General features: G+C 47.0%; 4 protein-coding genes, 1 non-coding gene and 2 pseudogenes across 7 annotated transcripts; 3 read left to right on the plus strand and 4 right to left on the minus strand.

The window, feature by feature from the left end:
- Positions 1-1,268: 1,268 nt before the first annotated feature.
- LOC142869968 (N-acetyltransferase 8B-like) lies at positions 1,269-3,395 on the minus strand. Of its 2 annotated transcripts, none has more exons than XM_076000477.1 (2): positions 3,253-3,395; positions 1,269-2,128 (listed from the first exon to the last, which is right to left on the minus strand). In XM_076000477.1, the coding sequence occupies exon 2, from the start codon at positions 2,051-2,053 to the stop codon at positions 1,370-1,372; it is 684 nt and encodes a 227-aa protein (XP_075856592.1). In that variant the 5' UTR covers positions 2,054-2,128; positions 3,253-3,395; the 3' UTR covers positions 1,269-1,369. The 2 variants fall into 2 exon arrangements, with proteins under 2 accessions (XP_075856592.1, XP_075856591.1); XM_076000476.1 differs by lacking the exon at positions 3,253-3,395 and adding an exon at positions 2,735-2,842.
- Positions 3,396-4,659: 1,264 nt separating this feature from the next.
- LOC142869930 (activated RNA polymerase II transcriptional coactivator p15 pseudogene) lies at positions 4,660-20,472 on the plus strand (annotated as a pseudogene).
- A 4,280-nt stretch (positions 20,473-24,752) lies between these two features.
- On the minus strand, positions 24,753-26,879 carry LOC142869969 (N-acetyltransferase 8B-like). 2 transcript variants are annotated; one of them, XM_076000479.1, is made up of 2 exons: positions 26,737-26,879; positions 24,753-25,612 (listed from the first exon to the last, which is right to left on the minus strand). In XM_076000479.1, exon 2 carries the CDS (start codon positions 25,535-25,537, stop codon positions 24,854-24,856), a length of 684 nt encoding a protein of 227 aa, XP_075856594.1. In that variant the 5' UTR covers positions 25,538-25,612; positions 26,737-26,879; the 3' UTR covers positions 24,753-24,853. The 2 variants fall into 2 exon arrangements, with proteins under 2 accessions (XP_075856594.1, XP_075856593.1); XM_076000478.1 differs by lacking the exon at positions 26,737-26,879 and adding an exon at positions 26,219-26,326.
- A 4,817-nt stretch (positions 26,880-31,696) lies between these two features.
- LOC142869931 (activated RNA polymerase II transcriptional coactivator p15-like) lies at positions 31,697-39,949 on the plus strand (annotated as a pseudogene).
- Positions 39,950-45,212: 5,263 nt separating this feature from the next.
- On the minus strand, positions 45,213-46,741 carry LOC105884612 (N-acetyltransferase 8B-like). Its single transcript, XM_012788690.3, has 2 exons — positions 46,666-46,741; positions 45,213-46,071 (listed from the first exon to the last, which is right to left on the minus strand). The coding sequence occupies exon 2, from the start codon at positions 45,994-45,996 to the stop codon at positions 45,313-45,315; it is 684 nt and encodes a 227-aa protein (XP_012644144.3). The 5' UTR covers positions 45,997-46,071; positions 46,666-46,741; the 3' UTR covers positions 45,213-45,312.
- An 8,468-nt stretch (positions 46,742-55,209) lies between these two features.
- On the minus strand, positions 55,210-62,972 carry TPRKB (TP53RK binding protein). Its single transcript, XM_012788685.3, has 5 exons — positions 62,739-62,972; positions 59,402-59,561; positions 57,968-58,090; positions 56,270-56,446; positions 55,210-55,382 (listed from the first exon to the last, which is right to left on the minus strand). Exons 2-5 carry the CDS (start codon positions 59,540-59,542, stop codon positions 55,296-55,298), a joined length of 528 nt encoding a protein of 175 aa, XP_012644139.1. The 5' UTR covers positions 59,543-59,561; positions 62,739-62,972; the 3' UTR covers positions 55,210-55,295.
- A 3,211-nt stretch (positions 62,973-66,183) lies between these two features.
- LOC142870258 (U5 spliceosomal RNA) lies at positions 66,184-66,296 on the plus strand. Its single transcript, XR_012918692.1, has one exon. It is a non-coding gene; the product is annotated as a U5 spliceosomal RNA (small nuclear RNA).
- Positions 66,297-69,554: the final 3,258 nt, after the last annotated feature.

A 69,554-nucleotide genomic window follows, 5' to 3' on the forward strand; every position in this document is an offset into this window, starting at 1 on the left:
GTTTTCTTTGTCCTTTGCATTGCAGGAGATATGGAGGAGCTGCAGGCAGTCCCGAGATAACCCAGGCCACTCTGGCCTGGCTCCAGACTGGTGGGGGCTCCAAACAGACTCTGGAGATGAAAGGACCAGAACTATTAACTGTAGTTGACATCAATACCGTGAACCTGAGAAGCCCCCTTAAAAACTCTGTATTTTCGAATATGGGGGAGGAAAACAGGATTTGAGGATCATAGTCTGCCTTTTTACTCCTTAACTAGGAAAGGAATAAACATCTCTTTCCTTCTCTTCAACCACTTGTCCTTCTTCTTCTGATTCGGCCTGGTGGCCAGGTGCTGAGCTTTCAGTAACAGGCCAAGGACTTGACCTCTTATTTGGGAGAACCCAGTGAGAGGCTCTGGACCACTCACAGGGGCACCATGTTGGTGATGAACTAGCTGGGAAAGGGGCTTGGTGCCCCAACATGACCACAGGCCCAAGTACCAACTTGCCACTGGATATGAGCCTAAGGCCTGGTGTGGTCAGACCCCCGGTACCTATGAAAATCTGGAGTCTCTCAGCTTTTGGGGACAGAGGCTAGGACCCAAGTGTGACAGATCTGGGAAATGCACAATCCCATGCCCTCTTCCCGAACACATCGGAAGACCCAATGCCCAGCCTAACTTCAGTCCTGCTGGGAACCCAAGGCTGGGTCCAGGTTGATCTCATGTTGAATTCCACCTTCTATCCCCAGCCACCTTCTTCTCTCTCAGAGACCTTCGACCTAGAACAGATAGACTATGTCATTGTCCCCGATTCTTCCCCATAACCACCTCCCACCCCTTTGCCACGTGACTTTGCTGCTACTCTCACTGCAGAGGCAGATCCACCTCTTCCCCTGACCCCAGGGTGTCAGCAGATGCGACAGCTGCTTCAAAGTACATTTCCTCATTTCTGCTTCAGTTTTTCCTTCTCTGCAATTACCTGAAAACCATGCCTGAGCTCAGCTGTGGGATATGAGAGCTCCATCACCCTGTCACTTTAGCCAACCGCATGGCCTTTGACAGTGGGGTTGGCTCAGCCACCTGAGACCAGAGGTGCTGCCCAGCCAAGCCCAGCCAAAACTGCTGACCTGTAGGCTCATGTGCTAAATAGTTGCTTGTTATTGTTTTGTGGTATTTTCTTATGCAACATCATCATGACACTACAAAACGAAATAGACATGACCCACAAAAACTGAATGGACCATTACCCCATACGCCACCACCCCACCAGACACTGGGGCTCTGATGTGAACAGCCAATAAGCTTTTATTGTGTCAGCACTGAAAGGCAGCTCTGCTAATTACTGCAGCATGGAGGATCCCCTCCCGACTGATGCACAAGGAAGGAGATCACGGGCCACCCCCCTGAGCATAAAGGAGGTGGTAGATGAAATGAATTGTATGAACAGCCACTAGCCTGAAATCTATGCTGTGAAAGGACTGGCCTGTATTGCGGAAGCCCATGCCCTGGTAGAGGCCCAGAGCTGACACCTGCATTGTGGTGGTATCAAGGACAACCTCACCGTAGCCCTGGTCCCGGGCAAACTGGAGGACAGTCCTGACCAGGGCTTTTGCTATCCCCTGACCACGGTGCTCAGAGGACACACTGAGGTGAAACAGCTGCAACCGCTTCTCCTGCAAAGTGAGGTGATCAACAGGCAGAGCTCCCACTGTGCCCACCACCTTCTTCTCAGACTCAGCCACCCAGAAGCAGGAGCCAGGCTCACTCAAGTAGGATTTGGTGATGTCAGCCATGTCTGTGCGCAACATCACGTCCACGTACTGCCTCCAGGGACGTGCAGCAAGGAACCACAGGACGGGGAGGAGGCCGAGGCTGAATGTGAGAGCCAGGAGCCAGGAGCCAGAGACCAGGAGTAGGGCGAGGGGCCCCCCAAGTAAGAGCACGAGAGTCCGGGGCAGCTTCAGCACGTGGCGGAAAGTGGCGGGAATGTGCTCGGTTATTCCCCGGGAAAGCAAATCCACGACCCACTTGTGGTCGCTCTCCTGGTATTTTCGGATGAGATAAGGGGCCATGGGGAGACCCCTGCGTCTTGAATGTTAAGGTCCAACAGAGACAGTGAGGAGTCCCCGCACACCTTCCTGGCAGCCCTGGAGAAGAGACAGAAAGCCACGTGAGTGCCCCATGCCTCACAGTCTCGCAGGGACGGGGAGACCCTGCTCCAGATGTGTCTTTCTGATTTTGCTCACGAGGAGCAGGCCACCTCCACTGCGAGAAGGGACAGTCCAAAAGACCAGCATTTAAATCCTGGTTCCCTCGCTTTATAGCTGTGTGACCTTGGGCAGCTCCCGTAACCTCTCTGAGCCTATGTTTCTTCATCTGTAGAACAGGGTAAAATAAAACCTGCTTTGTGGGGCTGTTCTAAGGATGTAATAACTTCTATAAATCTGTGGTATATAAAGTAACTTCCTTTCTACCCTCTTTACCCTTTTTTGGCTCTCTCAGCTTCTTGGTATATTGGGATGACACCTGCAGCAGCCAGGCTAATGTCCCCAGCGCTTTCTTCTCTCCCCAGAAACCATGCATTGCAGAAATCCTGTCCTCACAAGCACAAGTTTCAGCAAGGGCTCTTTCCCCCTTGACTGCATAGTTTTACGTTGCTGAGATGCCATAAGAGGCAAATACCAAGAATGGCCCAGCCTCAAGATCTCGAGGAAAGTCCAACTCAGAGTTCTGTCCTTCCACCCGTCCCTCACCTGGCACCGCAGGAGCTTTGAGTGTCCAGCGCAGCCTGAGCCCTCAACCTCTGATGGCACCAAGGAGAGACTGTCCAGGGACTGCTGCACCTCTGGGGACAGGCATGGATGCTCAGTGCCCTCATTGGCTGGCTCCTGGGGGTCTGATAATCATCAACCTCAGGGTCAAAGAGCTGGGCTGACTCACCAGGGAGCGCAGTGTGCATTCCCCTTTGTGGTCACTGGGAAATGTGGCTGGAGCGGGTACGCAGGGAACAGCACCGGGTGCTCCCTCCCTGATGCCCTAGACCTCTCTTGCTGTGGCACTTCAGGTCTGGAGCATCTCCCACTCGGCACACCTGGTGCTGTCTGCGACCCACCCTAGTCCCCTGCACACAGCTGCTAGTGCCATGCACCCTCTGCTCGGTCATCGCCGGCCAGAGGCCAAGTCCCCTGACTCAGCAACAAGGTCCCTCACAGCTAGGCTGTTTCCACCTGGTCCATGAAAAAAATCAATGGTTGGCAGTTTTTGCACTTACCTCACCCCTTTCCAACTTTATTCATCATCCATTCATTCATTCACTCACTCCACAGTTGTGTGTGATGCACACACGACGTTCTGGATGTCAGGTTCAGCTGGGAGCAAGGCCGACACAGCAGACAGGCACAGCACGGTGTGCACCTGGTGTGTGTTCTGCTTGTTGGGCAGAGCCTGTGCCAGAAGAGTGGTTGAACATTTCCCACTGTCCAGGTAGCAGTAAAACAGGCAAAAGCCAAACAAACCTGAAAAATATAGACGTTGTGAGCTATCAAAGGGAGGCTTCCCTTCCAAAAATTAACTCGCGCCTCTCCCCACAAGCACTAAAGTCGCCAAGCAGGTAAGAATGAATGTACTCAGGGCTTGCTGAAGGCAGGGTCACAAGTGTAAGCAGGCCTTTCTGTGTAATATTCAGTTAATGACTGTCCTGGGCCAGGCCGTGCGGGCACTTGGGGTGAGCAGGGAAGCCGGCGGACGTGGGGTCTCACGCTTGGGAGCTGCTCAGGAGCTTTCGGTGTCTGGGACACAAGAGGATGCCTCTCACGGCCGTGATGACCACGACGAGGGTGGGGGGAGGGAGAGGCACTGGCTGCTCCCAAGGGAGGGCCAGAAGCAGAGGGAGCCTGAGCAAGGCAGGGTGAGGGCAGCGTGTCAGGCTGAGGGAACAGAAGCCTGAAGACCCTGAGGTGGGACGCAGGGAAAGCCTTCATGACAGGTGGGCCGTGGCTGGAGAGAGTGGGAGAGGGGGGCTGGTATCTCGTCCTGGTGACGTAGTTTGGACTCTATTCCAAGAGCAAGGGGAGGCTGTGGGCACTTGCTGTGTGTGTGCGCGCACGTGCACACGCTCACGGGCACACGCATCACTCTGGCTGCACATGGACAGTGGATTTGAGGACGCGGGGCTGGAAGCAGGTACCCCGGGAGGCTCGTGCAGCATCCAGCTGGCACAAAGGTCCCTAGTGCAGGTGTGCAGGGTGCCCTCTGCACCATGGTACCTGGCCAAGAGGAGCTCGTGGGCACTAATTCCAGCCTTCCTCAGCTTGCCAAGCCATGAGCGTGGCACGGAGCTGAGTCTGGCCTAAGGACAGGGCATCTTTTTCCTATTTGCTCAAAGGCATTATTTGCCAACCAAACTGGGCTTCCAGCAGGCTGCGTTACTCGAGCCGGTGCCTTATTCAGGGTTCACAAAGGAGCCTGTGGGCCAGCAGAGGCCCAGGAGACAGCAGGGGATCGACCAGAGTCAGGCAGTCAAGATGGTGACACAGGGACCATGGGAGGTGCATTAGGGGCAGAAATGGCAGGAGTTAGAATGATTCACACAGGGATGAGGACAAGGAAGGGGTCAGAGATGACAGCCACGTTGGTGGCAAGGGCTTCCACAAGGACACTGGAGAGCAGATGCGGAAAGATGGAGACTCGCCCTGCAGGTGCCGTCCCGCAGCCGTCCTTGTCACAAGCCAGCAGCTGCGAGCTGGCAGCTGGGATGCAGGGCCGTGGTGCAGCCTGCTGGGATCCAGATCTCTGGCATCTGAGGGGACCTCCAAGGTAAAGTCTAACTATGACAACATCAGCTCTGGTGGTGAGTCTGCGGATCTTTGTTAAATTGTTCTCAGTTCATTTCAATGTTTCCTATGAACATTTCAATGTTTAGCTAAAGTTGACCTAGGAAGCAAAGGGGGTGCACAGAGGGCTCCAAAGTGCACTTGTGTGTTCCCAAGGTGAGTGCGACTAGTACTAACCAGCCAGAAAGCTGAGAGTCAAGTGCAGGGCGAGGGGCTTGTCTGTCCCTGGGCTCTCTCTCCCTGTGAGCGCGCTGGTTGCCGTGGCTTCCCCAAAGCACAGCTGCCTCGGTTTCCTCCAGGCTTCTGGTCTCTCCCAATGTTTAGTGTCACTCCTGCATTTTTATGACTCTCCTGATAGAAGCCTGGGTTTTCTTCATGAGACCTGAAAGATTCATTAATTCAGTGAACAAAACTCGGCCAAGTGCCTGCCGTGGGTTGGAGGCCTGGCACCTGTTCAAAGGAGATCATTTCTGAAAAGTCTTCTAGCTCTAGTTAAATTCTCAAGTATTAAAGAAATGGATAAGTCCTAGAGCCTCCTTGGAAGCTGGGCTGGATTTGGGCTTTTGCTACAAATAATGCCCCAAGTGCATAACTAAAGTTGTGTGTCTCTAGCCTGTACGTAAAAGCTGTTATATTCAGGTCTGCTTTGTGACAGCCAGTGCTTACCAGTGAAGCCTTTCCAAGGAAAGAGAGCAAACGAACAACCCAGCGTCCCGAGCTGTCTCCACTAAATCTCATTCCAATTCCTTAGAGTTAAGATTTTCTTGAAAGGAACATGCAGATTTATACAAAATACTAAGCCAGGTGGTCTTTCTTTCTTTCTTCTTTTCCTTCCTTCCTTCCTTCCTTCCTTCCTTCCTTCCTTCCTTCCTTCCTTCCTTCCTTCCTTCCTTCCTTCTTTCTTTTTTTATGTTTTCATTACGTTATTTTTATTTTATTTTTTTATTTTAGTGTATTATGGGGGTACAAGTGTTAAGGTTACTTATATTGCCCATGCCCCCTTCCCCCCTCGAGTAGGAGCTTCAAGCATGTCCATCCCCCAAATGTTGCACATCTTACGCCTTGTCTTTCCTTCTTTCGTTCTGTCTTTTTTATTTTGGGGGAATAAGGAAAACACCATCTTTTCACTGCACAGATTCTGTGTTAGGCTGGGAATTACTGGTGCTATGCTGAGAAGTGACAGGACACTGCTCTCAGAAACAGCAAAGAAAATGAAAACTAGGAACCCTAATACTTTGTGTTAAAAGAGAGGAACAGCCAGGTGCAGTGACTCCTGCCTCTAGTCCCAGCTCCTCGGGAGGCTGAGGTGGGAGGATCCCTTGAGGCCAGGAGTTCACATCCAGCCTGGCAACACAGGGAGACCTGAAGAGGGCAAGAGAGGCCCTCTGTCCCTTTTCTTAGAGCATTTTCTTTAGAAAATGTGTCATTGTAAATTCTTCCTGTGCCACTTTGAGATGTAGACAACCTGCAAACTTTTGTGACAGCTCAATAAACCTCTTGCCAGTTTTACAACCCAGGACGGTCTTCCTCGAAGACCTGGGGGCCCCTCGTTTGGAAACCTAATCATCAAGGGAGATAGCGCCCCCATCTCGTGTCGCTTCCTCTCCGGGTTGTAAATTGACCTGCTGTCATCAAGAGAGGAGTTTATTTTTTCTGTGCATCAAGCTAATTAGCGAACACAGATGGCCAGGGGGATGTAAGATGAATCTAGGATAAACTGGGTGTGGCCAACGGTGCCGTGGAGCCCCCTCACCCGAGTACTGGTTGCAGCTCATCTTGGGAACAGGGACAGTATGGAATGGGTCTCGGAAGGGGTTGCCTCCCCGGCCGGGCCGGCAGGTGGAGTTTCTTCCTGTCTTTGCAGTCTCTTAGGGATTGCCTGTGGTGTGCATCACACTCTGCTTTAATACATCTTCAATGACAGAAGTGTTTTCTTTCTCTTCCACCTCTGCAGAGAGGCTCTCTGGGTTGGGAGGAGATTTTGTTTGTAATCTGTTTGTCCACCGTCAGAGGACGGGCTCTGCGGGCTCAGGCAGTGCGGAGCACGTCTAGGTCCCCGGCCCAGGCCTTGCGCCTCCTCCAGGCACCCAGTTCAGCAGTGACTGAACTTCTCGGTCTTCCTGAGTTTCCGTCACTTCCACTGCTGACACTCCTCGGGAGTGTGCGCCGGCATGACACCCCCTCCCACCTCCAGTCTAGTCACTGCAGAAAGCCTGGGCAGGCTAGTCCTGCCACCAAGGAAGGGGTCCAGGGATTGGGGTCCCAAGAGAGGAGGCCTGAGGACTGCCCTGCCACGCAGGGTGATGTTGCTTTGCAGTGTCAACTAAAAATAAAATCCTCAGCTCCGGGCTTCCTGAACCCACCCCTTCTTGGCCAAGGGGGACCCCAGAGAAACCTTAAAACTGAGTTCCCAGCCATGACGGGGAGGTCCCAAGCCCATCACTTTACCCCTCCCTTGCTGACGACCATCAGCCTTGTTCCCTGAGGGCCAGACCAGCATTCTTTGCTGATAAAAGGCCACCAACGATGACCTGATGCCAACAGCCTAGGGAACATGCGCAGAGAGGGTTTGGTGTCTGTCTCCCCTTTTTGACAGACAGGGCGGCCATTTCTGAACAGGGACCCCATGAAAGGCCAGATGGCTCCATTGTGCAGGCTCCTGTTTCTCTTCACATCAATATTCTCGACTCCTCCCACAGCTGGTTAAATATATATGTTTGGCCGCCCGGCTCACTATAAACTATTGTTCGCTTGGCCCTGAGGGCAGCCACGGGGGGCCCGTTGAGAGGCAGGGCGAAGGCCCTACCCGCTCGGCCCCAGCCTGCCCTGTGGGGGTCCCCAAAGCATGTCCCTCCTCTCTCCTACCTGGCAGGTGCCCCTGCCCTGGCCTCTTTGAGGAAGAAAGGACAAGGCTCCAGTTCCAGTGACCACCCCTAGCCGGAGCCACAAGTCTGGCCCCTACAAAGCACCTGTCCCTGGGCCTGGGCTCTCAGCCTGGCTGGGGTACACCTAGGCTCCAGACGTGCGTCCCCTGCGGAGACTTCCTTGTGCCCTCACCACCCCCACAGCTCTACTGCCTGGGCAACAACGTCATCTCCCGCTTCCTATAACCACTGACTGTCTAGCAAGAGAGTGGGGGCGAGGCCCTCTGCTTGGACGTTATGGCCTCTAGTCAGCTCCTGCTGAGCTCCACAGCTCCACAGCTCTGTTGAGGTCAGGCAGTTGGCACACACCGGCGTGTGTCCACTGTGGAGGGGAGACCAGGCATCTCCCGTGTCTTCTGCCTGCCTCAGCACTACCAGGTGCATAAAGGAAGAAGAAATGGATGTTTTGTAACAAGAAATTATTAGATACTGGCACCGTTAGAAAGATATTTTCCTATACTGTACAAGACCTAAGGTCGGTATTAATGTCCCACTTTGATAAACGGGAGACCCAGACCCAGAAAGCTGAGGTGTCCTACCCAAGGCCCCAGGTGGGAGGGGGAAACTCAAAGCTAGGTAGCTCTAGGCCCAAAGCCTACGCATTCTTGCTTTTTAGTACAGTATGCTGGCCCACAGGTGTCTGGCCAGTGATGGAGTAGCTAAAAGCCCCACGTGCAAGGAGAACCAGCTCTGTCTGGTGGGAGGTAAGATCCACCCACCAAGCCCCACCACACCCATCCTGTCGCCAGTGGTCAGGCCGTACTTGGCCAAATTCCAATATGTGACTGAGGCCCTGTTCTTTCTTCAAGACCCACTTTAGTGCTACCCACTCCATCAAGACTTCTGACCACTCCCCTCCAGAGGAATCTTGTACCTGATGCCTCCCCCCTTTCAGGGTCTTGCACTTCTCATTAAGCACTTGTATTGCTGCTATTTCTTTTATATATATATATATATATATATATATATATATATATATATATATATTTTATTGCCGTTATTTCTTACTTTTTAACAATGAATGCTTAACAATTAACGAGGCATTAACAGCTACAAGTACCCTGATAAACTATTTTATTTGTTTTTCTATTGCCCTTAGGAAACGGATTATATAAGTAATGAGCAATATATTTTTGGAATCACTGTTCCTCTGAGAGTTGTGGGGTTTGAGGGGAGCATGCCAATGACATCCCATGCTTGCATCTGTGAAGATCACTCCCCTACTGGACCACCCCAGGCTGGAAAGGGCCAGTGAGTTGGAAGGTAGATAATCAAGTGGCATCCTGGGAGTTCACAGGAAGAAGGGAAACATCAACTCAGGCTCCCTTACCTTGCGCTCCTGGAAAGACATCATTCCCCTGACTTCTCATCAAGACTCCAGTAGCCCAACCTCAGATCATTATCCTGGATTCCAGTGAGGACTCATAATTTAAAAGAGATGAGTAAAACAAAATAGCAACAAATCGCTTCAACAGGAAAGAAAATAGGCTGGGCAGTGTGACTCATGCCAGTAATCCTAACACTCTGGGAGGCCGAGGCTGGAAGATCGTTTGAACTGGAGTTCAAGACCAGCCCGAGCAAGAGCGAGACCCTCTCTCTATTAAAAAATTAGAAAGAAATTAGTTGAACAACTAAAAAATATATCTATATAAACAAAATTAGCCGGGCATGGTGGCGCATGCCTGTAGTCTCAGCTACCTGGGAGGCTGAGGCAGTAGGATCACTTGAGCCAAGAAGTTCGAGGTTGCTGTGAGCTTGGCTGATGCCCATGGCACTCTAGCCTGGGCAACAGAGTGAGACTCTGTCCAAAAAAAAAAAGGAAACAGGAAAGAAAGTAGACAGACAGGTCATCCTCAGTAAGATGTTCAGAAATGGTAGGATAATGCTTCCAGGTCTATAGAGAAGAAATGTTCTGTAACCTTTTAAACAAATCCTCTAAGGGAGAGGGTATCAGGGTCCAACAGTCCAATTAGGATAATTCCAGCAGATTGTGTAGGTAGAGTTAACAGAAGGGCAGATGATGAAGGTGTGTGTAGAGGGGAAGGCAAAGATGGTCCAGGAACCCACAGGCCTGAGTGGGAAGGAGGGGTATAGGAACCTGACCAAGGAGCTGAGCAGAGAGGAGGTCCTGAGCAGAAAAGATATCTGGGGACAGACCAGAATAAGTACTCTGGCCTGCTTGCTCTCTTTCTCCCTGGAATCCTCCAATCTCTGTAGGCCCTCGACCCACTTCCTCCTGGCCAAATCCAAAGGCCAGAAACCTTAGCCAGGTCCAAGGGTCAACCCAGCCTGGCTCCCGCCCTCTTGGCCCATTGGCTCCACCACTTGGCAGGGGCAAGAAGGCAAGATCTGAAGCCAGGTGTACCTCTGTTGGTAGGAAGGTGCCCCAGGATCACAGCCTGTGGAAATGAGGGCTCGCCTAGGGACTGCTCGACACCTTTCCTTGTTTGAATTTTTTTTTTTTGAGACAGAATTTCACTCTGTTGCCTGGGCTAGAGTGCCGTGGGGTCAGCCTAGCTCATAGCAACCTCAAACTCCTGGGCTGAAGCGATCCTCCTGCCTCAGCCTCCTGAGTAGCTGGAACTACAGGCATGCACCACCATGCCAAAGTAATATATATATATATATATATTTTTTTTTTAGTTGTCCGACTAATTTCTTTCTATTTTTTTTTTTAGTAGAGATGGGATCTTGCTCTTGCTCAGGCTGATCTTATACTCCTGAGCTCAAACGATCCTCCTGCCTCAGCCTCCCAGAGTGCTAGGATTATAGGCATGAGCCACCATGCCTGACCTATGTTTTGAAATTTTTACTTTTTGCCATATACATGTCTTTCGTGAGACATTTCTTTTCCTGGAAGAGTACACTAAGCATCTGTGGTTTTTGTTTTTTTTTTTTTTGGCATATTATGGGGGTACAGATTTTAAGGTTTCAATAAATGCCCTTCCCCCCCCACAAGTCTGAGTTTCCAGCATTACCATCCCCCAGATGGTGCACATCTCACTCCTTATGTATATATATACACGCCTCCCTCCCCCCTCCCACCTGCCCAATACCCTATTACTATAGTACCTATGTGTCCACTTAGGTGCTGCTCAGTTAATACCAGTTTGCTGGTGAGTATATGTGGTGCTTGTTTTTCCATTCTTGGGATACTTCACTTAGTAGTATGGGTTCCAGCTCTATCCAGGAAAATATAAGATGTGCTATATTACCATTGTTTCTTAGAGCTGAATAGTACTCCATGGTATACATATACCACATTTTATTAATCCATTCTTGGATTGATGGGCACTTGGGCTGTTTCCACAGCCTTGCAGTTATCAATTGTGCTGCTATAAACATTCAAGTGCAGGTGTCTTTTTTGTAGCGTGTCATTGGATCTTTTGGGTAGATGCCCAGTAATGGGATTGCTGGATCAAATGGTAGATTCACTTGTATCGCTTTAAGGTATCTCCATATTGCTTTCCACAGAGGTTGAACTAGTTTGCAGTCCAACCAGCAGTGTAGGAGTGTTCCTTTCTCTCCGCATCCACGCCAGCATTTATTGTTTGGGGACTTTTTGATAAAGGCCATTCTCACTGGAGTTAAGACATATCTCATTGTGGTTTTGATTTGCATTTCCCTGGTGATTAGAGATATTGAGCATTTTTTTCATATGTTGTTGGCCATTTTTCTGTCTTCTTTAGAAAAGTTTCTGTTCAAGTCCTTTGCCCACTTTTTAATAGGGTTATTTGATTTTTTCTTGCTGATTTTCATGAGTTCTAAGTATATTCTAGTTATCAGCCCCTTATCAGATGCATAGGATGCAAAAATTTTCTCCCATTCTGTAGGTTGTCTGTTTACTTTCATTACTGTTTCTTTGGCTGTGCAGAAGCTTTGTAGTTTGATCATGTCCCATTTATTTATTTTTGTTGCTGCTGTGATTGTATTTGGGGACTTCTTCATAAACTCTTTGCCTAGGCCAATGTCTAGGAGAGTGTTTCCAACATTTTCCTTTAGAATTCTAATAGTTTCATACCTTAGGTTTAAGTCTGTTATCCAGCGTGAGTTGATTTTGTGAGAGGTGAAAGGTGTGGGTCCTGCTTTAGCCTTCTACAAGTTACTGTCCAGTTTTTCCAGCACCATTTATTGAAAAGGGATTCTTTTCCCCAGGGTATGTTTTTATCTGCTTTGTCAAAGATTAGATGGTTATATGAGGATGGTTTTATATCAGGATTCTCAGATCTGTTCCACTGGTCAATATTCCTATTTTTGTGCCAATACCAGATTGTTTTAATTACTACAGCTTTGTAGTATAGTTTGATATCTGGCATATTAATACCTCCCATTTTGTTTTTGTTGCCTAGAATTGCTCTTGATATTCGGGGTCTTCTTTGGTTCCATACTAAGCGTAAAATTATTTTTTCTATGTCTGTGAAGAATGCTGATGAGATTTTAATAGGTATTGCATTGAATCTGTAGATCAGTTTGGGTAGTATAGACATTTTAATGATGTTGAGTCTGCCGATCCACGAGCATGGTATGGATTTCCATCTGTTTACATCCTCTGCTATTTCCTTCCTCAGTGTTTCATAGTTCTCCCTGTAGAGGTCTTTTACCTCCTTGGTTAAGTATATTCCTAGGTACTTTAATTTCTTTGTTGCTATTGTGAAGGGAATTAAGTCTTTGATTTGGTTCTCAATTAGATTGTTGTTGGCATATATGAATGCCTCTGATTTCTGTGTATTGATTTTGTATCCTGATACTTTACTAAATTGATTTATCCGTTCCAGGAGTTTCTTGGTTGGATCTTTGGGGTTTTCTAAATATAATATCATATCATCAGCAAACAGTGAAAATTTGATCTCTTCTGCCCCTATTTGGATACCTTTAATTCCACTTTCCTGTCTGATTGCTGTAGCCAGGACTTCCAGCACTATGTTGAATAGAAGTGGAGATAGTGGGCAGCCTTGTCTGGTTCCAGTTCTAAGTGAGAATGCTTTCAATTTTTCCCCATTCAGTATGATGTTGGGTATGGGTCTGTCATATATGGCTTGTATCATTTTTAGACATGTCCCTTCTATGCCTATTTTATTAAGTGTTTGTATCATGAAGGGGTGTTGAATTTTGTCAAAAGCTTTTTCTGCATCTATTGAAAGAATTGTGTGGTCTTTGTTTTTGCTTCTGTTTATGTGGTGAATTGCATTTATAGATTTATGTATGTTGAACCATCCCTGCATCCCTGGGATGAAGCCCACTTGGTCGTGATGGATTATTTTTTTGATAAGCATCTGGATTCGGTTATCTAAGATTTTGTTGAAAATTTTTGCATCTATATTCATTAGGGATATTGGTCTGTAGTTTTCTTTTTTTGTTGCATCCTTTCCTGGTTTGGGTATCAGAGTAATATTTGCTTCATAAAAGGTGTCAGGGAGGTTTCTGTTCTTCTCGATGTTGTGGAATAGTTTCTGCAAGATAGGTACTAGTTCTTCTTTGTAAGTGTGGTAAAATTCGGGTGTGAAACCATCTGGACCGGGACTTTTCCTCTTAGGGAGATTTTTAATTGCTGTTTCTATTTCAGCTCTTGAGATTGGTCTGTTCAGGAAATCTATTTCTTCCTGGTTGAGCCTAAGGAGGCTGTGTGTTTCTAGAAATTTGTCCATTTCCTCCACATTTTCTAGTTTGTGTGCATAAAGATTTTTGTAGTATTCATAAATTGTATCTTGTATCTCTTTGGGATCAGTTGTGATATCTCCTTTTTTGTTCCTGATAGAGCTTATTAGAGATTTCTCTTTTCTGCTTTTCATTAGCTTAGCCAAAGGCGTGTCCGTTTTGATTAGGTTTTCAAAGAACAACTTTTGTTTTATTAATCTCCTGAATAGCTTCCCTGTTTTCAATTTCATTTAGTTCTGATTTGGTCTTGTTGATTTCACTTGTTCTGCTGGGTTTGGGGTTGGTCTGTTCTTCTTTTTCCAGCTCTTTGAGTCATTTCATTAGATTGTCTATTTGTGATTTTTTTGAATTTTGGTTATGGGCATTTATGGAGATAAACTTTCCTCTCAGAACTGCTTTAGCTGTGTCCCAGAGGATCTGATAACTTTTCTCTCCATTGTCATTTTGTTCACAGAATTTTTTTATTTCCATCTTGATTTCTTCATTTATGAAGTAATCATTTAGTAGGAGGTTGTTTAATTTCCACGTTTTTGTGTAGAAATGTGAGTTTCTGTTAGGGTTGATTTCTATTTTTATTCCACTATGATCTGAGAAGGTACATGGTATGATTTCTATTTTTTTAATTTTCTTGAGGTTTACTTTGTGTCGTAGGATATGGTCAGTCTTAGAGAATGTCCCATGAGCTGATGAGAAGAACGTGTATTCAGTGGATTTTGGGTAGAATGTCCTGTAAATGTCAGTCAGACCCAATTGTTCTAGAGTTTTGTTGAAGTCCATTATTTCTTTATTAATTTTCTGTTTGGAGGATCTGTCTTGTGCCGTCAGTGGAGTGTTGAAATCTCTGGTGATTATGGAGTTGCTATTAATCAATTTGCTTAGATCCAGTAAGGTTTGCTTTATGAATCTGGGTACACCTAAGTTGGGTGCATATATATTTAAAATTGTTATCTCTTCTTGTTGAACTGTGCCCTTCACCATTATATAATGATCCTCTTTGTCTTTCACTACTTTTGTTGGTTTAAAAACTACATCGTCTGAAATTAGAACTGCCATGCCAGCCTTCTTTTGGCTTCCACTTGCTTGGAATACTGATCTCCACCTTTTACTTTTAGTCTATATGCATCCTTTCAGGTTAGATATGTTTCCTGAAGACAGCATATACTTGGCCTGTCCATTTCTTATCCATTCAGCCAGCCTAAGTCTCTTGAGTGGAGAGTTTAAACCATTCACATTTATTGAGAGAACTGATAGGTAAGGTAGATTACTGTTCATTCTGTTGGGTTGGATATTGTTGCTTTGATTTCTCTCTTGAGCAATTGTAATATCTGGCCTTTAATCTTTGGGTTTTGGTTGTTTTTATATTCATGAGTTTTTATTATGGTGTTCCGTGTGTAACACTGTTTTGAGTACTTCTTATAGGGCTGGTCTTGTCTTGGTGAATTCTCTGAGCCTTTGCTTGTCTGAGAATGTCTTTATTTCTCCTTCATATATGAAGCTTAGTTTTGCAGGGAATAAGATTCTAGGCTGGGCATTGTTTTGTTTCAGAAGAGTGAGAATGGAGCCCCAGTCTCTCCTTGCTTGTAAGGTTTCAGTAGAGAAGTCTGGTGTTATTCGAATTGGCTTTCCCTTGTATGTTACTTGCTTCTTTCGTCTTACAGTTCTTAGAAAGGCCTCTTTAGTTGATATTTTGGTCAGTCTGATGACTGCATGTTGTGACGTCTTCCTGTTTGCATTAAATCTCCCAGGGGTCCTCTGGGCTTCTTGAACTTGTATATCGAGATTTTGGGCAAGGCCTGGGAAATTTTCCTCTATTATATCTTCAAATAGCTTGTCCAACCCTTGAGTGTTTTCATCTTTCCCTTCTGGTAACCCTATGACACTCACATTAGGTTTCTTCACATAATCCCACATCTCTTGTAGGCTTTGCTCTTTTCTCTTATTTCTCTGCTCTATCTCTGTGACTGATTTATTTAATTGGAGGGTGTTATCTTCAATCTCTGAGATTCTTTCTTCTGTTTGATCTACTCTGTTCTTGAGACTTTCCACTGTATTTTGTAGTTCCCTGAACTGATTCTTCATTTCCAGGAGTTCAGTTAAACTTTTCTTCATTGTGTCGATTTCTTTAGTGAACTTTTGTTCCAGGTCCTGGAGGCTTTTTGTGGTTTCTTTGTGTTGGTTATTGAATTGTTCTTGCAGGTCGGTAGGTGTTCTTATGATTCACATACAAAATTCCTCTTCTGTCATTTTGGTTGCCTGATTTTGGTTGGTGTCCGTTTCTAGGGGGCTGGTGCTCCTCTTTGGGGGTGTGTTTTCCATTTTGTTCTTCATATTTCCTGAGTTCCTTCACTGATTTCTTCCCATGTCAATCAGTTGTTGTTTCTTTCCTTTAGGTTTTCATGTGGGTATTCACATGCCTTGTTTAGTTTCTGAGCCAGTAGGTGGTGTCTGTGGGTGAGATTTGACCACTCCCTGTATAATGAGTCAGTAGGTGCCGTGAAAAGGGTGTGCAGGATGCCCTCCCTGTCAGTAGGTGGCGCTTGCTTGGAGGAACAGGCTACGCTGTTGTTTTTGTGTCCTGTTATCAGCTCTTGTTCCTGTAGAGAGGCACTCTAGTGCCTCAGGTGGTCGGTGGGGTCCTGGGACTTCCAGGTGTGTCCTTTTCTCCCCCTCAGTGAGGGCTGGACTAGGTGAGAGTCTGGGCGCAGCGGGTTGGGTAAGCCTGCCCTCAGGCACCACCAATGCCATTAGCAGGGGTCAGAGTTCCGTTCTCTGCTTCCAGGAAAAGTTGTCAGGGAGGGGCTGGAATGGCCCCGCTCAATCAGAATATCTGAGTGTGGGGGTGGGGCTGTCTGAGACCCGCAGTCTGGAGGGGGCCTTGCTTCTTTCCACCCTCCCCAACTCCTCAGCTACTCCTGGGCCTCTGACAGCAGCCCAGACCACATGCCACCGGGCCTTCCCCGGATTGTGATGCCGGCTGGGAGGTTCCCTGCGCAGGAACGCGACCTGGGCTGGGCATACGGCCTCCTTTTGGGGGAGGGTTGCCCTCTAAGACACTGATCTGCCCCTGAAGGTACATAGACCTCAGTAGGATGTTCGCATATCCCTTCTGTGCCCTGGGCAATGTGAGACCTCGGTGCACGGGATCTGGTCTCCAGGTCTCACCTCTGGGTCCCAGAGTTCAAACTGTATCCCCACCAGGGAGAGGAGTTCCGGTCCCAATTCACCCACCGGGGCCCAAGCTGGGTCTGTGTCTCTCAGCCTCAGGGTCTGCCCCATTCTCCTGGGATCACCATGCCAGCAGCACCTGGGAGGGCAGGCGGGTAGGGAGCTCATAGTTTGAGTTCCCTTTAGTCAGCTGTAGGGCCCCAAAAGGGAATGTCCCTTTCCCTGGAGGTGCCTCCAGCTGGTGGCTGTATTGTCCCTCTGGGCAGCCACAGATAGGGTCGGGGGAGGGGAGGAGGAGGCAATATGGCGCCTGCTGTGCAGCTCGGGTCTGTGCACATGGAGGTGCCCCGAGGGATTTGGGAGCCTGGTGCCCCATCTGCTACTGGCTTACCGCTCACTGGCTGGGCTGTCTCTGGGCTGGTGTCTGCAGGTCTCTCCACCCGCTGGGGAGCCCACCAGCAGTCCGAGATGCAGGGGAGGGGAAAGTTGGCTTATTCACCTACCTTTCCCTCTGGTCTCTGGGCTGATCCAGCAGTCTCAGCTTCCAGTTCTCCTCCACAACCTCCTCCCATGGAGTCTCAGGTACCCGTCCTTCTGACCCTCGTTCGATGTAGCCTCGTCTTCTTGCTTCTTTCTTCTAATTTCTGCTAGAATCTGCCTTTTCTGCAGAGGCACTCTGTCTGGCGGTATTTCTCGTCCACCATCTTGATTCCGAGTCTGTGGTTTCGAATGGATAAGTGTGTGTGTTCTGATGGGGAGGTGGGAGGCAGAAGACACTTCCTCAGTAGTTATTTAAAAACATAGAGGGGTCACTAAAATTTGTTCATAGAGCTGGTTAACTCTCATGTGCCCCATGCTGTGAGCTCCAAGGGTGCCAACCTTCCTGCCTAGCCTCCCTCCCCTGGTCCCAGGCTTCTCTGAGGATGGGGGCTGGGTCCCAGCACCCCACCAGCAGGCTCTGTCCTCCTGCTTCCTGGATCTACAGCCATGGGGGCTTCCACTTGTTCCCGGGGGTGCTTCTCCACCTCGTTGGGCCAGTGCTTCAAGCAACAACTGCCACTCTCCCCTGGGTCACATCCCGCTGGGTGAAGACTGGCCCAGAGGGGACCCATGGCTGCACAGAGGAGCACTCAGTTCTTCTCTCTCCCCCTGTGGTCCTTCTCTGCCCGGAGCATTAGGTGACTGGGCCCCAGGCACCCTGATGCATTTCCTCCAGTGCACAGAACAGACCCTCCCTCACCATTTGTCCAGTCAGCTGTGAGTTCTAAACCCCAGGCTGCCACCTGGACACCAGTCTGTATTTCCTGCATGGTTCTTTCTTAAATAAACTTCTTATAACAACACCCATGTCAGCAAAATTTAAATTAAGTTGTCCCCAATACACCAGTCTGAACCCTTTCACATGGATGTTCTGAGGGTGATACATGCAAAAAGTAACTCAAGAGCACTTCACCAGGGTGACGCTCCAGTTGAAAATTCACTATCTCCACACTTTGGCTTCAATGTTATCTTATTCCTGGATACTTTTTTTTTTTAAGACAGAGTCTCACTCTGTTGTCCAGGCTAGAATGCCATGATGTCAGCCTAGATTACAGCAAGCTCAGGCTCCCAGGCTCAAGCAATCCTCCTGCCTCAGCCTCCTGAGTAGTTGGGACTACAGCTATATGCCACTACGTTCAGCTAATTTTATATATATATATATATATTTTTTTTATTTTTATTTTTTTATTTTTTTTAGTTGTCCAGCTCATTTCTTTCTATTTTTTTAGTAGAGACAGGGTCTCCCTCTTGCTCAGGCTGGTCTTGAATTCCTGAGCTCAAACCATCCTCCCACCTCGGCCTCCCAGAGTGCTAGAATAACAGGCATGAGCCACTGTGCCCAACCTTCCTGGATAGTTTTAAAAATAAATTAACTCAGGCCAGGCACAGTGGCTCATGCCTGCAAACCTAGCACTCTGGGAGGCCAAGGCAGGAGGATTGCTAGAGGTCAGGATTTCAAGACCAGCCTGAGCAAGAGTGAGATCCCATCTCTAGTAAAAATAGAAAGAAATTATCTGAACAACTCGAAATATATATAGAAAAAATTAGCCAGGCATGCTAGCGCATGCCTGTAGTCCCAGCTACTCAGGAGGCTGAAGAAACAGGATTGCTTGAGCCCAGGAGTTTGAGGTTGCTGTGAGCTATGCTGATGCCACATCACTCTAGCCCGGGCCATAGAGCCAGACACCGTCTCAAAAAAAAAAAACAAATAGGCCGGGCGCAGTGGCTCAGGCCTGTAATCCTAGCTCTCTGGGAGGCCGAGGAGGGCCGATTGCTCAAGCTCAGGAGTTGGAAACCAGCCTGAGCAAGAGCGAGACCCCGTCTCTACTATAAATAGAAAGAAATTAATTGGCCAACTAATATATAGAGAAAAAATTAGCCTCGGCATGGTGGTGCATGCCTGTAGTCCCAGCTCCTTGGGAGGCTGAGGCAGCAGGATCACTTGAGCCCAGGAGTTTGAGGTTGCTGTGAGCTAGGCTGACGCCACGGCACTCACTCTAGCCTGGGCAACAAAGTGAGACTCTGTCTCAAAACAAACAAACAATAACAACAACAACAACAAAACAAATAAATAAATTAACTCTTGTCAAAAGGTAGAACCCCAGTGTCCACCAACACATTAATGGATAAAAAGGGGTGGGACAACCATACATTCCTCAGCCTTCAGAGAAATGAGATTCTGATGCACACTACAACATGCATGAATCCCAGAAACATTACACTGAATGAAATAAGCCAGACTCAACAGGACCCATACTGTATGGTTTCACTCACATGAGGCAAGTTCGTGGAGACAGAAAGTAGAACGGAGGTAACTAGGGGCCAGGGGAGGAGAGAAACTTGAGGGGTGATTGCCTAAATGGGGACAGTTTATGTTTGGGATGATGAAAAGTTCTGGAAGTAGATTGTGGTCACAGTTCCACAACATTGTGAGTATAATTAATACCACTGAACCGTACACTTGAAAATGATTAATGGTACATTACGTATACTTTGCCATAATAAAAAAATACAAAAGCAAAAATCAGAGGAGGTTCAGAAGGCTCAGGCTGGCAGGCTTTTCCTGCACATACCCAGGTGCCCACGTGCGTGCCCAAGCAGATACATGTGCACAAGAAGCAAAAACAAAAATGAAAAACAAATTAATTCTATCTTAGCCAGTACACTATTACATAAAAGCAAATCTTAATGTTACCAACATTTTACCATGTTCAGAATAAAATATCCCTCAAACCAAGCAAATTACTCCTGAGCTGAAGAAAGCTGCAGGGAAGTCTGGAGTCAACAGCCTAAATGTTCTCACTGCTGGGTCCAAGTCACTGACCTCTAAGATTATCTGAGACCGAGTCTCCAGAGGAAGCAGGAGGGTGTAGGACTGCAGGAGCCAAGCCACGCCTAAACCCAAGGAATTTGTTTCTTCAAGCTCTTCAGGCAGCGACTCTGACAGTGAAGTCGACAGAAAGTTAAGGAGGAAGAAGCAAGTTGCTCCAGAGAAGCCTGTGAAGAAGCAGAAGACTGGTGAGACTTCAGGAGCTCTGTCATCTTCCAAACAGGGCAGCAGCAGCAGACGGGGCAGCGTGTCTCAGACTGGGAAAATGTGGGAGTGAAGTGTTCGGGGCTTTAAAGGGAAAGTTCTAATTGACATTAGAGAATACTGGTTGGATCCAGAAAGTGAAATGACCAGAAAGAAAAGGTATTTCTTTAAACCCAGAGCAACGGAGATAGCTGAAGGAACAGGTTTCTGACGTTGATGATGCAGTGAGAAAACTGTCAAATCCAAGCCATGTAAATCCTGTACTGTCTTAGTGATTTTAATCTGTCTTTTCACATTGACTTTTGTTTTCTAAATGTTGTTCTCCAAGCTATTCTATGTTTGCATGCAAAACAATCTGTAATATGAATACTTAGTTTCTGTGCATTATTAAAAATGTTCTGAGTGAAAAAAAAATTATCTTAAACAATGTCCTCCCTCAGTCCTACTTTCTGGAAAACCCTTAGTCTCCTACCCTACATTTGCCCAACAAGTCACAAATCTGCACTCTGCCATTCCCTGGCAGCCCACGGGCTGGCATCACCACTGCCAGAGCCCCCGGTCAGGCAGAGCCATCTCTCCCTCTCCCTCCCTGTCCTTCTTCCTTTCTTTTTCTCCTCCAACCTCTCTCTCTCTCTCTCTCTCTCTCTCTCTCTCACACACACACACACACACACACACACACACACACACACTTACAAACACGGCCAGCAACATCCTACCTCTGCCAAAGTCCCAGACTATTAGGCACTGACTTTCACATTTAGGTTTCGCAGGCAACAGGCGGTATCACTTGTCTTGGCAGACGGGGACTCAGACTCACACTCACAAGAAGGGTCCTCACAGCCTCTATCCAGTGGGCTGGGGTTGAAGTTGGCACCTCCCACGATCCCTCGCTCTGTAAGGGCTGACTGAGCACAGCAGCAAATCTTCCCATAAAAAAATCCCTCAACATCTTTGCTCTCTCTGACCTTGTGAGTTCTTGGAGCCACCAAACTCCTCTTTTCTCCTAATTTATTTAGATGAAATTTACATACCATAAAATTAACCATTGTGAAATGTACAACTCAGTGCCATTGGGCACATCCACAGTCTTGTGCAAGCACCGCCGGTATCAAGTCCCCAGACATTTTCATCACCACAGAAGGAAACCTGTACTCACTGACCCATCCCTCCTCACATCTCTGCCCCTCGAACCCTGGCAACCCCAAAGCTGTTGTTGATAAATTCCTTTAGAATTTCCTCATTTTGGTCTCAGATTTCATGGCAGAACGTCTTCCCTGTCATATGGAGTGTCTCGGTCTGAAGGTCCTGCTTGACCTCCCGGTACCCCAGCCCAGTCTCCTGACCCTATGATACCCTCCCCCCAGATTCACAGCCAGACATAGTCAGTTCCGCAGCTGTGTCTGAATCCTGCAGGACAGCAGTGCCCACAGCCCCGCTGCCAGTGAGTGTGGTGTGGGGAGGGCGCCAGCCCCCCTCTCTCCCTGGCTGTCAGCGCCCAGCATGTCCCCAGGATGACCGGGCAGTGGGGAGCGGCCACCAGCAGAGGGCGCTCCCGACCTCTCGCCTCATGGACGGGGCCTCAGAGTTGCATGCAGAAGGAAGCCGTCCAGCATTGATACTATCATGCTAATATTGCTCTTGTGGGCATAGTAGGCTTTGCATCCACACTTCTTTTTAGCAAGTTTCAGGCAATGCTCCTGCCGCCGGTCTGGGGACCACACTTTGAGTAGCAAAGGCCTAAGTTACAATAACTGTCAGAATAAAAGCAAGAGAATTCCTTGCTGTCAGTTCAAAGTTAGTCAGCTCCTGAACAAACAAGGAGCTGGGGAGAGGGGAGAAGAATGTTCCAGTGAAGGGAACAGCAGTTCGAAGGCCTCAAGCGAAAAGAGCTTCAGTTGTTGCAAGAACTAGAAGGGGCTGTGTGGGGCTGGGCCAAGCTCCACCATGGCTCTGAATTTCTGGAAGGAGAAGCCCTGTCCCTCCGTGTAGCCATCCACCGATGAGGGTTGGGCCCCTTTTCATGTCCTTCCATAGGGCCCAGGAACCCCTCATCACCTCTTAGGACAATGCTTACCTCCTTGCCCCTAACCGGGTCTCTCAGCCACCTCTGGGCGTAGGTCCCAGGAGGGCTTGACCACGCCTGTGTGGGATCAGTGAAGAAATTTCATTGTCATAGACTAAATCTTTCAAAGCACAGGAACCACTGTGGGCCTCCTTGGTCCCTGGCCCAGGTCCACTGCTCACCTGGAAACTCCTCCCGAGGGCACAGGCCTTGCGGGGCAAGGAGAGCTGGGCAGAGCAGCGGGGGAGCCTGGCACCCTCTTCCTGCCTCGGAAAGGCTGGGCCCCAGGGCCCCACCAATCAATAATAAGCAGGAACCACATCTCCGGAGGTAACAGCAGCTCAGTTTAAAACATCGGTGGTGGGGGCAGTTTGACAAGGGATTCCATAGTTGGGTTTTCAGAGAAGCACAAGGGAGGCGGCCCTGACGAGGCCGATGGCCTGGCAGAGAGGAGTGCGGTGGCCCACGAGGCCAGGGGGAAAAGAGACCAGCACAGAGGGGTAGGAGGACAGACTGGAGGCCTGTGGTCCTAGGCAGCAACACGAATGCTTGGAACTATGCCGAGCTCATGGATAAGTGTCTCCATTTAGGTGAAACCTGCCTGCAAAGCCAGTTGGCAGGAGTATGTTTGGTGTGGCCTGTCTGACCCTTCAGAAGTCAGCTGCAAGCAGGGAACACTGCCAGGGCTGGAGAGGACCCCAAATACCGCCTGTGTGTCACATGACCCTGGATGGAAGGGCGCCTGGACTTCCTGAAACACCCTGTAACAGAGGGAATGGCCTGAAAAAGGTGGGGGGAAATATGTTTCCAGTCTCTCACTAAAAGTGACTTCCCTACCTTACCTGCCGCAGGCAAGAGGCTTGGCTTGGCTTGGCTTGGCCAGCCAGGGGATTGCTTTCTTTGTAAAACCCTCTCACTCTTTAGAGTGTTAATTCTGTCTCTCCCTAAAACTGGCTTCCCTGCCTGAGACCAGCAGCTGGGCCAGGGGAGGGTTTTCTTTGTAAAACCCTATCACTCTTTAGAGCAGGCGTCCTCAAACTACGGCCCAAGGGCCACATGCGGGTGTTTTTGCCCATTTATTTTTTTACTTCAAAGTAAGATATGTGCACTGTGCATAGGAATTTGTTCATAGTTTTTTTAAATCTATAGTTCAGCTCTCCAACGGTCTGAGGGACAGTGAACTGGCCCCCTGTTTAAAAAGTTTGAGGACCCCTGTTCTAGAGTGTTAATTCTGTTTCTCCCTAAAACTGGCTTCCCTGCCCGAGACCAGCAGCTGGACCAGGGGAGGGTTTTCTTTGTCCTTTGCATTGCAGGAGATATGGAGGAGCTGCAGGCAGTCCCGAGATAACCCAGGCCACTCTGGCCTGGCTCCAGACTGGTGGGGGCTCCAAACAGACTCTGGAGATGAAAGGACCAGAACTATTAACTGTAGTTGACATCAATACCGTGAACCTGAGAAGCCCCCTTAAAAACTCTGTATTTTCGAATATGGGGGAGGAAAACAGGATTTGAGGATCATAGTCTGCCTTTTTACTCCTTAACTAGGAAAGGAATAAACATCTCTTTCCTTCTCTTCAACCACTTGTCCTTCTTCTTCTGATTCGGCCTGGTGGCCAGGTGCTGAGCTTTCAGTAACAGGCCAAGGACTTGACCTCTTATTTGGGAGAACCCAGTGAGAGGCTCTGGACCACTCACAGGGGCACCATGTTGGTGATGAACTAGCTGGGAAAGGGGCTTGGTGCCCCAACATGACCACAGGCCCAAGTACCAACTTGCCACTGGATATGAGCCTAAGGCCTGGTGTGGTCAGACCCCCGGTACCTATGAAAATCTGGAGTCTCTCAGCTTTTGGGGACAGAGGCTAGGACCCAAGTGTGACAGATCTGGGAAATGCACAATCCCATGCCCTCTTCCCGAACACATCGGAAGACCCAATGCCCAGCCTAACTTCAGTCCTGCTGGGAACCCAAGGCTGGGTCCAGGTTGATCTCATGTTGAATTCCACCTTCTATCCCCAGCCACCTTCTTCTCTCTCAGAGACCTTCGACCTAGAACAGATAGACTATGTCATTGTCCCCGATTCTTCCCCATAACCACCTCCCACCCCTTTGCCACGTGACTTTGCTGCTACTCTCACTGCAGAGGCAGATCCACCTCTTCCCCTGACCCCAGGGTGTCAGCAGATGCGACAGCTGCTTCAAAGTACATTTCCTCATTTCTGCTTCAGTTTTTCCTTCTCTGCAATTACCTGAAAACCATGCCTGAGCTCAGCTGTGGGATATGAGAGCTCCATCACCCTGTCACTTTAGCCAACCGCATGGCCTTTGACAGTGGGGTTGGCTCAGCCACCTGAGACCAGAGGTGCTGCCCAGCCAAGCCCAGCCAAAACTGCTGACCTGTAGGCTCATGTGCTAAATAGTTGCTTGTTATTGTTTTGTGGTATTTTCTTATGCAACATCATCATGACACTACAAAACGAAATAGACATGACCCACAAAAACTGAATGGACCATTACCCCATACGCCACCACCCCACCAGACACTGGGGCTCTGATGTGAACAGCCAATAAGCTTTTATTGTGTCAGCACTGAAAGGCAGCTCTGCTAATTACTGCAGCATGGAGGATCCCCTCCCGACTGATGCACAAGGAAGGAGATCACGGGCCACCCCCCTGAGCATAAAGGAGGTGGTAGATGAAATGAATTGTATGAACAGCCACTAGCCTGAAATCTATGCTGTGAAAGGACTGGCCTGTATTGCGGAAGCCCATGCCCTGGTAGAGGCCCAGAGCTGACACCTGCATTGTGGTGGTATCAAGGACAACCTCACTGTAGCCCTGGTCCCGGGCAAACTGGAGGACAGTCCTGACCAGGGCTTTTGCTATCCCCTGACCACGGTGCTCAGAGGACACACTGAGGTGAAACAGCTGCAACCGCTTCTCCTGCAAAGTGAGGTGATCAACAGGCAGAGCTCCCACTGTGCCCACCACCTTCTTCTCAGACTCAGCCACCCAGAAGCAGGAGCCAGGCTCACTCAAGTAGGATTTGGTGATGTCAGCCATGTCTGTGCGCAACATCACGTCCACGTACTGCCTCCAGGGACGTGCAGCAAGGAACCACAGGACGGGGAGGAGGCCGAGGCTGAATGTGAGAGCCAGGAGCCAGGAGCCAGAGACCAGGAGTAGGGCGAGGGGCCCCCCAAGTAAGAGCACGAGAGTCCGGGGCAGCTTCAGCACGTGGCGGAAAGTGGCGGGAATGTGCTCGGTTATTCCCCGGGAAAGCAAATCCACGACCCACTTGTGGTCGCTCTCCTGGTATTTTCGGATGAGATAAGGGGCCATGGGGAGACCCCTGCGTCTTGAATGTTAAGGTCCAACAGAGACAGTGAGGAGTCCCCGCACACCTTCCTGGCAGCCCTGGAGAAGAGACAGAAAGCCACGTGAGTGCCCCATGCCTCACAGTCTCGCAGGGACGGGGAGACCCTGCTCCAGATGTGTCTTTCTGATTTTGCTCACGAGGAGCAGGCCACCTCCACTGCGAGAAGGGACAGTCCAAAAGACCAGCATTTAAATCCTGGTTCCCTCGCTTTATAGCTGTGTGACCTTGGGCAGCTCCCGTAACCTCTCTGAGCCTATGTTTCTTCATCTGTAGAACAGGGTAAAATAAAACCTGCTTTGTGGGGCTGTTCTAAGGATGTAATAACTTCTATAAATCTGTGGTATATAAAGTAACTTCCTTTCTACCCTCTTTACCCTTTTTTGGCTCTCTCAGCTTCTTGGTATATTGGGATGACACCTGCAGCAGCCAGGCTAATGTCCCCAGCGCTTTCTTCTCTCCCCAGAAACCATGCATTGCAGAAATCCTGTCCTCACAAGCACAAGTTTCAGCAAGGGCTCTTTCCCCCTTGACTGCATAGTTTTACGTTGCTGAGATGCCATAAGAGGCAAATACCAAGAATGGCCCAGCCTCAAGATCTCGAGGAAAGTCCAACTCAGAGTTCTGTCCTTCCACCCGTCCCTCACCTGGCACCGCAGGAGCTTTGAGTGTCCAGCGCAGCCTGAGCCCTCAACCTCTGATGGCACCAAGGAGAGACTGTCCAGGGACTGCTGCACCTCTGGGGACAGGCATGGATGCTCAGTGCCCTCATTGGCTGGCTCCTGGGGGTCTGATAATCATCAACCTCAGGGTCAAAGAGCTGGGCTGACTCACCAGGGAGCGCAGTGTGCATTCCCCTTTGTGGTCACTGGGAAATGTGGCTGGAGCGGGTACGCAGGGAACAGCACCGGGTGCTCCCTCCCTGATGCCCTAGACCTCTCTTGCTGTGGCACTTCAGGTCTGGAGCATCTCCCACTCGGCACACCTGGTGCTGTCTGCGACCCACCCTAGTCCCCTGCACACAGCTGCTAGTGCCATGCACCCTCTGCTCGGTCATCGCCGGCCAGAGGCCAAGTCCCCTGACTCAGCAACAAGGTCCCTCACAGCTAGGCTGTTTCCACCTGGTCCATGAAAAAAATCAATGGTTGGCAGTTTTTGCACTTACCTCACCCCTTTCCAACTTTATTCATCATCCATTCATTCATTCACTCACTCCACAGTTGTGTGTGATGCACACACGACGTTCTGGATGTCAGGTTCAGCTGGGAGCAAGGCCGACACAGCAGACAGGCACAGCACGGTGTGCACCTGGTGTGTGTTCTGCTTGTTGGGCAGAGCCTGTGCCAGAAGAGTGGTTGAACATTTCCCACTGTCCAGGTAGCAGTAAAACAGGCAAAAGCCAAACAAACCTGAAAAATATAGACGTTGTGAGCTATCAAAGGGAGGCTTCCCTTCCAAAAATTAACTCGCGCCTCTCCCCACAAGCACTAAAGTCGCCAAGCAGGTAAGAATGAATGTACTCAGGGCTTGCTGAAGGCAGGGTCACAAGTGTAAGCAGGCCTTTCTGTGTAATATTCAGTTAATGACTGTCCTGGGCCAGGCCGTGCGGGCACTTGGGGTGAGCAGGGAAGCCGGCGGACGTGGGGTCTCACGCTTGGGAGCTGCTCAGGAGCTTTCGGTGTCTGGGACACAAGAGGATGCCTCTCACGGCCGTGATGACCACGACGAGGGTGGGGGGAGGGAGAGGCACTGGCTGCTCCCAAGGGAGGGCCAGAAGCAGAGGGAGCCTGAGCAAGGCAGGGTGAGGGCAGCGTGTCAGGCTGAGGGAACAGAAGCCTGAAGACCCTGAGGTGGGACGCAGGGAAAGCCTTCATGACAGGTGGGCCGTGGCTGGAGAGAGTGGGAGAGGGGGGCTGGTATCTCGTCCTGGTGACGTAGTTTGGACTCTATTCCAAGAGCAAGGGGAGGCTGTGGGCACTTGCTGTGTGTGTGCGCGCACGTGCACACGCTCACGGGCACACGCATCACTCTGGCTGCACATGGACAGTGGATTTGAGGACGCGGGGCTGGAAGCAGGTACCCCGGGAGGCTCGTGCAGCATCCAGCTGGCACAAAGGTCCCTAGTGCAGGTGTGCAGGGTGCCCTCTGCACCATGGTACCTGGCCAAGAGGAGCTCGTGGGCACTAATTCCAGCCTTCCTCAGCTTGCCAAGCCATGAGCGTGGCACGGAGCTGAGTCTGGCCTAAGGACAGGGCATCTTTTTCCTATTTGCTCAAAGGCATTATTTGCCAACCAAACTGGGCTTCCAGCAGGCTGCGTTACTCGAGCCGGTGCCTTATTCAGGGTTCACAAAGGAGCCTGTGGGCCAGCAGAGGCCCAGGAGACAGCAGGGGATCGACCAGAGTCAGGCAGTCAAGATGGTGACACAGGGACCATGGGAGGTGCATTAGGGGCAGAAATGGCAGGAGTTAGAATGATTCACACAGGGATGAGGACAAGGAAGGGGTCAGAGATGACAGCCACGTTGGTGGCAAGGGCTTCCACGAGGACACTGGAGAGCAGATGCCGAAAGATGGAGACTCGCCCTGCAGGTGCCATCCCGCAGCCGTCCTTGTCACAAGCCAGCAGCTGCGAGCTGGCAGCTGGGATGCAGGGCCGTGGTGCAGCCTGCTGGGATCCAGATCTTTGGCATCTGAGGGGACCTCCAAGGTAAAGTCTAACTATGACAACATCAGCTCTGGTGGTGAGTCTGCGGATCTTTGTTAAATTGTTCTCAGTTCATTTCAATGTTTCCTATGAACATTTCAATGTTTAGCTAAAGTTGACCTAGGAAGCAAAGGGGGTGCACAGAGGGCTCCAAAGTGCACTTGTGTGTTCCCAAGGTGAGTGCGACTAGTACTAACCAGCCAGAAAGCTGAGAGTCAAGTGCAGGGCGAGGGGCTTGTCTGTCCCTGGGCTCTCTCTCCCTGTGAGCGCGCTGGTTGCCGTGGCTTCCCCAAAGCACAGCTGCCTCGGTTTCCTCCAGGCTTCTGGTCTCTCCCAATGTTTAGTGTCACTCCTGCATTTTTATGACTCTCCTGATAGAAGCCTGGGTTTTCTTCATGAGACCTGAAAGATTCATTAATTCAGTGAACAAAACTCGGCCAAGTGCCTGCCGTGGGTTGGAGGCCTGGCACCTGTTCAAAGGAGATCATTTCTGAAAAGTCTTCTAGCTCTAGTTAAATTCTCAAGTATTAAAGAAATGGATAAGTCCTAGAGCCTCCTTGGAAGCTGGGCTGGATTTGGGCTTTTGCTACAAATAATGCCCCAAGTGCATAACTAAAGTTGTGTGTCTCTAGCCTGTACGTAAAAGCTGTTATATTCAGGTCTGCTTTGTGACAGCCAGTGCTTACCAGTGAAGCCTTTCCAAGGAAAGAGAGCAAACGAACAACCCAGCGTCCCGAGCTGTCTCCACTAAATCTCATTCCAATTCCTTAGAGTTAAGATTTTCTTGAAAGGAACATGCAGATTTATACAAAATACTAAGCCAGGTGGTCTTTCTTTCTTTCTTCTTTTCCTTCCTTCCTTCCTTCCTTCCTTCCTTCCTTCCTTCCTTCCTTCCTTCCTTCCTTCCTTCCTTCCTTCCTTCTTTCTTTTTTTATGTTTTCATTACGTTATTTTTATTTTATTTTTTTATTTTAGTGTATTATGGGGGTACAAGTGTTAAGGTTACTTATATTGCCCATGCCCCCTTCCCCCCTCGAGTAGGAGCTTCAAGCATGTCCATCCCCCAAATGTTGCACATCTTACGCCTTGTCTTTCCTTCTTTCGTTCTGTCTTTTTTATTTTGGGGGAATAAGGAAAACACCATCTTTTCACTGCACAGATTCTGTGTTAGGCTGGGAATTACTGGTGCTATGCTGAGAAGTGACAGGACACTGCTCTCAGAAACAGCAAAGAAAATGAAAACTAGGAACCCTAATACTTTGTGTTAAAAGAGAGGAACAGCCAGGTGCAGTGACTCCTGCCTCTAGTCCCAGCTCCTCGGGAGGCTGAGGTGGGAGGATCCCTTGAGGCCAGGAGTTCACATCCAGCCTGGCAACACAGGGAGACCTGAAGAGGGCAAGAGAGGCCCTCTGTCCCTTTTCTTAGAGCATTTTCTTTAGAAAATGTGTCATTGTAAATTCTTCCTGTGCCACTTTGAGATGTAGACAACCTGCAAACTTTTGTGACAGCTCAATAAACCTCTTGCCAGTTTTACAACCCAGGACGGTCTTCCTCGAAGACCTGGGGGCCCCTCGTTTGGAAACCTAATCATCAAGGGAGATAGCGCCCCCATCTCGTGTCGCTTCCTCTCCGGGTTGTAAATTGACCTGCTGTCATCAAGAGAGGAGTTTATTTTTTCTGTGCATCAAGCTAATTAGCGAACACAGATGGCCAGGGGGATGTAAGATGAATCTAGGATAAACTGGGTGTGGCCAACGGTGCCGTGGAGCCCCCTCACCCGAGTACTGGTTGCAGCTCATCTTGGGAACAGGGACAGTATGGAATGGGTCTCAGAAGGGGTTGCCTCCCCGGGCGGGGCCGACAGGTGGAGTTTCTTCCTGTCTTTGCAGTCTCTTAGCGGATTGCCTGTGGTGTGCATCACACTCTGCTTTAATACATCTTCAATGACAGAAGTGTTTTCTTTCTCTTCCACCTCTGCAGAGAGGCTCTCTGGGTTGGGAGGAGATTTTGTTTGTAATCTGTTTGTCCACCGTCAGAGGACGGGCTCTGCGGGCTCAGGCAGTGCGGAGCACGTCTAGGTCCCCGGCCCAGGCCTTGCGCCTCCTCCAGGCACCCAGTTCAGCAGTGACTGAACTTCTCGGTCTTCCTGAGTTTCCGTCACTTCCACTGCTGACACTCCTCGGGAGTGTGCGCCGGCATGACACCCCCTCCCACCTCCAGTCTAGTCACTGCAGAAAGCCTGGGCAGGCTAGTCCTGCCACCAAGGAAGGGGTCCAGGGATTGGGGTCCCAAGAGAGGAGGCCTGAGGACTGCCCTGCCACGCAGGGTGATGTTGCTTTGCAGTGTCAACTAAAAATAAAATCCTCAGCTCCGGGCTTCCTGAACCCACCCCTTCTTGGCCAAGGGGGACCCCAGAGAAACCTTAAAACTGAGTTCCCAGCCATGACGGGGAGGTCCCAAGCCCATCACTTTACCCCTCCCTTGCTGACGGCCATCAGCCTTGTTCCCTGAGGGCCAGACCAGCATTCTTTGCTGATAAAAACGATGACCTGATGCCAACAGCCTAAGGAACATGCACAGAGAGGGTTTGGTGTCTGTCTCCCCTTTTTGACAGACAGGGCGGCCATTTCTGAACAGGGACCCCATGAAAGGCCAGATGGCTCCATTGTGCAGGCGCCTGTTTCTCTTCACATCAATAATCTCGACTCCTCCCACAGCTGGTTAAATATATATGCTTGGCCGCCCGGCTCACTATAAACTCCTGTTCGCATGGCCCTGAGGGCAGCCCATTGGGACATAGGGGGGAAGGCCCTACCCGCTTGGCCCCAGCCTGCCCTGTGGGGGTCCCCAAAGCATGTCCCTCCTCTCTTCTACCTGGCAGGTGCCCCTGCCCTGGCCTCTTTGAGGAAGAACGGACAAGGCTCCAGTTCCAGTGACCACCCCTAGCCGGAGCCACAAGTCTGGCCCCTACAAAGCACCTGTCCCTGGGCCTGGGCTCCCAGCCTGGCTGGGGTACACCCAGGCTCTAGACGTGTGTCCCCCCGCAGAGACCTCCTTGTGCCCTCACCACCCCCACAGCTCTACTGCCTGGGCAACAACGTCATCTCCCGCTTCCTATAACCACTGACTGTCTAGCAAGAGAGTGGGGGCGAGGCCCTCTGCTTGGACGTTATGGCCTCCAGTCAGCTGCTGCTGAGCCCCAGAGCTCTTGCTGTGCCTGGAGGTCAGGCAGTTGGCACACACCGGTGTGTGTCCACTGTGGAGGGGAGACCAAGCATCTCCCGTGTCTTCTGCCTGCCTCAGCACTTCCAGGTGCATAAAGGAAGAAGAAATGGATGTTTTGTAACAAGAAATTATTAGATACCGGCACCGTTAGAAAGATATTTTCCTATACTGTATAAGACCTAAGGTCGGTATTAATGTCCCACTTTGACAAATGGGAGACCCAGACCCAGAAAGCTGAGGTGTCCTACTCAAGGCCCCAGGTGGGAGGGGGAAACTCAAAGCTAGGTAGCTCTAGGCCCAAAGCCTACGCATTCTTGCTTTTCAGTACAGCATGCTGGCCCACAGGTGTCTGGCCAGTGATGGAGTAGCCAAAAGCCCCAGGTGCAAGGAGAACCAGCTCTGTCTGGTGGGAGGTAAGATCCACCCACCAAGCCCCACCACACCCATCCTGTCGCCAGTGGTCAGGCCGTACTTGGCCAAATTCCAATATGTGACTGAGGCTCTGTTCTTTCTTCAAGACCCACTTTAGTGCTACCCACTCCATCAGGACTTCTGACCACTCCCCTCCAGAGGAATCTTGTACCTGATGCCTCCCTCCTTTCAGGGTCTTGCCCTTCTCATTAAGCACTTGTATTGCTGCTACTTGTTACTTTTTAACAATGAATGCTTAACAATTAACGAGGCATTAACAGTTACAAGTGCCCTGATAAACTATTTTATTCGTTTTTTCTATTGCCCTTAGGAAACGGATTATATAAGTAATCAGTAATATATTTTTGGAATCACTGTTCCTCTGAGAGTTGTGGGGTTTGAGGGGAGCATGCCAATGACATCCCATGCTTGCATCTGTGAAGATCACTCCCCTACTGGACCACCCCAGGCTGGAAAGGGCCAGTGAGTTGGAAGGTAGATAATCAAGTGGCATCCTGGGAGTTCACAGGAAGAAGGGAAACATCAACTCAGTCTCCCTTACCTTGGGCTCCTGGAAAGACATCATTCCCCTGACTTCTCATCAAGACTCCAGTAGCCCAACCTCAGATCATTATCCTGGATTCCAGTGAGGACTCATAATTTAAAAGAGATGAGTAAACAAAATAGCAACAAATTGCTTCAACAGGAAAGAAAATAGGCTGGGCAGTGTGACTCATGCCAGTAATCCTAACACTCTGGGAGGCCAGGGTGGGAAGATCGTTTGAGCTCAGGAGTCAAGACCAGCCTGAGCAAGAGCGAGACCCTCTCTCTATTAAAAAATTAGAAAGAAATTAGTTGGACAACTAAAAAATATATCTATATAAACAAAATTAGCCAGGCATGGTGGCGCATGCTTGTAGTCTCAGCCACCTGGGAGGCTGAGGCAGTAGGATCACTTGAGCCAAGAAGTTTGAGGTTGCTGTGAGCTTGGCTGATGCCCATGGCACTCTAGCCTGGGCAACAGAGTGAGACTCTGTCCAAAAAAAAAAAGGAAACAGGAAAGAAAGTAGACAGACAGGTCATCCTCAGTAAGATGTTCAGAAATGGTAGGATAATGCTTCCAGGTCTATAGAGAAGAAATGTTCTGTAACCTTTTAAACAAATCCTCTAAGGGAGAGGGTATCAGGTTCCAACACTCAAATTAGGATAATTCCAGCAGATTGTGTAGGTAGAGTTAACAGAAGGGCGGATGATGAAGGTGTGGTGTGTAGAGGGGAAGGCAAGGATGGTCCAGGAACCCACAGGCCTGAGTGGGAAGGAGGGGTTATAGGAACCTGACCAAGGAGCTGAGTAGAGAGAGGTCCTGAAAGGAGATCTGGGGACAGAGCACAATAAATGCCCTGGCCTGCTTGCTCTCTTTCTCCTTGGAATCCTCCAATCTCTGTAGGCCCCCGACCCACTTCCACCTGGCCATACCCAAAGCCCAGGGGAAAAGTCTTTTTAAAATAATGTTGAATTTTTTTTCTTTCAAAAAAATTGTGTGTGTGTGTGTGTGTCTCAGGCTTCTTTATTTAAGAACAAAGTGATGAGTGATGTGGGGATTAAAATCAAGAGCATCACTGAACTTCACCTTCCTTCTAGCTAGCTCGCCCAAAACTGCCTGCCCCTACCCTTTGTGTTCTCAATTCCATAGTGATTGAAGAACTCAATCACAATCCCTGCTACAAACTCCAAGTTCTTCTGTAGTCTCCCCTTTCCCTGCCCTCCCCTCCTGCAAAATCCTAGAAGGGCAGGCACCCCAGTTGGAATGCATGGGAGAGCCCAGAGTGGTGACAGAGACAGAGGGAAAGGCTTCCCCCTCAGGGAAAGGGACCCGGGAGTACAGTGTGGTAAGGTGAGGGCTCCCATAGCCTGGGGTACTGAAATGGGGCCCTGTGGCCAGAGGAAAGGACACTGGTCTCCCTGAGAAAGGAGACCCAGCAGCCTCAGACTCCTCCCAATGTGAACAGTCACTGCTAGATCGCTTGCTCCTCAGGCGCCAGTTAGAGAACCACACTCGGACCACATCCTTCTTGAGCCCACGCTGCTGGGCGTTGTGGCCACAGTATGCCATCCTCCACAGCACTCATATGGCAGCGGGGTGCAGGGTCATAGAGGAATGCCACACACCTCAGAGCCTGGCCCAACCCCCAGCCTGGCTCCTGGCCCCCAAGGAGAGCCTTGGAGCCTTAGCCAGGTCCAAGGGTCAATCCAGCCTGGCTCCTGCCCTCCTGGCCCATTGGCTCCACCACCTGGCAGAGGCAAGAAGGCAATATCTGAAGCCAGGTGTCGTGCTGTGGGGTAGGAAGGTGCCCCAGGATCGGGGCCTGTGGAAAGGAGGGCTTGCCAAAAAATTGCTCAACACCTTTCCCTTTTTGAATTTTTTTTTTTTTTTTTTTGAGACAGAGTCTTACTCTGTTGCCCAGGCTAGCGTGCCGTGGCCTCAGCCTAGCTCACAGCAACCTCAAACTCCTGGGCTCAAGCGATCCTCCTGCCTCAGCCTCCCGAGTAGCTGGAACTACAGGCATGTGCCACCATGCCTGGCTAATATATATAAATATTTTATTTTATTTATTTATTTTTTTATTTTAGCATATTATGGGGGTACAAGTGTTAAGGTTACTTATATTGCCCATGGCCCCTCCCCCCTCGAGTAAGAGCTTCAAGCGAGTAAGAGCTTCAAGCGTTCCATCCCCCAAATGTTGCACATCTTACTCCTTGTAGTTGTATATACCCATCTCCCCTCCCCCTCCCACCCTCCCAACACCCGATAAATGTTACTCCTATATGTCCACTTAGGTGTTGATCCATTAATACCAATTTGCTGGTGAGTACATGTGATGCTGGTTTTTCCATTCTTGAGACACTTCACTTAGTAGAATGGGTTCCAGCTGTATCCAGGAATATATAAGAGGTGCTATATCACCATTGTTTCTTAAAGCTGAGTAGTACTCCATGGTATACATATACCACATTTTATTAATCCACTCATGAATTGATGGGCACTTGGGTTGTTTCCACAGCTTTGCAATTGTGAATTGTGCAGCTATAAACATTTGAGTGCAGGTGTCTTTTTCATAAAGTGACTTTTGATCTTTTGGGTAGATGCCCAGTAATGGGATTGCTAGATCAAATGGTAGATCCACTTGTATCGCTTTGAGGTATCTCCATATTGCTTTCCACAGAGGTTGAACTAGTTTGCAGTCCCACCAGCAGTGTAGGAGTGTTCCTCTCTCTCTGCATCCACGCCAGCATTTGTTGTTTGGGGACTTTTTGATAAAGGCCATTCTCACTAGAGTTAAGTGATATCTCATTGTGGTTTTGATTTGCATTTCCCTGATGATTAGATATGTTGAGCATTTTTTCATATGTTTGTTGGCCATTATTCTGTCTTCTTTTGAGAAGTTTCTGTTCATGTCCTTTGCCCATTTTTCAATAGGGTTGTTTGATTTTTTTCTTGCTGATTTTCCTGAGTTCTAAATAGATTCTAGTTATCAGCCCTTTATCAAATGTGTAGCTTGCAAAAATTTTCTCCCATTCTGTGGGCTGTCTGTTTGCTCTCCTGACAGTGTTTTTGGCTGTGTAGAAGCTTTTAAATTCGATCAGGTCCCATTTGTTTATTTTTGTTGCTGTCGTGATTGCCTTTGGGGCCTTCCTCATAAATTCTTGGGCTAGGCCAATGTCTAGAAGGGTATTTCCAACATTTTCCTCTAGAATTCTAATAGTTTCACACCTAAGGTTCAAGTCTGTTAGCCAGTGTGAGTTGATTTTTGTGAAAGGTGAAAGGTGTGGGTCTTGTTTCAGTCTTCTACATGTGGCTATCCAGTTTTCCCAGCACCATTTATTGAATAAGGATTCTATTCCTCAGTGTATGTTTTTGTCTGCTTTGTCAAAGATTAGTTGGCTATATGAGGATGGTTTTATATCTGGGTTCTCTGTTCTGTTCCACTGGTCAATGTCCCTGTTCTCGTGCCAATAAAAAGCTGTTTTAATGACTATAGCCTTGTAGTATAGTTTGAAGTCTGGTAAACTGATACCTCCTATTTTGTTTTTATTGCCTAGGATTGATTTTGCTATATGGAGTCTTCTCTGGTTCCATACAAAGCGTAAAATTATTTTTTCTATATCTGTGAAAAATGATGATGGTATTTTGATAGGGATTGCGTTGACTCTGTAGGTCACTTTGGGTAGTATAGACATTTTAACAATGTTGATTCTGCTGACCCATGAGCATGGTATATTCTTCCATCTGCTCACATCCTCTGCTATTTCCTTCTTCAGTGTTTCATAGTTCTCCCTGTAGAGGTCTTTTACCTCTTTAGTTAAATATATTCCAAGGTACTTTATTTTCTTTGTTGCTATTTTGAAGGGCATTGAGTCTTTAATTTGGTTCTCGCTTTTACTGTTGTTGGTGTATATGAATGCCTCTGATTTCTGTGTATTGATTTTGTATCCTGAGACTGTACCAAATTCATTTGTCAGATCAAGGAGTCTCATGGTTGAATCCTTGGGGTTTTCTAGGTATAATATCATGTCATCAGCAAAGAGTGAGAGTTTGATCTCTTCTGGTCCCATTTGGACGCCCTTAATTCCACTCTCTTGTCTGATTGCTGTAGCAAGGACTTCCAGCACTATATTGAACAGAAGTGGGGATACTGGGAAACCTTATCTTATTCCAGTTCTAAGTGGGAATGCTTTCAATTTTTCCCCATTCAGTATGATATTGGCTGTGGGTTTGTCATATATGGCTTGTATCATTTTTAGGTAAGCCCCATCTATGCCTATTTTGTTGAGCATTCTTATCATAAAAGGGTGTTGAATTTTGTCAAATGCTTTCTCTGCGTCTATTGAGAGGATCATATGGTCTTTGTTTTTGCTTCTGTTTATATGGTGAATTACATTTATAGATTTGCATATGTTGAACCATCCCTGCATTCCTGGTTTGAAGCCCACTTGGTTGTGATGAATCATTTTCTTGACAAGCACCTGGATTTGATTGGCTAGGATTTTGTTGAGAATTTTTGCATCTATATTCATAAGGGATATTGGTCTGTAGTTTTCTTTTTTTGTTGCATCCTTTCCTGGTTTTGGTATCAGGGTTAAGTTTGCTTCATAAAATGTGTTGGGGAGGATTCCATCCTTCTCAATGTTGTGGAATAATTTCTGCAGGATAGGCACCAGTTCTTCTTTGTAGGTGTGGTACAATTCGGATGTGAAACCATCTGGTCCAGGACTTTTCTTTTTAGGAAGGTGTTTTATTGCCATTTCAATTTCAGTACTTGATATTGGTCTGTTCAGGAATTCTATTTCTTCCTGGTTGAGCCTAGGGAGGCTGTGTGTTTCTAAGAAATTGTCCATTTCCTCCACATTTTCCAGTTTGTGTGCATAGAGGTTTTTGTAGTATTCATAAATTATATCTTGTATCTCCGTGGCATCAGTTGTAATTTCTCCTTTATCGTTCCTGATGGAGCTTATTAGAGATTTTTCTTTTCTGCTTTTCATTAGCCTAGCCTATGGTGTGTCAATTTTGTTTACTTTTTCAAAGAACCAACTTTTTGTTTTATTAATCTTCTGTATAGTTTTCCTATTGTCAATTTTGTTTAGTTCTGATTTGATCTTAATGATTTCACTTCTTCTGCTGGGTTTGGGGTTGGTCTGTTCTTCTTTTTCCAGCTCTTTGAGATGATTCATTAGGTTGTCTATTTGTGATCTTTTCAATTTTGGATATAGGCATTTATGGAAATAAACTTTCCTCTCAGGACTGCTTTAGCTGTGTCCCACAGGTTTTGGTAACTTGTGTCACCTTTGTCATTTAGTTCAAAGAATCTTTTGATTTCCATCTTGACTTCTTCATTTATGAAGTGATCATTCAGCAGAAGGTTGTTTAGTTTCCATGACTTTGTGTAGGGATGAGAACTCCTGTTAGGATTGATTTCTACATTTATTCCACTGTGGTCTGAAAAGATACATGGTGTAATTTCTAATTTTTTAAATTGTTTGAGATGTGCTTTGTGTCCTAGGATATGGTCAATTTTAGAGCATGTCCCATGAGCTGATGAGAAGAACGTATATTCAGTGGTTTTGGGGTAGAATGTTCTGTAAATGTCAGTCAGACCCATTTGTTCTAGATTTCTGTTTAAGTCCATTATTTCTTTGTTGATTTTCTGTTTGGAGGATCTGTCCTGTGCTGTCAGTGGGGTGTTAAAGTCTCCGATTATTATGGTGGTGGTGTTTATCCATTTGTTTAGATAAAGTAGAGTTTGATTTATGAATCTGGGTGCACCAAGGTTGGGTGCATATATATTTAGAATTGTTATGTCTTCTTGTTGAACTTACCCTTTACCATTATATAGTGACCTTCCTTGTCTTTTATTACTTTTGTTGATTTAAAAACTAAGTTATCTGTAATCAGCACCGCCACACCAGCTTTTAGCCATGTGCCACTACACCTAGCTAATTTATATATATATATATATATATATATATATATATATATATATATATATATATTTTTAGTTGTCCAGCTAATTTCTTTCTATTTTTTTTAGTAGAGACGAGGTCTCGCTCTTGCTCAGGCTGGTCTCGAACTCCTAAACTCAAACGATCCTCACGCCTCAACCTCCCAAAGTGCTAGGATTACAGGCATGAATCACTGCGCCCAGCCTTCCTGGATACTTTTAAAAATAAATTAACTCTTGTCAAAAGGTAGAGAGAACCCCAGTGTCCACCAACACATTAATGGACAAATAAAAGGTGGGACAACCCTACAATGGAACATTCTTCAGCCTTCAAAGGGATGAGATTCTGATGCACACTACAACATGCGTGAATTCCAGAAACATTACACTGAAAGAAATAAGCCAGAGACAACAGGACCCATACTGTATGGTTTCACTCACATGAGGTAGTTACAATAGGCAAGTTCATGGAGACAGAAAGTATAACGGAGGTTACCAGGGGCCAGGGGAGGAGAGAAACTTGAGGGGTGATTGCCTAAATGGGGACAGTTTCTGTTTGGGATGATGAAAAGTTCTGGAAGTAGATTGTGGTCACAGTTCCACAACATTGTGAGTATAATTAATACCACTGAACTGTACACTTAAAAATGATTAATGGTACATTATGTATACTTTGCCATAATAAAAAAATACAAAAAAACATCGGAGGAGGTTCAGAGAGCTCAGGCTGGCAGGCTTTTCCTGCACATACCCAGGTGCCCACGTGCGTGCCCAGGCAGATACATGTGCACAAGAAGCAAAAACAAAAATGAAAAACAAATTAATTCTATCTTAGCCAGTACACTATTACATAAAAGCAAATACTAATGTTACCAACATTTTACCATGTTCAGAATAAAATATCCTTCAAGCCAAGCAAATTACTCCTGAGCTGAAGAAAGCTGCAGGGAAGTTTGGAGTCAACAGCCTAAATGTTCTCACTGCTGGGTCCAAGTCACTGACCTCTAAGATTATCTTAGACCGAGTCTTCAGAGGAAGCAGGAGGGTGTAGGACTGCAGGAGCCACGCCACGCCTAAACCCAAGGAACCTGTTTCTTCAAGCTCTTCAGGCAGCGACTCTGACAGTGAAGTCGACAAAAATTTAAGGAGGACTAACCCCCCACTGCTAAATTTGACAGGCTTAAAAAAAAAAAAAAGTTAAGGAGGAAGCAAGTTGCTCCAGAGAAGCCTGTGAAGAAGCAGAAGACTGGTGAGACTTCAGGAGCTCTGTCATCTTCCAAACAGGGCAGCAGCAGCAGACAGGGCAGCGTGTCTCAGACTGGGCAAATGTGGGACCGAAGTGTTCGGGGATTTAAAGGGAAAGTTCTAATTGACATTAGAGAATATTGGATGGATCCAGAAGGTGAAATGAAACCAGAAAGAAAAGGTATTTCTTTAAACCCAGAGCAATGGAGATAGCTGAAGGAACAGGTTTCTGACATTGATGATGCAGTGAGAAAACTGTCAAATCCAAGCCATGTAAATCCTGTACTGTCCTAGTGGTTTTAACCACTTCAGTACGAGCATAGACTGTAGTCGACAGCCACAGATGAACGTGCACAGTGACTTTAGCCAACAGCCGTGATATGACTTTTCTAATTTTTCATTTACCCAAATAAAATTGTGAACATTTAAAAATAACGTAATGAAAACATATGCATATATGTTACCTATTCTGATTTACATTACAAGTAAAGCTGCCTGTAAAGTCAAACAAGCTTTCAGTGCTTTAAAGCTTTCCTCATCACACAAGAGCAAAACGGATTCGTCGTCAACGCGCAGCACAAACTGTCCTGCGGACTGTGAGTGCCGGCTGTGGGCGAGGTTTCCCAGCCGGTGAGCGCCGTACCGAAGTGGCTAACCTGTCTTTTCACATTGACTTTTGTTGTCTAAATGTTGTTCTCCAAGCTATTCTATGTTTGCATGCAGAACAATCTGTAAGATGAATACTTTTTTTCTGTGCATTATTAAAAATGTTCTGAGTGAAAAACAATTATCTTAGACCATGTCCTCCCTCCGTCCTACTTTCTGGAAAGCCCTTAGTCTCCTACCCCACACTTGCCCAACAAGTCACAAGTCTGCACTCTGCCATTCCCTGGCAGCCCACGGGCTGGCATCACCACTGCCAGAGCCCCAGGTCAGGCAAAACCATCTCTCCCTCTCCCTCCCTGTCCTTCTTCCTTTCTTTCCCTCCTCCAACCTCTCTCTCTCTCTCTCTCTGTCTCTCTGTCTGTCTCTCTCTCTCTGCCAAACATCCTACCTCTGCCAAAGTCCCAGACTATTAGGCTGTGACTTTGACTTTTAGGTTTATCAGGCAAGAGGCAACATCACTTGTCTTGGCAGACGAGGACTTGCACTCACAGCGACAAGAAGGGTCCTCACAGCCTCTATCCAGTGGGCTGGGGTTAAAGTTGGCACCTCCCACCACCCTTCGCTCTGTAAGGGCAGACTGAGCACAGCAGCAAATCTCCCCGTAAAAATTCCTTCAATGGCCAGGCGCGGTGGCTCACGCCTGTAATCCTAGCACTCTGGGAGGCCGAGGCGGGCAGATCGCTGAAAGTCAGGAGTTCGAAAGCAGCCTGAGCAAGAGCGAGACCCCGTCTCTACTAAACACAGAAAGAAATTAATTGGCCAACTATAAAGGATATAGAGAAAAATTATCCGGGGATGGTGGTGCATTCCTGTAATCCCAGCTACTCAGGAGGCTGAGGCAGAAGGTTTGCTTGAGCCCAGAAATTTGAGGTTGCTGTGAGCTAGGCCACAGCACTCTAGCCTGGGCAACGGAGTGAGACTCTGTTTCAAAAAAAAAAAAAATCCCTCAATGTCTTTGCTGTCTCTGACTTGTGAGTTTTTAGAGCCATCAAACTCCTCTTTTCTCCTAAGTTTTTTCAGATGAAATTTACATATCATAAAATTAACCATTGTGAAATGTACAACTCAGTGCCATTGGGCCATTCACAGTCTTGTGCAAGCACCGCCGGTATCAAGTCCCCAGACATTTTCATCACCACAGAAGGAAACCTGTACTCACTGACCCATCACTCCTCATATCTCTGCCCCTCGAACCCTGGCAACCCCAAAGCTGTTGTTGATAAATTCCTTTAGAATTTCCTCATTTTGGTCTCAGATTTCATGGCAGAATGTCTTCCGGGTCATATGGAGTGTCTCGGTCTGAAGGTCCTGCTTGACCTCCCGGTACCCCAGCCCAGTCTCCTGACCCTATGATACCCTCCCCCCAGATTCACAGCCAGACATAGTCAGTGCCGCAGCTGTGTCTGAATCCTGCAGGACAGCAGTGCCCACAGCCCCGCTGCCAGCGAGTGTGGTGTGGGGAGGGCGCCAGCCCCCCTCTCTCCCTGGCTGTCAGCACCCAGCACGTGCCTTGTGATGACCGGGCAGTGGGGAGCGGCCACCAGCAGAGGGCGCTCCCGACCTCTCGCCTCATGGACGGGGCCACCGACTTGCTTGCAGAAGGAAGCCGTCCAGCATCGATACTATCGTGCTAATATTGCTCTTGTGGGCATAGTAGGCTTTGCATCCACACTTATTTTTAGCAAGTTAAGGCAATGCTTCTGCCGGTGGTCTGGGGACCACACTTTGAGTACCAAAGACCTAAATTACAATAACTACCAGAATAAAAGCAGGTGAACTGTTTCCTCCTAGCTCAAAGGTTATGTAGCTGCTGAATAAAAAGGCGGTGAGATGTACTCAGCAGCAAATTGGTATTAACGGATCAACACCTAAGTGGACATATAGGAGTAACATTTATCGGGTGTCAGGAGGGTGGGAGGGGGGAGGAGGGGATGAATGTATACAACCACAACGAGTAAGATGTGCAACGTATGGGGGATGGACATGCTTGAAGCTCTTACTTGAGGGGGGCGGGGAGCATGGGCAATATAAGTAATCTTAACACTTGTACCCCTATAATACGCTAAAATAAAAAAAATAATAATAATAAAAAAAGGGGGGGAGTGAGGAGGAGAGAGGGCAGGAGAATGTTCCAGCAAAGGGAAAAGTAAGCTCAAAGGCCTCAAGCAGAAAGTGCTTCAGTACATGCAAGAACTAGAAGGGGCTGTGTGGGGCTGGGCCAAGCTCCACCCCTGCCTCTGAATTTCTGGGGGGAGAAGCCCTGTCCCTTCATGAAGCTCTCCACCAATGAGAGTTGAGCCCTTTTGAGGTCCTTCCACGGGGCCCAGGATCCCCCATCGCGTCATATGACAACACATCCGTCCTTGCCCCTCCCTGGGTCTCTCAGCCCCCTCGGGTTGTAGGTCCCAGGAGGGCCTGGACCACGCCTGTGTGAGATTAGTGAAGCCATGTCATTGTCATAGACCAAATCTTTCAAAGCACAGGAACCACTGTGGACCTTCCTCGTCTCTGGCCCCAGCCCGGTGCTCACTTGGTCCCTGGCCCAGGTCCACTGCTCACTTGGAAACTCCTCCCGAGGGCATAGGCCTTGCAGGGCGAGGAGAGCTGGGCAGAGCAGCGGGGGAGCCTGGCACCCTCTCTTCCTGCCTCGGAAAGGCTGGGCCCCAGGGCCCCACCAATCAATATGAAGCTGGAACCACATCTCCAGAGACAACAGAGGATCAGTTTAAAACATCGGTGGTGGGGGCAGTTTGACAAGGGATTCCATAGTTGGGTTTTCAGAGAAGCACAAGGGAGGCGGCCCTGACGAGGCCGATGGCCTGGCAGAGAGGAGTGCCGTGGCCCACGAGGCCAGGGGGAAAAGAGACCAGCACAGAGGGGTAGGAGGGCAGACGGGAGGCCTGTGGTTCCAGGCAGCAGCACGAATGCTTGGAACTATGCCAAACTCGTGGGAAAGGGTCTCATTTAGGGGAAACCTGCCTGCAAAGCCAGATGGCAGGAGTATGTCTGGTGTTTCCTGTCTGACCCTTCAGAGGTCAGCTGTAAACAGGGGATGCTGCCAGGGCTGCAAAAGACCCCAAACACCACCTGTGTGTCACAAGACCCTGGATGGAAGGGCACCTGGACTTTCTGGATCAGCCTGTAACCGAAAGAATGGCCTGAAAAGGGGGGAATAATATGTTTTCAGTCTTTCACTAAAACTGACACCCTTACCTTCTTTGCCCGAGGCAAGAGGCTTGGCTTGGCTTGGCCAGCCAGGGGATTGTTTTCTTTGTAAAACCCTCTCACTCTTTAGAGTGTTAATTCTGTCTCTCCCTAACACTGGCCCGAGGCCAGCAGCTGAGCTGCTTTGTCCTTTGCGTTGCTATGGAGGACCCCCAGGCAGTCCTGAGATACCTCAGACTGGTGTGGGGTCCCAACAGATGCTGGAGATAAATGGATCAGAAAAATCAACTGTAGATGACAACAATACCCTGAACCTTAGAACCCTCCCCTTAAAAGCTCTATATTTTCAGTTATAGGGGAGAAAAACGGTATTTCGGGATGATATTCTGCCTCTTTCCTCCTTTGCCCAGAAAATAATAAACATCTCTTTCCTTCACTTAAACCACTTGTCCTTCTTCTGATTCAGCCTCATGGAGAAGCACTGAGCTTTAGGTAACAAGCCAAAGACTTGGCCTCTTGCTTAGAAGAGCCCAGTGAGAGGCTCTGGACCACCCACAGGGGCACCATGTTGGTGATGAACTAGCTGGGAAAGGGGCTTGGTGCCCCAACATGACCACAGGCCCAAGTACCAACTTGCCACTGGATATGAGCCTAAGGCCTGATGTGGTCAGACCCCCGGTACCTATGAAAATCTGGAGTCTCTCAGCTTTTGGGGAAAGAGGCTGGGTCCCAAGTGTGACAGATCTGGGAAATGTACAATCTCATGCCCTCTTCCCGAACACATCGGAAGACCCCATGCCCAGCCTAACTTCAGTCCTGCTGGGAACCCAAGGCTGGGTCCAGGTTGATCTCATGTTGAATTCCACCTTCTATCCCCAGCCACCTTCTTCCTTCTCAGAGACCTTCGACCTAGAACAGATTGACTATGTCATTGTCCCCGATTCTTCCCCATGACCACCTCCCACCCCTTTGCCACGTGACTTTGCTGCTACTCTCACTGCAGAGGCAGGTCCATCTCTTCCCCTGACCCTAGGGTGTCAGTAGATGCGACAGCTGCTTCAAAGTGCATTTCCTCATTTCTGCTTCTGTGTTTCCTTCTCTGCAATTACCTGAAAACCATGCCTGAGCTCAGCTGCTGGGAAATGAGAGCTCCATCACCCTGTCATTTTAGCCAACCACATGGCCTTTGACAGTGGGCTTGGCTCAGCCACCTGAGACCAGAGGTGCTGCCCAGCCAAAACTGCTGACCTGCAGGCTCGTGTGCTAAATAGTTGCTTGTTATTGTTTTGTGGTATTTTCTTATGCAACATCATCATGACACTAGAAAACAAAACAGATGCGAGGCAGGGCGAGGTGGCTCACTCCTGTAATCCTAGCACTCTGAGAGGCCGACGCCGGTGGATCACTCAAGGTCAGGAGTTCGAAACCAGCCTGAGCAAGAGCGAGACCCCATCTCTAATAAACATAGAAAGAAATTAATTAGCCGACTAAAAATATATAGGAAACAAAATTACCGGGCATGGTGGCACATGCCTGTATTCCTAGCAACTCAGGAGACTGAAGCAAGAGGATCTCTTGAGTCCAGGAGTTTGAGGTTCCTGTGAGCTAGGCTGACACCATGGCACTCTAGCCTGGCAACAGAGCGAGACTCTGTCTCAACAACAACAAAAACCAGACGTGACCCACAAACACTGAATGGACCCCACCAGACACTGGGGCTCTGATGTGAACGGCCAATAAGCTTTTATTGTGTCAGCACTGAAAGGCAGCTCTCCTAATTGCTGCATCATGGAGGATCCCTCCCGACTGATGCACAAGGAAGGAGATCAGCAGCCCCCCACCTGAGCACAGGGGAGGCGGTGGATAAAATGAACTTCATGAAGATCCACTAGCCTCGCACTCATGCTTGGGAAAGACTGGCCTGTCTTGCGGAAGCCCATGCCCTGGTAGAGGGCCTGAGCAGACACCTGCATTGTGCTGGTGTCAAGGACAACCTCACTGTAGCCCTGGTCCCGGGCAAACTGGAGGACAGTCCTGACCAGGGCTTTTGCTATCCCCTGACCACGGTGCTCAGAGGACACACTGAGGTGAAACAGCTGCACCCGCTTCTCCTGCAAAGTGGGGTGATCAACGGGCAGAGCTCCCACTGTGCCCACCACCTTCTTCTCAGACTCAGCCACCCAGAAGCAGGAGCCAGGCTCACTCAGGTAGGATTTGGTGATGTCAGCCATGTCTGTGCGCAAAGTCATGTCCACGTACTGCCTCCAGGGACGTGCAGCAAGGAACCACAGGACGGGGAGGAGGGCGAGGCTGAATGTGAGAGCCAGGAGCCAGGATCCAGAGACCAGGAGTAGGGCGAGGGGCCCCCCAAGTAAGAGCACGAGAGTCCGGGGCAGCTTCAGCACGTGGCGGAAAGTGGCGGGAATGTGCTCGGCCATCCCCCGGGAGAGCAAGTCCACGACCCACTTGCGGTCGCTCTCCTGGTATTTGCGAATGAGATAAGGGGCCATGGGGAGACCTCTGCGTCTTGAATGTTAAGGTCCAACAGAAACAGTGAGGAGTCCCCGCACACCTTCCCAGCAGCCCTGGAAAAGAGACAGAAAGCCACGTGAGTGCCCCATGCCTCGCAGCTTCGCAGGTATGGGGAGACCCTGCTCCAGAAGGTGTCTTTTGGCTTTTGCTCTGGAGAAGCAGGCCACCTCCACTGCGAGAAGGGACAGTCCAAAAGACCAGCATTTAAATCCTGGCTCCATCCCTTTCTAGCAGGTTGACCTTGGGCATGTCACTTAACCTCTCTGAGCCTCTGTTTCTTCCTGTGTAGAACATATAAAACAAAACCTGCCTTGTATGGCTACTTGAGAGTGAAATAACTTCTAAAGAGCAGTGATATATAAACTACCTTCACTTCTACCTTTTTTTTGTCTCTCTCAGCTTCTGGGTATATTGGGATGACACCTTTAGCAGCCAGGCTAATGTCCCCAGCCCTTTCATCCCCTCCAGGGACCATGCATTGCAGAAACCCTGTGCTCACAAGCACAAGTTTCAGCAACAGCTCCTTCCCTCTTGATTGCATATTTTTAGGTTGATGAGATGCCATAAGAGGCAAACACCAAGAATGGCCCAGTCTCAATCTCAAGGAAGGTCGAACTCACAGCTCTGTCCTTCCACCCATCCCTCACCTGCCACCGCAGGAGCTTTGAGTGTCCAGCGAAGCCTGAGCCCTCAACCTCTGATGGCATCCAGGAGAGACTGTTCAGGGACTGCCGCACCTCCAGGGACAAGTTGTGGATGCTCAGTGCCCTCATTGGCTGGCTCCTGGGGGTTTGATAATCATCAACCTCAGGGTCAAAGAGCTGAGCTGACTCAGCAGGGAGCCCAGTGTGCATTCCCCTTTGTGGTCACTGGGAAATGTGGCTGGAGCGGGTACGCAGGGAACAGCACCGGTGCTCCCCTCCCTAATGCCCTAGACCTCTCTTGCTGTGGCACTTCAGGTCTGGAGCGTCTCCCACTCGGCACACCTGGTGCTGTCTGCGACCCACCCTAGTCCCCTGCACACAGCTGCTAGTGCCATGCACCCTCTGCTCGGTCATCGCCGGCCAGAGGCCAAGTCCCCTGACTCAGCAACAAGGTCCCGCACAGCTAGGTTGTTTCCACGTGGTCCATGAAAAATCAATGGTTGGCAGTTCTTGCACTTACCTCATCCCCTTGCACCTCCATTCATTCTTTCATTCACTCCACAGTTGTGTGCGATGCACACACGACATTCTGGATGTCAGGTTCAGCTGGGAGCAAGGCCGACACAGCGGACAGGCACAGCATGGTGTGCACCTGGTGTGTGTTCTGCTTGTTGGGTAGACCCTGTGCCAGAAGAGTGGTTCAACATTTCCCACTGTCAAGGTCACAGTCAAACAGGCAAAAACAAAACAAACCTGAAAAACATAGAACTTCCAAGCTATCAAAGGGACGGTTCCCTTCCAAAAAGTATCTGGTGCCTCTCCACACATGCCCCAAAGTCTCAGGCCAGGTAGGGCTGAATGTTCTCAGCTTGCTGAAGGCAGGGTCACAAGTGTAAGCAGGCCTTTCTGTGTAATATTCAGTTAATGACTGTCCTGGGCCAGGCCGTGCGGGCACTTGGGGTGAGCAGGGAAGCCGGCGGACGTGGGGTCTCACGCTTGGGAGCTGCTCAGGAGCTTTCGGTGTCTGGGACACAAGAGGACGCCTCTCACGGCCGTGATGACCACGACGAGGGTGGGGGGAGGGAGAGGCACTGGCTGCTCCCGAGGGAGGGCCAGAAGCAGACGGAGCCTGAGCAAGGCAGGGTGAGGGCAGCGCGTCAGGCTGAGGGAACAGAAGCCTGAAGACCCTGAGGTGGGACGAAGGGAAAGGCTCAGGGACAGGTGGGCCGTGGCTGGAGAGAGTGGGAGAGGACAGCAGGGGCCTGGCCACACAGGGTCTACCATCCTGGTGACATACTTTGGACTATTCCAAGAGAGAGGGGAGGCCATGGACACTTGCTCTGTGTGTGTGTGTGTGTGTGTGTGTGTGTGTGTGTGTGTGTATGTGCGTGCGCTCACGGGCACACGCATCACTCTGGCTGCACATGGACAGTGGATTTGAGGACGCGGGGCTGGAAGCAGGTACCCCAGGAGGCTCGTGCAGCATCCAGCTGGCACAAAGGTCCCCAGTGCAGGTGTGCAGGGTGCCCTCTGGACCATGGTACCTGGCCAAGAGGAGCTCGTGGGCACTAATTCCAGCCTTCCTCAGCTTGCCAAGCCATGAGCGTGGCACGAGCTGAGTCTGGCCTAAGGACAGGGCACCTTTTTCCTATTTGCTCAAAGGCATTATTTGCCAACCAAACTGGGCTTCCAGCAGGCTGCGTTACTCGAGCCGGTGCCTTATTCGGGGTTCACAAAGGAGCCTGTGGGCCAGCAGAGGCCCAGGAGACAGCAGGGGATCGACCAGAGTCAGGCAGTCAAGATGGTGACACAGGGACCATGGGAGGTGCATTAGGGGCAGAAATGGCAGGAGTTAGAATGATTCACACAGGGATGAGGACAAGGAAGGGGTCAGAGATGACAGCCACGTTGGTTGCAAGGGCTTCCACGAGGACACTGGAGAGCAGATGCGGAAAGATGGAGACTTGCCCTGCAGGTGCCGTCCCGCAGCCGTCCTTGTCACAAGCCAGCAGCTTCGAGCTGGCAGCTGGGATGCAGGGCCGTGGTGCAGCCTGCTGGGATCCAGATCTTTGGCATCTGAGGGGACCTCCAAGGTAAAGTCTAACTATGACAACATCAGCTCTGGTGGTGAGTCTGCGGATCTTTGTTAAATTGTTCTCAGTTCATTTCAATGTTTCCTATGAACATTTCAATGTTTAGCTAAAGTTGACCTAGGAAGCAAAGGGGGTGCACAGAGGGCTCCAAAGTGCACTTGTGTGTTCCCAAGGTGAGTGCGACTAGTACTAACCAGCCAGAAAGCTGAGAGTCAAGTGCAGGGCGAGGGGCTTGTCTGTCCCTGGGCTCTCTCTCCCTGTGAGCGCGCTGGTTGCCGTGGCTTCCCCAAAGCACAGCTGCCTCGGTTTCCTCCAGGCTTCTTGTCGGTCCCAATGTTTAGTGACACTTCTGCATTTTAAGGGCTTTCTTGATAGAAGAGTGGGTTTTCTTCATGAGACCTAAGAGGTTGTTTATTCATTCAACAAACCGTGGCTATGGGCGGGCCACTGGGCCTTGGCCTTAAGGCACCAGGTGTTGGATTCCTGGCTGCCACCCTCGGGAGGACACACCTGATGGGGCTGTGGGCACAGGACAATGGTAGAGCTATCTAAGTCCAGAATAACTTTGTTTGGAGGCTGAACTTGACAGTTAGGCCTGTCATATTGGAAATATTGAAAAGCCACCTACAATTGGCTCAAGTACTAGAGGTGATCTAATGGCTCATGGAATGGTCAACTCCAGGAAGAGAGATAGGGTAACCTGAAGGCGGGTTTGACTCGTGGTGTTTCTGCTATGCTGTGCACAGGGTCAGCTTCCTCCGACCTCATGGGATGCCGGATGTTCTGCAGCCCCTGTGGAAGCTGGGTGTGTCCTGGCTGTCCACCACTGAGGGCTTATGCCCTAGCATTTCAAGTGTCAATGATTGTTCACGTGGGAACTCACTAGATTTTCTCGGGACGAGATGTACATTTCACAGCAAGAGCCAGCTTGGTGTTATATTAAAAGGGGTCCTGTCCCAAGCACACTGGCACCTGGATAGAGATGGGGAACCACTGCAGCCTGGGGGCTTAGGGGTAGTCACTGTGAGCACTGCCCGCAGTGGGGGTGCCCGGGCAGGACAGGTTATGCAATAGTGCTGGTCGGCACCCATGTAAGCACAAGGGCATCTGCAAAGAACATAAGGCCCAGAGTGCAAAGTCTCTCTGGGTACACTTTCTTCTCTGGTGATACTGGTTAATCTTCCCTGATTCACAAGTTTCCTTGAGAGGAACTAACTGCCTCTAGCCAGATAAGGGAACATCAGTGAAAGTCCCTCCTGGCATTTGCTGCTCCCCAGGTGTCTCTAGTTTGAAGTAATCTGCAGACAAAGGCAGCATATTTGGGGGTATCATTTTCTGAATCCTGACATAATCACCTACTTCAGAGCTTAAACTACTGCAGATATGCAAGATGGTGTGGGAAGTGTTAACCTGTGAGAATTGTTTCCTTTTTTTATTGTTGTAGAATATACATAATAGAATTTACCATTATGACCTCTTTTAAGTGTACAGTTCAGAGGCACTAAGCACATTCACAGAGCTGTGCAGTGAGGACTTGCTCCACAGTGTTTGTGCTTCTTTACTCCTTTCAGTCCAGCCTGAGCCTTAGTGCCCAGGGTGGGAAGTTTTAGCCAAAATCCAAGGGAAACTGTGAGAGTTAATGCAAGACTTTTGAGCTTCCCAGGGTCCAAGTCCTGAGATAAACATGTCTGGAAGAATCCTTGGCTAACCAGTATTCCCTGCCTTCAGAGAGCAGATAGATGCCGTCTGGGCTGGAGAGGATGGTGACACACAAAAGAGAAAAGGTGCTGTTTGTGGGTGAGGGTGGGGGCCCACAGCATGTTTGGCAATTCCCAAGCAGAGCAGACAGTGTGTAAAGGTCCTGTGGTTAGGCCTTAGGGTAGCCTCACAATACGGTGCAGGGCACTTGGCTAGATTTTCCCCAACCCCAAACTTCCATGGTTGATGGCATAAGGGAGCTGTAGGCCAGCCTAATTCTGCTGAGAATCCATCTCCCAGGTTAAGTAGCTGGTTTGGCCTTGATTCCTTTCAGTTCATCTCAGAAGCCCACAGACTAGAGGGTAGGATGGTTTGGGGGCAGGGACAGAGGCTCTCTCAGAGGAAGGCCAGATACTTTCTCCTTCTGGGAACAGAGTGTTGTTTTAGAGTTTATCTACTTCTCTGCAGAGCTGATGTGTACAATCAGCAACTCAAGTTCCCTTCTGGCAGCCAGGCTCAGAAATAGAATCGATCAGCCACCCAGAAATCCCGTAACAAAACATCTAAAATCCAGTCCTTTGAAAAGCCTTGCCAGAGTTTCCTTAGCCACTTTGGTATGAGAGTCTACTATAGTCAACAGCCACAGATAAACGCGCACAGCCGAGCGTCAACTTTAGCCAATAGCCGTGATGTGACTTTTCTAATTTTTCATTTATCCAAATAAAATTGTGAACATTTAAAAATAACGTAATGAAAACATACATGTATATGTTACCTATTATGATTTACATTACAAGTAAAGCTGCCTATAAAGTAAAGCAAGCTTTCAGTGCTTTAAAGCTTTCCTCATCACACAAGAGCAAAACGGATTCACCATCAATGCGCAGCACAAACTGTCGTGCGGACTGAGTGCCGGCTGTGGGCAAGGTTCCGCGGCCCGTGAGCGTGGTGCCGAAGCGGTTAATCAGAGGTAGGGTAGCCAGTGAGCCTCTATTCCCTGCTGTGCCGTGTTATTTTTCCCACTAAAAGCACAGACATCTGCCTGGAGAGACAGGGCTCAGCTGCAGCCTCCCCAACTAAAAAGTCAGGGGCTAGTTCAGGCTTACCTTGGACACTTTCAGGGGCTCCTTAAATTTCTTACTGTGTGCAAATTTATGGGTTCATTTTCTACATCAGATTTTCAAAGGTGTCTGTGATCCCAATGGGTTGGGTACTATTAAACTAGATCAATTGTTAGTTTCGTTCTTGAGGCAGGGTCTCCCTAAGTTGCCTTAGGAGAGACCATGTCTCAAAAACATCAAAGCTCACTGCGTCATCATCTGTAGTTACACAAATAAAAATCCTGTTCAGGCTAGGCCCAGTGGCTCATGCCTGTAATCCTAGCACTTTAGGAGGCTGAGGTTGAAGGATTGCTTGAGGCCAGGAGTTTGAGACCAGCCTGAGAAAGAACAAGACCGCATCTCTAACAAAAATAGAAAAATTACCTGGTCATCATGGTGCATGCCTATAGCCTCAGCTACGCTGGAGGCTGAGGCAGAAGGATTGCTTACATCCAGGAGTTGAGCTTGTAATGAGCTATGATGTCATCACTGCACTCAAGCCTGGATGACAGAGTGAGACCCTGTCTCAAAAAAAAAAAGCAAAAAATCTTCTTCATAACATAATTAATAAACATGAGTTCAACTTTACTAGTAGGCCAATGTCCCAAGAGGACAGAAATGTTTAAAATTTGCAAGGAAAGATTGCTGTGATATAGGCAACCTTTGTGACATAAGCATGCTTATAGACTGCTATCAGGAATACAAAAAGTCACGTTTCTGGCATTAAAAATCATTAAGGAGTTCATACCCTTGTACCTAAGATTTCCATTTTGGCAAAGCTATCCTAGGGAAGTAGAAACCTGTACAAAGATGCATTTGCAAAAGTGAAGTGAAAACTTAAAAGCGACATTGTGTAAAAATAGAAGAATGATTACATGCGATATGATACACATAAATTAAGAAGAGTGTTGAGGACGGGGGCAGTGGCTCACAACAGTAATCCTAGCACCATGAGAGGCCAAAGTGGGAGAATCACTTAAGACCAGGAGTTCGAGATCAGCCCTAACAAGAGACTCCATCTCTATAAAAATATAGAAAAATTAGCTGGGTGTGGTGGTGTATGCCTATAGTCCCAGCTACTTGGAAGGCTAAGGCAGGAGGACCACTTGAGCCCAGGAATTTGAGGTTGCAGTGAGCTATGATGACGCCACTGCACTCTAACTTGAGTAACAAACAAACAACAAAAAAAGGAATGGTGATGGTGATGCCCTGGGAAGAGGCAGAGCGATGGAGTTGTTAAGAGCACAGGATTGGCCGGGGCAGGAGGATTGCTTGAGCTCAGGAGTTCGAGACCAGCCTGAGCAAGAGTGAGATCCCATCTCTACTATAATTAGAAAGAAATTAGCCAAGCAACTAAGACTATAGAAAAAAATTAGCCAGGCATGGTGGCACATGCCTGTAGTCCCAGCTACTTGGGAGGCTGAGGCAGGAGGATTACTTGAGCCCAGGAGTTTGAGGTTGCTGTGAGCTAGGATGATGCCACGGCACTCTAGCCTCGCAATGCAGTGACACTCTGTCTCAAAAAAAAAAAAAGAAAGAAAAGAAAAAGAGCACAGGGTTACCCAGATCTGAATTTTAATCCTAATGTTGGCACTTTGAGCTTTTGGGCAGCTTTAACTCTCTAAACTTCATGGTAAAAGATGCCTTTATAATGGAGAGATCTGGCAGGACATATATTAACCAATGGGTCAAACTTAGCATCAGCCATAATAGGACCAAATGACATTACGTGCCTCCTGATGAGATGCAACAGCGAGGCCACAAATACCATTTATTTCCTATTATTCCTAAAAATATGTAAACTGACACTAATCACGAACACATCCAGATTTCATGAAATCCTGGAAGATATCTGCTGTCTTCAAAATAGTGTCTATAGCTTTTCGAGAAAGACGCGGTCGCGGTTGCAGCGGAGCTGTGTTGTGCCCGCTCCCGCTCCTGACTCACTGCTGTTCACTCTCAGCGAGGAAAAAGTCGGTCAGGAAGCCGTGCAGCATCCGTGGCTTTTAAAGATACCGGAAAAACACCCATAGAGCCGTAGGTCGTGAGTCACCAGATTAAAATTACCCTAATCAGCCGCAACGTAAAGTCTTTGGAGAAGGTGTGTGCTGACTTGATCAGAGGCGCAAAGGAAAAGAACCTCAAAGTGAAAGGACCAGTTCAGATGCCTACCAAGACTTTGAGAATCACTACAAGAAAAACTCCTTGTGGTGAAGGTTCTAAGACTTGGGACCGCTTCCAGATGAGAATCCACAAGCGACTCATTGACTTACATAGTCCTTCTGAGATTGTTAAGCAGATTACTTCTATCAGTATTGAGCCCGGAGTGGAGGTTGAAGTCACTATTGCAGATGCTTAAATCAACTGTTTTAATAAATTGACTACCACTTGTTTAAAAAAAAATGTCTATATCATTTTTAAAAAGGACTTTTCTAAATCAAAGAAAACTTAGAGACAGGACAACCAAACACAATGTATGGTAACGTGCTATATCAGCAACATACTTTGAAGTAGTTCAACAACAAAAGAACTATGTGTGTGTAGGTGGTTAGAAAGCAGAGAGCAAGCAAATGCAGAAAGGGTTAACAATGGTGAATTTATGTGAAATTGTAATATTTTCAATTGTTATGTAGGTTTGAAATTTTTTGAAATACAGGGTGGAGAAAGGAACACTAATTCTGTTTCCTCACTTGTAAAAACTTAGGATTGTAGACTAAATGAGATAGTGCCTATGAAGTACCTACAGTATAGTAACTGTGCAGGAAATGTTAACTATATACTTTCTTCCCAAGTATTTCTACCTCTCCACTTTGTAGCACATGGTAGGATTACAATTCCCCACCTTTTCTGAAGTTGGTGTTGCCCCCGGGGCTGGCTTGGCCAATAAGAAAAACTGTCACTTCCACGTGGTGCCTCCCTTCCAGCTTTGTTTCCATGCATGGAGAGCCTGTTGAGATGAAGCCTTTAGCAGCCTGGGTTTCTGAGTCACCACGATGACTCTTCCTATTAATTCACGCTGGCTGCAGAATGAGCCAGACAGACCTATATTGCATTAAGCCAGTTAGCTTTAGGGACTGTAATTGCAGCCCAACTAAGCCTAACTAACACAGAGTCCACAAACTACGGCCCTCCAGTCAAATTCTGCCTGCCACTTGTTTTTGTAAATAAAGTTTTACTGGGACACACCATGGTCAACATTTCTGTATTGCCATGGGTGCTTTCACACTGCAATGGCAGAGCTGAGTGGTCACAACAGAGACCATATGGCCCACAAAGCCAAAAATATTTACCATCTGGCTCTTCAAGGTTGCTTGCCCATGACCTAGTAAGTCTTGACTGATACAATTAAATATAAGATAAAGTGAGAAAAGAAATCAAACCATTCATAAAAGACAACTTTACACTAGCAGTATGACCTTGGGCAAGTTAATATTTCTGTAATCTCTTAGTTGCTTCCTATATAAAATGGGGGTAATAACAGTATCTACCTAATAAAGTTGCTGTGAGAATGAAATGAATTCTCACATGTAAAATATTTAGAACCAGCATCCAGAGGCTTGGAGTAGGTGTGGAGGGATAAGAGTATGCAGAGGGATATGAACTGATAGATGTAAAACCACTAAGGCAAGCACCTCGTATACTGTAGGCATTCAATAAGTGTTTGCAATTTTTATTCCAATTACATACAAATAAAAGCAATGGCTTCTTCAATGCTGAAATTTCTGTTACTATTTCCAACATATCACAAAACATCTTTTGTTGACATTCTACAAATGATACCATCCAATAATGTCCCAATACATTCTTCTTGTGAAGAGAGTTTATATATCTGTAAAACCAAAAGACAGATTAAGACTTCATACATATTCATGCACTAATTTTCATATAGAAACATGTATAAGTAAAATTATTTATAATTTGATTACTGGGTTAATGTTCTGAAATCACAAATTACAAATGTGATTATAATATTGAAACTGGATGGCAATTCATGACTTATGTCAAATATTCACTTTAATCTAGTTATGGTAATAACTCTCCAACATAAAAACCAAATTTGTATCAATTTTAAAAGCACACATCCAGATATTAACTTCATACTATATTTATTTGCATCTTAAATGTACACACTAAAGCTTGCTATTTAAAAGGTATCCACTTTCTTTTTCTTTTAGAGACAGAGTCTCGCTCTGTTGCCCACGTTGAAATGCACTGGCACCATCAGAGCTCACTGCAACCTTGAACTTCTGGGCTCAAGCAATTCTGCCTCAGCTTCCCAAAGTGCTGGGGTGACAAGCATAAGCCACTGCACCTGGCCCTAGGATCTGATTCTTAATTAAAGTGGAGAATGCTTAGTTAACAAGTTTGTAATTATTCATATATTTTACATAAACCTGCACCTTGAAGTTGTGTGTATTTTCAAGTAATTTTAAAAACTTACAAACCCTTGAATTATATGTATATGTTTATAAATTTTTCTTTTTAGAATGATAATGGGATCATACTATACATATATTTTGTATTATTATTGATCTAAAATTGTATTATGAATATATTCATGCCATTTATTATTATGACATGATTTTTAACTGCTGTATGTTATATTGTGCAGAATTCATATTTTGACAACTTATGTTTATTTTCTAATTTTCCTTTTATAAATCAAACTTTTTATAATAAATGAAGAATAAATCTTAAAAAAAAAAACTTACAGACCTTTTTGACTTCTGTAATATTTGTTATTTCAGGAAGATTTCTCAGAGAAACCTGATGACCTTCCACTTGAGATATTAGGGATTCTTGATTTATTCGTTTTTCTCCCTCTTCAATGTAAACAATTAGAACTGAGGTGTCATTGGCTGAGATACCAAATTTTTTCAAAGCCTCAGAAATCTAAGAAAAAGTACAAAATAACAAAAGACAATTAGCCAGTGTTTCCTATATCCAAAATATCTCCTGATCTACCCTCTTCCTTGGTTAGGTTCTTATTTCTCATATTTCTCTGCTTAGTTTTTCCCTTCAATAATCCGTTTCCATCATCTATTGGTCCTGTCTCTGAAGTACTCTATCATTAAAACTGCACCTTGGACACAGACACACAGACACACAGACAACACACACACACCCACACCCACACCCACACCCACTCAAAAAAAAATAAAAAAAAAAAAAAAACAAAAAAAAACTGCACCTTGTTCCCATAGAATTAAGGCCAGACTTTTTGATTGCACAAAAGCACCCCTCCCACCCTGGCCCTAAGTGACCCTCTAGCCAGGCACTCCTGTCTTCTGGCCAGGCTGGACTGCTTGGGGATCCTGTCACATTTCATGCCATTCTGCCTGTGCACACGCTTTGTCCTTTGCCCTCAAGGTCTTTCTCCCCACCCCCTTTGGCTGCTGAACCCATACTTCAAGGTCCACAGTTCAAATGCCACTCCCCACTGCACCCTCCTGCCTCCAGAATGAATGGCTTCTTTGTCCTTCCCCGAAATTTGAATTCATATTCATATCATTTGTCATAGGGCATTTTAACTTTTGTCTTGTTTCTCTGCCTCTTCATGGGAATATATTTGCTTTTTCTACTCCTAGAATTGTAACTGGAACAGGGACGAGTTCAATAGATGTTTATTGAATTCAATAGTTTCTTGAATTATCTCAAAGAAATAATTATCTGGCAAACTTTATTCCAGATACTGGGGAATTATATTACCATGCTGAAATAACTGTAATTCATAAACTTTTCCATCAAGTATATTTTAAACTATGCTATAGGCTTCCTCATTTTTCTCTTGATGATACTAGTATCTGGTTAAGTTATTAATAGTAGTGTAAATACTAGAACTTCATTTGCAAAATTTCAGCCATTTTTTCATGTGCTATATGTGGGATGTTTTTAGCTCAATTACCTTTTGAGGAAGCACTACTGTGAGTATTTCAAATCACAAGCTGTTGCTATATGCACTGGGTGTGTGAATGAGGACGTGTTAAAAGCTACAATAGATTTGAGAAAGTTCCTGGTATGTGGAAAAGACATAGATCCTACCCTCAAGGAGTTTTCAGGGAGAGTGAAAAATGTGCATGATAACACACAAAATACCCATGCCAAATGTTTTATCAGTTAGGTTTCTATCAGCTTCTTAAGCAAAAATACTTGAAGGATCTTCCTGACCAAAAATGTAAAGACAGATAAAACTAGCCTTACTTAATTTAGCTAAACTATTGTTTACTCACATGTAAAATGACTATCTAGTGAGCCAGTGCTAAACCTTAACTCTCTGTCCAAAGCCCTCTTCACTATTATTTTAGTTTATCACTAACAACTAGATTGCAGGAATTTAGCTTCCAACCCAACATTGGAGAAGATATGTTATTATGACAAGGTCAACAGAAATAAAGTCAGTCAATTCCACATTACATTGTTATTTGGGGAAAGGTTGAAAATAATTTCGGTAGATAGAGTTCTTGTCTTCATTTTTCCCAGTTTGTAGAGGTGAACTGCTTTGTTTGCTGCCACAAGTATCTGAAACGGATCAACAATCTACCAAAGAGAGAAAAAAAATTACGCACATAGAATCTAAAGACTCATGTCCTAACTCATGGTAACTCCAGTGTCAATCTTTTTTATTTCATCACAGTTCCTATGGACTATATTTTCAAACCTATTATCTCAAGGGCCCAGGCAGTCAGAAAATTATAGGATTTTAAAGTTGCAAGGAACTAACATAAATAGAAAAAAAATTTTTTTTTTTTTTTTTTAGGCAAGAGTCTTACTCTGTGCCCCGGCTAGAGTGCCATGGTGTCAGCCTAGCTCACAGCAACCTCAAATTTGTGGGCTCAAGCAATCCTTCTCCCTCAGCCTCCCGAGCAGCTGGGGACAGGCATGTGCCACCATGCCTGGTTAATTTTTTCTATGTATTTTTAGTTGGCCAATTAATTTCTTTCTATTTTTAGTAGAGACAGGGTCTCACTCTTGCTCAGGCTGGTTTCAAACTCCTGACCTTGAGCGATCCACTCGCCTCGGCCTCTCAGAGTGCTAGGATTACAGGTGTGAGCCACCACGCCAGGCCAGAAAAAAGTTTTTAAATTTTTTTTTTTTTTTTTTTTGAGACAGAGTCTCGCTTTGTTGCCCAGGCTAGAGTGAGTGCCGTGGCGTCAGCCTAGCTCACAGCAACCTCAGACTCCTGGGCTTGAGTGATCCTTCTGCCTCAGCCTCCCGAGTAGCTGGGACTACAGGCATGCGCCACCATGCCCGGCTAATTTTTTTATATATATATCAGTTGGCCAATTAATTTCTTTCTATTTATAGTAGAGACGGGGTCTCGCTCTTGCTCAGGCTGGTTTTGAACTCCTGACCTTGAGCAATCCGCCCACCTCGGCCTCCCAAGAGCTAGGATTACAGGCGTGAGCCACAGCGCCCGGCCCAGAAAAAAGTTTTTAAAATAACATTTATTGAGGGCTGATGTTATGGGAAATGTCATTAAACATTTCACTTGTATTATTTTCTTTAATCCTCAAAACTATCTTATGAAATTGACATTATTATTATTCATATGTAATAAATGAAGAAACCAAGGCAAAGAATGTCTAGGTTCGAATCCCAGCTCTGTCACTTACTACCAGGCATTTGCCATTTTGTCAGAGCCACATCACAACCTTTCCTGTTTCCTAGGGCAGGGCCTGGCAGGCACTTTTGCCTCCATTCACCATTAAATTCATGGTTGGTCATGTCTGACTTGGACAAGAATTACCTGATGATGACAGAATTTTAGGCTGACCTATAACATCACAAAAAATTCATATATTCTTAAATGCCCAGTAGGGCTCATTCATTCTCACACTTCGTACTTACCACTACTGGATTTATCAACGAACCATCAATGGTGCCTTCCATGGCCTTTTTCCTCAAATCTCCTGCATTTTTTACATCTTTAAATAACAGGAGAGTCACCCTGCATTCGGGAAATAGGTCCAGCTGATGTGTTAACTGCATTTCAGAGAGAAGCAGGATTCTATTGCAGGAAACAAAAAAAAAAACCCAATAGATTTCTTTTGTTTAAAAGTTAACATTATGATTCATTTTTTAATAAGTATTCTTGCAAACAAATAAATGAAAATAACTTTAATAAGATGATACAACTGTTAAACTAGAGAAATTCATCCCCAAAATGCATTTGGCATCCTGGAGAGATGCTGTCTTCCCTACCCTGCTGAGCTGTTTCTAGTTCCTTTGTCATTCCTGGGGAAAAGCCAAGGGAGCTAGCTGGTCCCCTGTTTGCTCAGATGAATGGTGGAGGGGACGAATGACAGAAATTTGGAGACCACAGGTTCCTTATGGTATTAATGCAACCTTACTCCAGCCTAGCCTTTCTAACTTTCTGATCTCGCCATTTTATTTTAGCAGGACCTGAACATAAATATTAGAAAGAAAATAATTTTAAAGAATAAAATATCACACTTGATGCAAAGATATTCATTCCACACATGGAAACTAAACAGAGAAGGTATAATTATTCACCCTTCCTTAGATATGAGCTTAACAAGAAAAAGACAGGAGTATATATAAAGACATAAAAGCACATAAAAGACAACTTGAATAGCTACCAGCCAATTGTGGTGGCTCACACCCATAATTCTAGCACTTTGGGAGGCCCAAGTGAGGGCATTGCTTGAGTCCAGGAGTTTGAGACCAGCAGGGAAACAGAGCAAGACCCCATCTCTACAAAAAAATTTTCAAAGATTAGCTGGGCAGGCACCTGTAGTCCCAGCTACTTGGGAGGCTGAGGCAGGAAACTCACTTGAGCCCAGGAGTTTGAGGTTGCTGTGACCTGCGAGCATGCCTCTGCCTCTGCACTTCTATACTCCAGCCTGGATGACAGAGTTAAACCATGAGGGAGGGAGGGAGGCAGGAAAGGAAAGGAAAAAGGAAAAAGGGAAGGGAAGGGAAGGGGAGGGAAGGAAGGAAAGGGAGGGAAGGGAAGGGAGAAAAAGGAGGGAGGAGAGGGAGGGAAGGAAGGAGAGAGAGGGGAGAGAGGAAAGGGAAGGGAGAAAAGGGAGGGTGGGGAGGGAGGGAAGGAAGGAGAGGGAGGGGAGGGAGGGAAGGAAGGAGAGGGAGGGGAGGAAGGGAAGGGAAGGGAGAAAAGGGAGGGAGGGGAGGGAGGGAAGGAAGGAAGGAAAGGAAGAAAGGAAGAGAAGGAAAGAAGGAAGGGAAGGATGGAAGGAAGGGAAGGAAGGAAAGAAAGGAAGGAAAGAAAGGAAGGAAGGATGGAAGGAAAGGAAGGAAGAAAAGGAAGGAAGGAAAGGAAGGAAACACACATAAATTGAATAACTAGAAAGATATAACTATATCCTTGAATAACTTGTGTATTGCAAAAATTAAAAATTTGATTTTGAAGGGGAATCTCTGTTTTCCAGGTAGAGTACAGTGGTGCAATCACTGCTCATTGTAACCTCAAACTCCCAGGCTCAGCCTCCTAAGTAGCTGGGACCACAGGCACACATCACCACACCTGGGTAAATTTTCTACTTTACGTAGAGATGGAGTCTCACTATTTTGCTCAGGCTGGTCTTGAACTCCTGGCCTCAAGCGATCCTCCTGCCTCAGCCTCCCAGAGTGCTAGGATTATAGGGGAGAGCCACCAGGTGGGGCCAAAAACTTGATCTTTAAAGCAATGTCAATCACAGACTCGAGACAGTTTGGTGGAGCAATTTCATAGGTTTTATTTTATCCTTTTACCTGGTAGTTTCCATTTCTAGAGCTCTTTCTCAAGGAATTAACTGGCAATCCAAGGATTATATAATGTATCCTCTCATCATTTTAACAATGAAAAGTTGAAAACAACCCATCTAGCCAATAACAAGATTGGTTGTGACTAAACCACCATTAAAACTATGGTCTTGAGGATGTGTGAAAACAGCAAAAAATTACTTTAAGTAAAAATATCTGAGTGGGGCCAAGCACAGCGGCTCATGTCTGTAATCCTAGCACTCTGGGAGGCCAAGGCAGGAGGATTGCTTGAGCTCAGGAGTTCGAGACCAGTCTGAGCAAGAGCGAGACTTCTTTACTAAAATTAGGAGAAAAAAAAATTAGCCAGGCATGGTGGCATGTGCTTCTAAACCCATCTACTTGGGAGGCAGGAGAATCACTGGAGCCCAGGAGTTTGAGGTTGCTGTGAGCTAGGCTGACACCACAGCACTCTAGCCCAGGTGACAGAGGGAGACTCTGTCTCAAAACAAAACAAAACAAAAAACCAAAAAACACACACATCTGAATGGAAAACAAAACATAAAATGTGGTCAAACTGTGGGAGTTTCCAAAAGCTGCCTATTAAAAAGTTTGTAAGTTATCTCTGGCTTGGTGCATTTATATCTCACTTTTTCCGTTACAAACAGAAACAAAAAAATTGCAAATAATGTCCTGGCACACAGTAGTTCAATCTTCAGTCATGCTAAGGTCCAATGGGTAAAAAAATGGATACAGAAAGATATAGTCAGTAAGATTCCCATTATAATATATTTAAAAATGCACATATTCATAAAGACCTGAATTCTTACTTCCTAAATATAATTTTGATCTGTCCATTCTTCTTCCATATCCCTATGCCACCACCTGTTATCTACAGCAGTAGCTTCCTGAGAGTTCTCCTCACGATTCCTGCCCTATGGGAATCTCCACCCACCGTCATAGAGATCCTTACAAAAATGTAAATCAGATCTTGTCATTCTGCTCCTCTTAGGATAAAGCCCTAAATTGTGTCACCGTGTTCCATACTCTATGATCTGGTCCCTGCCTGCCTCTTTGGCCGTCTCTCGGCTTCAAGTCACCAAGCTTTCTCTCCGACTCTGCCCTCTCCAACAGGTAGTTTCCCTGACTCTCCTCCCTCATCTCTGCCAGGCCCATTCCTCCCTCCCGTCAACTCCACGTGCAGTCGGTTTACTAGAGCGTCCTGGGCTACGTACGGGACTAGCTCCTTCTGAGTTCTAAGCACATCTTAAATGAACCATTCGCCTATCAGTTTAATGTTTCCTCATTAATTTTATTTCTCGAGGGGAGGAGGCTGAGCCCGGTAGGCGCTTGATAAATATCGGCTGAGGGAACCACAGGGATTGTCCAAAAAAACTGTTAAAACTGCCCTGGCTCGGGGCCCCGCCCCGGCAGGCTAGACAGCGAGTGAGCTGGGGGAACTCACCGTCCAGGCGGCGGTGCGTCTCGGAAGCGCTCCCCCTCGGAAACAAAGCCCTCGAATTCCGGAATTGGTGCCCGATCCTCGCCTTCCCCGAGTCCGCTTCCGGGTAGGCAGACCCAGGTTCTCGGAGTCTTTCTGGGTACTAGCCGGAGGGAGGCACCCGGCCGTCGTCCCACCTAGTCCTCCGTTGGCCCCGCCCCCTAAGCCTAAATCCCGTTGCGGACGCGACGGAGAGCAGAGGATACTTGTCACTTCCGGCAAAGGAAGCGGAAAGGATCTAAGGCCCGGAACCGGAAAGCAACTTCTGGTTTTGAGTCTCGGCTTTGTCTTAACCAGTGTTGGACCTTGCCAAGAGGCGTCTTCGGTTTGTTCGACTTCCTGTGCTAAGACAAGCATTGACCAAGATAAGCTCTACGTACGTTTCCGATGCCCGAGAGTCCTCAGTTTTTTTTCGGGGTAGGCGCGACTCAGTTTGCCTCGTGCTCTCCCAGCGATCATTTGGGGAGGATCCCCTGGAGCCGACCACGCTCGGTGATTTTCTTCGGTTATTTAAGACACAGGGTGGCAACCTCTTCCTTTATCTAGAGCAGGCTCAGTAATTTGATTCTGCATCCCTGAACGTGTCACCCTCCCGGTGAGGAGGTATTCCCCTAAACAGGCTGTAAATTACTTTGCATGTTCTTTGTGGTTTGGGCTTATCTTTACCAGTACTTTTTTATGGGAAGACAGGCAAATAAATATAGGTGTCGGATGGTTATGTGCTATGGGGAAAAATAGGGAAAACTGGGAGTGCCAGGCTGCCGGTATTACTATTTTAAATAGGGTGGTTAAGAGAAAGATCTCACCAAAAAGGACCGGATGAACAGTGACTGGAAGTCTGGAAGCAAGATCTGTGTGTATCTGAGAGTGCAGCATTCCATACAACAAAGAAAGCTCAAAAGTTCTAAGACACGTGTGGCCTTAGCCTATTTAAGGAATAGCAAAGAGAACAAGTGGCTTGAATAAGGTGGAGATGTATATTTATATATATTTTATTTATATTTTAAATTTTATTCTGACAAGACTGGTATCCAGATACAGATGATATATTTAAACAGATGCTTCACAAAAGGCAAAAAAAAGATGCTTAATATCATTAGTCATTGGAGAAATGCAAATTAAAAACACAATGAGATGCTACACACTCATATGATGACTCAAATTTAAAAGACTGACAAATATTAAGTGTCAAAGATGCAAACTGGAATCCTCATTTATTACTGTTCTAAATGTAAAATGGTATAACCACTTTGAAAAAGAGTTTCAGTTTCTTTAAAAAAGGTTAAACATATACTTACCATCAGTTTTACTCCCAGGAAAAACGAAAACGTGCCCACACAAAGGTTTGTGTGAAACAGGTTCACTGTGCACTGGTTGGCAACTTGTCTGCGTCCAGAAAAACAACACCCTTACACACAACTACAGATAGGCATCGAGACACAACAGAGACTGGAATTCATTGCCAGCTGGTCTCCTAAGGCTCAGGAAAGCTGCCAGGGTGTGGAATCTTGTTCCCGCTTGCACCACAGCAGAAGGACCCCAGAAAGCAGCCCTCCCTTGGTTTTATACCCCAGAGGGGCTACATGACACACTAGGCTAAAACACTGAAGGTTGTACTGTTTCTGGTGTACTGGAACAGAGACTGAGCTGTTCTGGGCAGTCCCTCTTTATCACGGGATGTTGCATTTCGAGATGAACTAGTTGGCCCAAGGCCACCTGGAGAACTGCCCTGCTGTCTACCCTCTAACCTAGATATCCCCCTAAAAAAGTTACTTCACTTCATATGCCCACAGACCTTCCCAGATCCAGAGGCAAGGTTTGTCTTGTCAGATCAGTGTAACACCTTGAGTAACATAATCTCAGTGCAACATTTTTGAGCCATAGCCAGAATACATTTCACTAGGCCCAGGAGGACTACAACCATAAGCAGGATGATCAGGCCTGTCTGGAGCAGCAACCTAGCCCAGGATCCCAGTGATCCAGGTAAGATGTTGCTGAAGAGGTCAAAAAGGATCCTTCAGGTGGTCCCAATGTCTACAGCCAGTGAGTTTGCTTCCAGATCTCCTCTACTTATGTTTCTACAATATGTGAGGTGTTCATCTAGGTGTAGGAGGAGCTGTTGCCAATTTAACACACTCCTCCCAGTTGTGTAAATGGAAATCTAGAGCAATTCCCTTGTTTAAAACAGTCTTCCCAAGGGGGGTGATGGATGTTTGCAGGGCTGCCAAGGCAGTGGCAATAGAGGAAGCAACATCTCCCATGGTCAGGGACAGATTTCTTATTTTTTCATGAGCACTGACTCCCATGTATGGTATCAAGGATCATAAAGGACATAAACACAGAGTCAGTTATACCTCCTGGCAGGTCTCTTGTAAGCCTGGTATAAACTTCAGGCTGCTGGCCCACTGGTGTGTCTAATTTCCATTCACCAGCATTTCAAGCATGACATTGCCCATTCCCACATCTTGGTCACCTCTGGACTGCCCAGAAAAAGATGTAGCCCTCAGGTGTACATAGCATCTCTTCCCCCATTTTATTATTCAGTAATCCATTCATGGGCATAGAGGCATTGGCTTTTGCCAGCCAAGTCTCAAATTAGTTATATGAATTCAATTTTCCCCATTCAAAATTGCTCATGAAGCCCCTACACAGAAAGCTAGCAATAGTCTGATCCTTGTTTTTGTTGTCACCACTGGGATGTTTCTCATCTATGTAATCAAAAGAACATGGTGTGTCAGAAGTACCAGCCCACCAAGGTTTTGTTTGTTGTGGTCATGATGTTTTGCCATCTTAGGCCAATGAAGTTAAAACAAGGCACCTCCAGCTCTTTCCTATGTGGCAGGTGCCAGATCCTCATTTGATAAGTCAGGACTCAGGTTATGTTGGTATATATGCTGTGGCCAGTTATCACTGGCAGGATGAGAAGGCCTCTGAACTAATGAGGTCCAAGATGGCAGATCCAGCACTTCATCAGGTTACCCTTGATGGCCACAGCTTGGGAGACCCTAACAAAGGCATTATGTGTCCAGGTCTTTGCTGTCATGTCCTTGAGGAAAAAGCAGACTGACAGGCTAGGTGTGGTGGGTCACACCTGTAATCCTAGCATTCTGGGAGGCCGAGACAGGAGGATCGCTTGAGGTCAGTTGTTCAAGACAAGCCTCAGCAAGAACGAGGCTTGGTCTCTACTAAAAATAGAAAAAATTAGCGTGTGGTAACACACGCCTGTAGTCCTAGCTACTCGAGAGGTTGAGGCAGGAGGATCACTTGAGCCCCGGAGTTTGAGGTTGCTATGAGCTAGGCGGATGCCCAGGCAACTCTGTCTAAAAAAACATCATCTCAGAAGTTAAGATAATCCCTTTACCTACAGCTGCAGGGGGAAAGATATCATTATGCAACAGAAAATTAGTTCATAGTCTGGTTTCTCTTCAGATTGGATAAATCTTTTACCTTTTACTAAAGATTTCCATAGACAGGAACAACTCTGAGTCTTTCACCAATTTTTTGAGGCCTTGCACTTGCACTTGCAGCAAAAGAAAAGAAAATTAATTCAAAAGAGCTGATTTGATAAGGTGTTAAATTAGAACTTTCATAAGAATATCAGCTTTGTTGTCCTCTGCAATATACAGGCTTGCATAAATATACATGACTGTTACCATGTGTTTAAATGAATCTAACCTTGGAAGTATTATTCATTGGAACAAATGAAAATAACCCCAAAAATTAAACTTCTAATTCCTGTTAAAGTGTTACCTTAGATGTAACTGACATTCCTGTGTTCTTTTTTTTAAAAGGGTCTTACTGTCACCCAGGCTGGAGCGCAGGGGCACAATCATAGCTCACTGTATCCCCTTGAAGGGATCCTCCCACTTCAGTCTCCAAGTAGCTGGGACTACAGGCACTACAGCCACACTCAGCTACTATGTTCTTAAAGGTATAAATATTTGCAGGATTTCAATGTCCAATCAGTAGAAGAGATCTGGTACTTCCTACTCTCATATGCATGGTTGAACAATTAAAATCTTATGACTGCAAGATTTTTTTTTTTTTTTTTTTGAGACAGAGTCTCGCTTTGTTGTCCAGTCTAGAGTGAGTGCCGTGGCGTCAGCCTAGCAACCTCAAACTCCTGGGCTCAAGCAATCCTTCTGCCTCATCCTCCCGAGTAGCTGGGACTACAGGCATGCGCCACCATGCCTGGCTAATTTTTTCTATATATATTAGTTGGCCAATTGATTTCTCTCTCTTTAGAGTAGAGATGGGGTCTCACTCTTGCTGAGGTTGGTTTTGAACTCCTGACCTCGAGCAATCCGCCCACCTCGGCCTCCCAGAGTGCTAGAATTACAGGCGTGAGCCACCACGCCCAGCCTGACTGCAAGATTTTTAAACAAGTATCTGATTGTCTTAGCCTAGGTCCTCCAGACTTAGGATAAACCCCTCAAGAGCAATTTATTTGGCTATTAAATTCTCTTTATACTGGCTGGATTGCACTCATGCCTATATATCTACTGCCTACCCCAACCCCACTAAAATGACACTTAAGAAACTTTTAAAGATACAAACTCACAAGAGAATGGGAAAGATGACAATTGGTAAATGAGAGATGGCAATAAAATTTTCAAAGATTGTAACTCTCAGAATGGAGAAAAATAAAACCTAAATGTGTGCAGCAGGGGGGAAGTAGACAAAAAGCAAGCAGACTAACCACATTATTACAAGTCCACCATGGCAAGACTAGAGCTCTGTCAGCTTTTAGTGCCTCAATCTTAAGTACGGACAGATGGGCAAATAAATATGATCATCAGATTTTTGAAACATACCTCTAACAGCATAGTCAGGGGCATAAAACAACAGAGAGGCAAGAGAGGAGGAAGGAAGAAAAAAAGAAATAGTTGATGCAAGGAACAGAGGAAACTTTAAAAAATAATTGATAAAATTCGATAAGAGAGAATGCATTCATTAATAAAAAAAGTCTTTTTCAGAAAAAAATGAGCTAGCTCTTGGAAATGAAAACTATATAGCACACAAAAAAAATACAGCAGAAAAATCTAAACAGTCAATAGAAAAGTAGAAAATAAAACTGAGGAAAACTTCCTGATTTTTTAAAAAAGCAAAAAGGTTAAAAATGGCAAATAAGGAAAAAACCCAACTAACTTAAAGGTACATTTCAGAAAATCTAACATTCAACTAATAAAAGTTCCCAAAGAAGAAAATAGGGTAAAATGAAAAGAAAATTTCCCAGAACTGAAGCACATAACCTGCTAGACTGAAAGGGCTCACAAATTATTTAACATCAAGAATGAAAACATGACATTTCAGAACACTTGAGATAAAGAAGATCCTAAAGCTTCCAAAGAGGAAAATAAAGGGTTGCAAATAAAAGCTCTGGAATCAGAATAGCACAGGATTTCAATGGCAACAACAAAATCTAGAACAATGAAGAAATGCATTTAAAAGTGCCTTCCTACAATTCCATAACTAATTAAACTATCAAGACAGTGAAAGAGTAAAATAAACCAATTTCAATTAAAGGTCTCAAAAAATTTACATCCCATTGACCTTTCTTGGAAACCTACAGAAGAATATACTCCACCACACAGGGAAGTAAACCAAGAAAGCGGTATTATAGGACACAGAAGAGGAACCTGGGAAATGGCCAGGGTGAAGGTAAAGAGAAACCCCAGGGCAAGAGCTATGCCAAGTCTAGAGAACAACCAATGTGCCTGTTATGGGCTAACTTGTGTTCCCCCAAAATTCGTATGTTAAAGTTCTAACCTCCAGCATCTCAGAATGTGGCTGTATTTGAAGACAGGGCCTTTAAGGAGGTAAATATTGAAATGGGGTCATTAGGGTGGGCCCTAGTGCAATATGACTGGTATCCTTATAAAATGAGGAAAATTTAGACACAGGGAAGAAGACCATGTGAAGACACAGGGAGAGCTGTAAATACAGATGAAGCTTTTCTTGCTCGCCTACACCTAGTGTGCAGCTGGGGGTTGGGGACTGCAGACCTATAAGACAAGAAACCAACCCTGCTGACACTTTAATCTTGGAATCTAGTCTCTAGAATTGTGAGAAAATAGATTTCTGTTGCTTAAGGCATCCAGTCAGTGGTTCTTTGTCATGGCAGCTCTAGCAAACTAATATAGCACCCAAACTGGAACAGAGGCTCCAGGAAAGATTTCAAATGAAAAAGAACCTGATATATTTACTCATGTTAACAGAAATTTTATAATGCTATTAGAGATTTGGGGATGGACTGGTGATGGATCCATAGGAAAAGAGGCAAACAAATGAGGCCAAAATGAGGGAGAAAAAAGTGAGAATAGAAAGGAAAACACTGGGGAGACACAGCCTCTTAGTCGCTGGGAAGCTTCTGCTGGGTCAGCCACGTGAGGGAACCACTGCAGCGGTTCATCAGCCAGGGCCCTGCGGCAGGCAGAGCTCACACCCATGTCTCCAGGCTGGTCTGGGGATCGGGCACCGCCTCAATGGTGGCTCTGCGGGACGTGCAGACCAGACCGCAGCTCGTACAGCAAACAGAGGGCCTCATGAGGCACCTGCCGCACTTCTGCCTGGGCCAAGTGGTGTGGGCTTTAGCCGCAGCTCCAAGCAGCTGGACATCCCCACAGGAAACTCTAAGTGGTCTACTGTTTTGTTTGTATAGTAAGACAGTAAAATGAGTGTTTTTTGAATCTATAGATCTTGTTTTTGTGTTGGATAACACTTTTTTTAAGAGTAGATATTCTTCTTCCTCAATATTTTTCTTGACCTTTTTTTTTTTCC

The sequence above is a fragment of the Microcebus murinus genome, chromosome 3, assembly GCF_040939455.1.
Source record: "Microcebus murinus isolate Inina chromosome 3, M.murinus_Inina_mat1.0, whole genome shotgun sequence".
NCBI lineage: Eukaryota > Metazoa > Chordata > Mammalia > Primates > Cheirogaleidae > Microcebus > Microcebus murinus.

Excerpts from the sequence above, each read along its gene's own strand:
- LOC142869968 (XM_076000477.1), bottom strand. The coding sequence starts at position 2,053 with ATGGCCCCTTATCTCATCCGAAAATACCAGGAGAGCGACCACAAGTGG.
- LOC142869969 (XM_076000479.1), bottom strand. The coding sequence starts at position 25,537 with ATGGCCCCTTATCTCATCCGAAAATACCAGGAGAGCGACCACAAGTGG.
- LOC105884612 (XM_012788690.3), bottom strand. The coding sequence starts at position 45,996 with ATGGCCCCTTATCTCATTCGCAAATACCAGGAGAGCGACCGCAAGTGG.
- TPRKB (XM_012788685.3), bottom strand. The coding sequence starts at position 59,542 with ATGCAGTTAACACATCAGCTGGACCTATTTCCCGAATGCAGGGTGACT. Across the intron at positions 58,091-59,401 it reads CGTTGATAAATCCAGTAGTG|ATTGTTGATCCGTTTCAGAT; the intron begins GTAAGTACGAAG and ends TCTCTTTGGTAG. Across the intron at positions 56,447-57,967 it reads ACCTTTCCCCAAATAACAAT|ATTTCTGAGGCTTTGAAAAA; the intron begins GTAATGTGGAAT and ends ACTTTTTCTTAG.